The sequence below is a fragment of the Silene latifolia genome, chromosome 11, assembly GCF_048544455.1.
Source record: "Silene latifolia isolate original U9 population chromosome 11, ASM4854445v1, whole genome shotgun sequence".
Taxonomy (NCBI): Eukaryota; Viridiplantae; Streptophyta; class Magnoliopsida; order Caryophyllales; family Caryophyllaceae; genus Silene; species Silene latifolia.
The window spans coordinates 145,881,467-145,953,555 of record NC_133536.1 but is presented as its reverse complement, the minus strand read 5'-3'; the positions used below and the strand labels follow the sequence as shown (position 1 = coordinate 145,953,555).

General features: G+C 38.3%; 3 protein-coding genes across 4 annotated transcripts; 1 reads left to right on the top strand and 2 right to left on the bottom strand.

Moving 5' to 3' along the window:
- The first annotated feature begins 11,948 nt into the window (after positions 1-11,948).
- Positions 11,949-12,815, top strand: LOC141614123 (uncharacterized). Its single transcript, XM_074432878.1, has one exon. It carries the CDS (start codon positions 11,949-11,951, stop codon positions 12,813-12,815), a length of 867 nt encoding a protein of 288 aa, XP_074288979.1.
- A 33,692-nt stretch (positions 12,816-46,507) lies between these two features.
- LOC141614122 (O-fucosyltransferase 7-like) lies at positions 46,508-49,726 on the bottom strand. Its single transcript, XM_074432877.1, has 6 exons — positions 49,679-49,726; positions 48,812-48,862; positions 48,058-48,186; positions 47,323-47,487; positions 46,909-47,093; positions 46,508-46,646 (listed from the first exon to the last, which is right to left on the bottom strand). The coding sequence occupies exons 1-6, from the start codon at positions 49,724-49,726 to the stop codon at positions 46,508-46,510; spliced, it is 717 nt and encodes a 238-aa protein (XP_074288978.1).
- Positions 49,727-52,220: 2,494 nt separating this feature from the next.
- LOC141611944 (metal tolerance protein 11) lies at positions 52,221-58,582 on the bottom strand. 2 transcript variants are annotated; one of them, XM_074430603.1, is made up of 6 exons: positions 58,192-58,582; positions 56,700-56,809; positions 56,060-56,305; positions 54,159-54,239; positions 53,514-53,747; positions 52,221-53,075 (listed from the first exon to the last, which is right to left on the bottom strand). In XM_074430603.1, the coding sequence occupies exons 1-6, from the start codon at positions 58,388-58,390 to the stop codon at positions 52,728-52,730; spliced, it is 1,218 nt and encodes a 405-aa protein (XP_074286704.1). In that variant the 5' UTR covers positions 58,391-58,582; the 3' UTR covers positions 52,221-52,727. The 2 variants fall into 2 exon arrangements, with proteins under 2 accessions (XP_074286704.1, XP_074286705.1); XM_074430604.1 differs by lacking the exon at positions 58,192-58,582 and adding an exon at positions 57,329-57,440.
- Positions 58,583-72,089: the final 13,507 nt, after the last annotated feature.

The window sequence follows — 72,089 nt, the reverse complement described above, 5'->3', positions numbered from 1 at the left end:
TAAAACGGCTCGACAGCCCTATATAAGGAGGAAAGTCGGTTTCTTTCTTACCTAGAAAGATGGAGGGCGATGGGAGGAAGAGATAGACGCGAAAATCACTTGATTTGGACAAGAATTGAGCAAGTTATGGTGTTTTGAAGATTTGTAAGAGGAGAGTATGAAAATGGTGTTTGTGTTTGTGGTGGTGTTGCTGAAATTGTGAGGAAGGAGGAGGGGTTAGGGTTTTCCTCATTATTTTGATGAGGAGGAAGGAGTAGTAGGTGAGTCCATTGGTCATACTAGGCCCAATAAGCAAAATTGAGTCGATATACACATGAATTTACGTCTCAAGCCCACTACAACTCAAGACGGAGAATATTATTATTATTATCATTATTATCCGACCAAAATATTTATTTTGTATAACTTAAGCTTTAAAAATATAATATTTATAAAAATCATGTTTAATAATGAAATTAATTAAATTAAATAATTAAAAATATAAATAAGACAATAGAACGGTTAATTAAATTATAAATGTCAAAGTGGAAAATTCGCGGGTGTTACAGTCACCCCATCTTTTAAAAAGTTTCGTCCTCGAAACTTGAAGATAGAAAAGAAAGGTTATAAAAAGTAAAACTGAACTTTTAAAATCGGTAACCAAAACATTAAAAGGTTACTTGCTTGTAAGAATTAAAATTCTTTTAGAAGTTCCAAATAAAATTTTCCGACAGGACCAACTTCTCATCAAAGGAACGGAAGTGTTCTTGTTACGTATTCAAGAATATCACATTCCAAATCAAAGATATGGTCAAAAGCAAAACATTTGTATAAATCGAAAATCAAAATACTTTCAAAAACATTAATGAAGAGTTTTCAAAAGTATAAGTCTCATTCATGGAACGAAATTGCTCTTGTCGTGCACACAAGAACGCTAACTTTCCAAGTCAGAGACAAATCTAAGACAAAAGTAACTCGTCGACAAGCGTAGAACAAGTTATTAAACGTTTCAAATAACGAGTTCTAACATCCGATCAACGTCAAAATCGAAAGAAAAAGGTAATTCACTCAAATTTTCTTTTGCCAAAGCCAAATTAGAGATAGAGGTTTCACTTTTAAACTCAAATGGAGTCAAATTTCCGAAAATATAATATTAAACTCTGACAAAGGAATTATAAGTAGGTCAAAGTTAGTTAGAAATTGAGCAAAATTAAAAGTAACTCGGGTTTAGCAATTAAAATCAATAAAAAGGAGTTGTACTCATAGAACAGAAGGAGAACTAAATCAAATTCCCATTTTCAAACCTTTAAAATAGGTAGGGTTTTATAAAAGTAACATAAACTTTTAACAATGGATCAAAAGTGGTAGCTTGAAATGTTTAGAAATAGTACGAAATGAAGAGAACTTAGATATCATGAACACAAGGTACGCTAAGAGGGTTCAAACTTTACCAACAAAAGAGCTATGATGAACTTCCTAGGAGAAGTGTTGAAATCGAGTCTACGAGGATATCAAAGATTGAATTTCACAAGTTACGAGTATCAAATTTAAAGGAGGAGCATGATGAAGCGAAGAAGAGAGGTATGAACGGAAATGCTCATGCTTAAGGAAGGAAGGAATTTAAACAACAAGGAAACGCAGAAAGTCAAATATCAAACAACAAAGTCATCCTGAACGGTAACTCATGACCACATAACTCCCAAGAATTTCCTCAAAATACTTGCACACTTTACTCCTATGCCATCCCGTGGGTCAAGTCACTCCACCACAATTGTGATTCCATAACCCTCAAATATAAGTCATCTATAAACGATTTCCACGAAAGATCAAAACTACTAACAGAGTTACACACATAACCGACTATCGACTACTAGGAGTTCTCACTATGGTAAAATCCTTAATCAAAGGTCAAAATCTCAAGGTCTTCATACTTTCTGACACTCCAAACCAAAATCTTATTCACACCCGAATTCACAAGCATAGATGATCACATTCCCCAAATCATAAAGACCACCAACCAAAAGTAAATAGGTTTGTCATACAATTTTTCCTACCCAACTCAACTCGAGTTCCACTAATCCAATTTTGACGAAATCAAGGTTCACAGAGAATCCTCAAAGAGCATCTCACTCACTCTACAACGTAGCCAACAATGCCATCACTCCACTAAAGAAATAAGAGCAATAACTAGGTCAAGAAATGATAGGAAATTTCAATGGGATACAAGAACATGACGAGGTGTGAGATTAAAGGAGTCAATAGTAAAGGTAACTAGTTAACACCAGTAAGAGACATTAGAATTAGAGAGGTATTCAAGGCAAGGAAACGACAAGTAAACTTTTATACTTAAGAAATAAATCTAATCAAGGTATGAACGAAGGGAAGGAAGATGATTAAAGGTACGAGGGGGATTTTAGGGCTTAAACCATACACTTTCTAAGACTTAAGGTTCTCTCTAACAAGGTCACGCCTATTAGGATATTGTACCATCATAACAAAACGACCAAATTCCAAAACGAGGGTCAAGGCGATTCATCTCATTCCTTATATGCAAGTCTCTCTTAAAGGATTACACCTCTATGACTGATCAAGGTAAAAATAAACGCTCGCTTAAGGATTGATGAATTGGTTAGATTCGTTGTTCACCTATCCTATCACATATTAGGATTTCTCTAAAGCAAATCTACCACTCAAGTATAAAAGCACCCATTTATCTCAAGTACTTGATACAACCTCAATGTTTTAAAAACCAAAAAAAGAATTAACAACGACTTCTCAAGGGACAACTAACATCAAATCACATCACCAATCTATACGGAATCATTAACATCTAAAAATGGGTCTCCTTCCAAGCTCCTATCATAAATTTATCTCATGTTTACTCCTAAGGTGACGACGCTCAACCTACTAAGCTTTCAAATCCCAAACATAAACAACAAAGTCAAGTTCTATAACTTTAATCACATAGGCAACTCATTCCTAACACAAAGAATCCACCAATCAATTATACTCACTTGGTCAAGGCACTAGGTATAAGAATCACTAAGTATTTATCATCACATTACCTAAGCCTTTCTAACATCACGACCTCTCAAAACCGGGGTTAAGGGTCAAACACAAACAAACTCCACAAAAGCCAACTTATCTGACCGAAGTTAACATTCCATAAGGCAAAATGAAGGTATACAAGAGGGGCATTATAAGGAGAAAAGGTACAAAGACAGCTCCCAAGATATGGAATAAGAGTTGCGAAAGGCATAGAAGCACAAGGATAAGGGAATATGACAAGGTGCTCGAAGAGAGGGAGGTATCTTCAAGACGGTAAAGACATTCCTCAAGAGTAAGAGATCCGTATGCAAGATGTTATGTAAGGAGAAACAAAAACGAAGAATAGGTCGGGTGGGTAACAAACTAGCTTCAAAGGTAAAGCAAAAGAGAGTTTAGAAAGGAAGGATGAGCGTCACGGGATAAAAGTAAGGAAAGGTGGATCAAGGATAGAAAACACACCCATAATGGTGTCGGGAGGAACGGCGGTTCCGAATTGATTCTCGACAAGAATGACTCTTCTTGGCTCGGCATCCGGAGCATGAGGTAGAGGAGGAGTAATCTTCTTCTCAGGGCAATCCTTCACGAGATGTTCGGGCTTCTTGCAATGGTAACACTTCAAGGGCATATCATAGCATCCAATCCCGGGGTGATAAGCTTGCCTACACTTGATGCACTTGCGGTTCTTCTTAAGCCTATTAGTAGATGTAGGGACTTGTCCTTTTGGCTCTTGCACTATTGGTTCTTGTCCTCCATGGTCTTGTACTCTTTGTCCTTGGACTCTCGGCACCAACCTCTTCTTGCTAGAACGTGATGAAGGTGAGGGCACAAAGGGTCTCTTGCCACGACGGATAGGGCGATGATTCACTTGAGCATTAGCATTTCGTTGATTCCGAAGAATTAGAGTAAGAGCTTCCATGATAGTATTCTCCACCTTGGTTGGTCGTACCATCTTCTCAAGACACCCAAAGAGTCAACCATGTTAGCACCTAACAAATAGCATGCACAAAGAGACTACCAACTTAGGTCCTTAGTTCTACCCATCTCTCATTCATTATTCAAGGTCAAGTTCAAGGTTAAATTCGTGGTACACGTGTGTGCGTCGGGAGCAACATATGCTCTGATACCAACTGTGACACCCCTCGATGAGGCATCAAAAGAACTATTAAATCTAAGCGGAAAATAAGGGATTTTTAAAACCTTTAAAGTTTAAAGTGTGAAATCCACCATAAGTGATCAAACGAAAATGAAAAGTAAGATGAATAAGTTTTACAATTAAAAACGAAGTGCGTTGGGGAAAAGATATCCCATGAATAAACACAAGTCTAACGATAGGTGAGTCTAAGCAAACTATAACTAAGGTCCAAGGTTCAACGTTCTCGCTAGCTCACACGTCTTCCCCATAATCTGCATCACAAACCTGTCATTCATGTAAACATGAACGCCACGAAAGTGGGGAGTAACTCGGGGTTCTCCCACCCACAATATGTCAAAATGCACATAAGCAAGAACTTAATTAAACATATTGATCATGCATCATACTTGAATAATATGAACAAGGGAATATAAACGATAATCATAATGAGATAGGCACATTGCATTCTTAATGAGATAGGCATCGAATCATATGAAGAAGGTAAACAACGGATCAATTGAATAGAAAATACATGGATGGAAACCAATAGCCATTACTTGAAAACCTCTTAACAACCATAGCACGGGACGTGGCTACTAATGTCACATTCATACTTATGGCTTGCATCTCACCATAAGAACGGATAAGAACATCAATCCCGGCGATCATATCGCAACTAGGGGCTTGCATCTCACCACTAGTATCCGATAGGACCAAGACTCTCACAAACAATCATAGAAGACGTGCACTCTCGTATATAAGAACACGCCAATGACCGTAACAAGCAAGACATTTACAAAGGATTGACTCAAAACAAGACAAACCCTTAGACTCCAACCTCCTGGTAGGACGACGCTCATAATACGGTCCTAGTCTAAATCTGGCCAGACTCTCGGGATGGACGACACCCGATTCGACATACAATCCCAAATCGTATCCAAGACTCGATCCATGACACCTAGCCGTGCCCCAAGGTCGAGTAACCCCAAATCGGAACAGTGGTACCTAGCCGTACCCCAAAGTCCGAAGAGGCGGAAGGAAGATAGCCCAACTCGGAAACAATGGCACCTAATCGTGACCCAATGTCCGAGGGCAAATAAATAAGGAATGTCGAGTAGTCACACAATGTAAATCGTCACACTCCGGTCACAAATACGAGTAACAACAATAATTCGCATTATCATAACATAAACAAATCCTAAATTGACCATTTACCAATCATAAGAAGGATGCATAATTAAATAAATGATTAATAGAAGTTATAAGTGAAGAGAAACCATAAGAGAACTCCCAGCCAGGTGGGGACCAAACCCGCGCCATTTATGAGCATTGGAACAAAGAGTAAGAAGCATATGAAGTAAATCGTGCAACATAACGTATAAAAACACTTAACTTAACCAAGTAGATGGTCACTTGATAAGAAAACAACCTTAAAATGAATGTTGTCCACAATGAGTCAAGCTCAAACTTTACAAACATTTAAAATGTCACTTCCCAAAAATTTGTCAAGGATGAGCTTCGGCTCATTTGCACCAGAATTTAAATAACACCATTATAATGAAGAAATTCAACCAACACACCACCAATTTTACCCAAAGTTGCTTCAACATCATTGTTGGACACATAATCAACCTCCAAGTATCAATTATACAATTAAAAACAAGAATCCACAACATACAACATTCATAAATTACTCCATGTTCATGAATAAGACTTAATAAGGCAAACTCAACATAAAGATTCCATCTTTTTCACTCAAAAGCTTAGATCTCAACATACCCACATACTAAATCACCATTTAAGACATATTTCAAAACAACCATACTACCAACTTCATCATTTATAATATTAATCCAATAAATAATCTCATGACATAATTAAACATGTCAACTAAGCATGATTAAGACGGATTTTTCTCTAATTAACATATGTAAACAACCCATTTAATCCAATTGAACAAACATGTGACAAAAGACTAGAAATTAGTCAAACAACCATAAGACGGTTTCAAAAACCAATTCATCCAACAATGAACATGTGAAACATGTAAAGATTCATACTTTAACAAACACAAGAATAAACCACAACATATAAACACATTAAATTGACATAATGTCGAGTAACCCATCACCGTTACCTTTTTGCACTTAAATCAACAAAATACTCGTCTACCTTTCAAGAATCCACTTCCGGGTCAACTAAAACTTCTCCTAAGCATAAGAAAACACAAAATAAGACTAAGAATCAAAATTAGAAAAAGGGTACCATGTATAAAACGGCTCGACAACCCTATATAAGGAGGAAAGTCGGTTTCTTTCTTACCTAGAAAGATGGAGGGCGATGGGAGGAAGAGATAGACGCGAAAATCACTTGATTTGGACAAGAATTGAGCAAGTTATGGTGTTTTGAAGATTTGTAAGAGGAGAGTATGAAAATGGTGTTTGTGTTTGTGGTGGTGTTCTTTGAAATTGTGAGGAAGGAGGAGGGGTTAGGGTTTCCCTCATTATTTTGATGAGGAGGAAGGAGTAGTAGGTGAGTCCATTGGTCATACTAGGCCCAATAAGCAAAATTGAGTCGATATACACATGAATTTACGTCTCAAGCCCACTACAACTCAAGACGGAGAATATTATTATTATTATCATTATTATCCGACCAAAATATTTATTTTGTATAACTTAAGCTTTAAAAATATAATATTTATAAAAATCATGTTTAATAATGAAATTAATTAAATTAAATAATTAAAAATATAAATAAGACAATAGAACGGTTAATTAAATTATAAATGTCAAAGTGGAAAATTCGCGGGTGTTACATTAATAATAATAATAATAATAATAATAATATTAATATTAATAAATATGAAATTAATAATATTAATGAAAATTAATATATTAATAAATAATAAATATAATATAACAATAACAATAATAATAATAATAATAATAATAATAACCGTTTAGAGAGAAGAAGTTTCTCTCTCTAAAACCGTTTTCTCTGAAATTCCACCGCCATTGCTGCTCTCTTGAAGCTCTATGGCTCGGGGTAGGGGACGACCACCTAAAGCAAGGACATCTTTCGATTCCTCAGCTTCTGGCGCTTCTAATGATCCTGATTTGGTGTGTATTCCTGATTCTTTTACTAAAAACCCAGATTCTCCGAGTCGTAATTCTCTGCTATTAAACGACTTAATTGTTGACGCCATTAATTCTTCTAATCGAAGGTCAACACGTACTTGTTCTCACCCTAAATCCATACGAGTATCTTCGAATGGATCTCTGGGTCATAACAATGGTGTTCCTTTGACCTCTGTTTCTGAGTCTAATTGTACTTTAGTGCCCTCATTTCCTGCTCAAACTGCTAGTCTGGCTCATTCCAGTAGTATTGCTGTTTCTACGTGTGCGATAACTACTGAATCTGTTGCTACGACTATGGTTTCTGCTGAAATTGCTGGTGCCCCTGTTACTACTCATATTGATGTTACCCCTGTTGTTTCTGCTGTTTCTACTGTTGCCATGGCTGAAAATCCTTCTAAGGATGCTATGTCCATGGACATGAATGCTGTTTCTATCTGTGAAAAGCCTCTTAATTCCCTGGACCCTGGATCCTGTTTCTTGGATGACCATACCTATCATTCTGGGTGTGTGAATGTGCAGAAATCAAAGAAATGGGCAGATGTTGCCAAATAAAAAAACCAACTGGGAATGAGTCTCTTCTTTCATGAGAATAGTAAGCATACTGCTGAAATAGATATTGACTTGGGGGATTTCCAGGAGGAACTTAATCTTTGGAACTATACTCTCATGGGTAATGTGATTGGTTTGAAACCTACCCTTAAGCATGTTGGGGACTTTGTCCTTAAAAACTGGGGAAGGATTGCAAATCCAGTTGTCCAATACTTTAAGAGGGGATGGTTCAGTTTTAGATGTGCCTCTGAGGAAGAAATGAATAACATCCTTAAGAAAGGGCCATGGAAATTAGGAGGACATTCCCTTATCCTGAAACAGTGGTCTCCTTCTTTTTCCACTTCCATGGAAAGGGTGTCCACTATTCCCATCTGGGTAAAGTTCCTTGATCTGGACCCTTTCCTTTGGTCCAGTGCTGTCCTCAGTAAGCTTGCTAGCACTATTGGGAGACCTATGTTTGCTGACTTAACTACCACCTGTAAAGAGAGACTCTCCTTTGCTAGGGTCATGGTGGAGACTGATATATCTAAGACTCTCCCTGAGCAGGTTACCCTTAATACTTCTTTTGGGCCTCGTACTCAGAGGATTGACTATGAATGGCTGCCTTGGTTCTGCTCTGGTTGTGGGAAAATGGGGCATCAGCTAAGCTCTTGCAAGAAGAGTAAACTAGTCAAACCTGCTCCTAAGGTGGCCTACAAGCCTGTTCCTAAACCAGCTGTGAAGGAAAGTACTGCCAGAACTCTTTCTGAGGGGCCTAGGACTGACAAGCAGACTCAAGCTCAAATCTTGAGGAGAGCTGAGCCTGCTTCTGTGTCTATTCCTCTTCAGAACTCTTTTGCTTCTCTGGACACTGCCTCTGGATTGCTGGATCAGACTGAGAGTGGCACAAATGCTACCCAGACTACTGTCTCTCCTAAAGCTATGAGCAGGGAAGCACTGATAGCTGATAGTCCTAACTTGGAAAAAGATCTGGTTGGTGGTTCCTCTGACAGTAGCTTGGTAGTCCCTCAACAGATAGTGACAGATACTATGTCAAATGACTGTAACCAGGGGGATTCGTCAGCTGATAAGGAGGGTACTATGCTCACTCCTTCTCTGGAAGTTGAAAACTCCCTCGAAAATAGTCAGTTAGATCAGCAAGCTCTGACTCAAATAGCCTTGAAGAGAGCTTTGCTTGCTGCAGCTGACCCTGCTCAAACCAGTTTACATTCTGACTCTACTGTTTCTCAACTTGACAGTAGTGCTATCATGTTATCAGATACTCAAATAGCCTTGAAGAGAGATCTGATAGCTCACTCAAAGCCTTGCCTGCTAGGTGGTACCTCAGTGGGTTTAGTGGGGGCTGTCACTCTTGGGCAAGGGGATCCTATTGATACCTCCCCTAGCCTAACCAGAGCACAGCTCTTCTCTTCTCCCACTGTAATGCATCAAGAATGCAGCAAGAAGGATAGGTTGGACGAGTCTCAAATAGACTTGAAGAGAGACCCTCTAACTGATTCAACTATGTTTCATAGTCCTGATGGGACAATAGTTAGAACTGATTTGGGTGATGGGGCCCCTCATGATAGAGGTAAATGAGGATTGCCTTCTGGAATATCAGAGGGGGAAATGACCCTCTCAAGCAGCAGGATGCCCTGGCTTTCCTGAGATCCCATAGAATTGATGTTTTTGGACTTCTTGAAACTAGAGTCAAAGAAAAGAATGCCCTAAAAATTGCTAGGAATGTTTTTAAAGAGTACAAAGTGGTTCATAACTATAAGGAACACTATAATGGCCGCATCTGGCTCATTTGGAAACCTTCTAGTGTGACTGTCACCCCTTTGCTTTATAACTCTCAATTCATTCACTGTGAAGTTTTGCACCATGCTACTGATCATCGGTTTCATGTGACTATGATCTATGCAAGTAACAATGCCCGAGATCGTGACATGCTTTGGTCTCATCTCATTAATATCAAAAATACTGTCAAAGAATGGCTTCTCCTTGGTGATTTTAATGTGGTCAGAACTGTTGATGAACATGTTAGTAAGACTCCTGCTCACCTTGCTGACATTCTTGATTTCAACTCCTGCCTTCTTCAGTGTGAGGTAGATGATGTTTATGGCACTGGTAGTGAGCTTACCTGGAATAATAAGCAGGAGGATGAGGGTCAAGTCTGGTCTAAACTTGATAGAGCTTTGGCAAACTCTTCATGGCTCACCACTTTCCCTGCAACTTCTGCTAATTTCCTTACTCCTGGTATTTCAGATCACTCTCCAACTCTGGTTACTGTATTCGAGGATCAAAAAGTCCATGCACGTTTTAGTTTCCTAAACTGCTGGATTGAGCACCCTGATTATCACACCACTGTCCAGAGTGCCTGGATGGAACCTGTCACTGGTTCTCTCCAATTCAAGCTTTTTGCCAAGCTGAAAAATGTGAAGACTAAGCTCACTTTAATGCATAAGAATAATTTCACTGATATCTCTTCCCAGATCTCTTCTTGTAAGGACCAACTTCAACAATGTCAACAACAACTTCAAACTGATCTCCACTCCATGGCTCTTTTGGATCAGGAAAGAGCATTGCTTGCTAAGTATGTGCAATTAAAAAAGACTGAAGGAATTATGTTAAAACAAAAGGCCAAAATTGAGCATATTTCTTTTAATGACTCCTCTTCAAAGTATTTTTATGCTAGGATTCATGATAGGAAGCAGCAACAGATCATTGGGCAAATACAAGATAAAGATGATCTGGATAGATGTGGTCTAAATGATGTGGCTGCTGGATTTGTTGATTATTATAAAAGTCTTCTTGGCACTTCTGTAAGCACTTCTCCCCTGGATATTTCCTTTCTCCAACAGGGGCAATGTGTCACTGATGAGGACATCCTGGGATTAACCAAACCTATTGAGAATTCTGAAATCAAAACTGCTCTTTTTAGTATTGGCTCTGATAAAAGCCCTGGACCTGATGGGTTCTCCTCTGCTTTTTTCAAAGCCTCTTGGGATGTGGTGGGGCCTGATTTTTGTAAGACTGTCCAAGCTTACTTTAGGAATGGCAGGTTAAGTAAGCAGGCTAATGCTACCCTTATTACACTCATTCCTAAGAAACAGGTCAGCAGTTCTGTTAAAGATTTTAGACCCATATCCTGTTGTTCAACTTTTTACAAGACTATTAGTAAAATCCTCTCAAATAGGATTCAGAATGTCCTACCCCACCTCATTGGAACTGAGCAAGCTGCCTTCATTATGGGAAGGAATATACATGAAAATATAATGTTGTCTCAGGCTCTTGTTAAAGGTTATGGTAGGAAGCTCTTAACACCCAGATGTCTTATAAAGGTTGATCTCAGGAAAGCTTTTGACTCTCTTCAGTGGGCTTTTGTGAAAGATATGTTGGCAGCCTTTAAATTCCCTCCTCAGTTTATTGACTGGATCATGGGATGTATCTCTTCCTCATGGTTCTCTATTAAGCTCAATGGAGCTGTTCATGGTTTCTTTCAAGGGAAAAGTGGTCTTAGACAGGGAGACCCTCTCTCTCCCTATCTATTTGTCCTCAGCATGGATATCCTGTCTCGATATCTTAGGAGGATATGCACTAAACCTAATGTATCTTATCACCCTAAATGTTCTAAGCTTGGCCTCACACACCTTATATTTGCAGATGACCTTATGATTTTTACCAGGGGTGATGTGCCTTCTGTTACTGCTGTGTTGAAAACCCTTCAGGATTTCTCCAAATGGTCTGGGCTTCATGCTAATACTGAGAAAACTGATGTGTACTTTGGAGGGGTTCCTGCTGTTGTTAAAAACCAGATTCTTCTTGTCACTGGGTTTTCTAAGGGTCATTTCCCATTTAGATACCTGGGTTTGCCTCTCAATGTTGCACGAAACACTGTTGAGACTTATGGTACTCTTCTCAGTAAAATTCAGACTACCCTTCACCACTGGACTGCCAAGTCCTTTTCTTATGCAGGCAAGGTCCAACTTCTAAACTCCGTCATTTTTGGAATCACAAATTTCTGGGGAGCTTGTGTCATTTTACCTAAAAGTATCATTAAAATTATCAACAAGCTTTGCAAGGATTTCTTCTAGAACTCTGAGGATGGCAGTAGGAGAATGGTCTTTAAAAGTTGGAGGAGCATATGCACTAGCTGGGATGAGGGTGGTTTTGATATCAGGGAGCTTCTTTCTTGGAATAAAGCCCTGGTAGCAAAATGGCTTTGGATTCTTATACATAAAAAAACTGGTCTCTGGTTTGCCTGGACTCAGGCTTACCACTTCCCTACTATGGTTTTCTGGGATTTAATGAGCAAGGATAGGCACTCTGAGAGCCTAAAGAGCATCATCACTGTCAAGAATGAAATACTTCAAAGGACTGGCTCTCAGATTGCTGCTCATCAGCTTCTTTCCTCTTGGATTATACATGGGAAGTTCAAAATTGACATGGCTTATAACTGGTTCAGGACTGCTCAAGCTTTTCTTCCATGGGCTCGAGCTTTAAAGCATCAGTTTATCCTCCCCAATCATAGTTTAGTCACCTCCTTGGCTATTCAGCAACAGCTGGCTACAGTTGATAATCTTATAGGTAGAGGGATGATCATTCCAAACAGGTGCATCTTATGTAAGAACTCAATGGAGAATCACAGTCACTTATTCTTCAGCTGCCCATTCTCTCATGCTGTCTGGACTGCACTTCTTCAGTGGCTAGGCCTTGATGGCAGAGGGAGTGACTGCAAAACTGAACTACTCTGGAGTATGCAAAGGAGTAAACGCAGACATTGGAAGAATGGCTGGTATACTAGTAGCATTGCAGCTGCTTGCTACTATATCTGGGCAGAACGGAATGCTAGACTTTTCACTGGGAAAGAAGCAGAGGTTGAGCAACTCGTTTTTGTGATAAAGTCGACTGTTAGTACTCGTATTCTAGGGAAGATTTCCCCTATTCACTATGCCCATATGGCTAGTCAGCTCTCCAGGCTTTGATTTCATAGCCCAAGTGGATATGCTTGTATTGAAATCTTTGTCCTTTTTTTTTACCCTTTATGGATGAATAAAAAGGACTATAAATTTCTTGCAAAAAAAAAATAATAAATATTAATACTTTATACTACTAATATTGACATTAATCATAATAATATAATAATAAATAAATATATTAAATATAAATAAAATAATAATAAAAACAATAGTAATATAATAAATATCGAAAATATATATTAATATAATAATAAAAATATTAAATAGATTAATATAATAATAATGATAATAGTAAGAATATAAAATAAGAATAATATTATTAATGTTGAATCGAATCAGATCAATCGAATCGAATCGATCTCGAATCGAATCGAATCGAATCGAATCGAATCAATCGAATCGAAATCGAATCGAATGGAGCTGAATGGTACCGTCGTTTAGTATCAAAAATAAAATTTATAATTCCGAGCTAAACTAACAGAAGCTAGTGGTAGCACGGGTCGAACCACAGGGACGAAGGAATCAATAGTTGCTAAATTTTAGTCTAAGAAGGGGGGTTTTGGATTGATTTATAACTAACTAATAGCAATAAAAATAAAAGCTACAACTAAAGCAATTAAATAAAAGGTGTAATCAATAATAAAAAGGATGCTAAGACGATCAGTTCACTGTAGCTACGACGACACAAGTCCTAGGTAAGTCTGAAATAGTCACGTAAGATGGGGAAATAAGAAATCCTCTCAGTCCAACTTAACAAGTAGCGCCGCTCAGCCTAAGCTACTAGTCCCCGGGTCTCACTAATACTAGCTCACGCCCTGAAAAGTGATTCCTAATGCCTAAATTTTACTTATCTTACGATCTTAGTACAATTTAGTCGTTCAATTGGTAGTCTATTGCCCTCCTCTCTCTTTCGATCTATTGGGTCGGTCAATTCCTAAGTATTTAACAAATAGCCTCTCGATCTTTTACTAAAAACTGCAATTAAATCAATTGAACAAAGTCTTTGATTCTTACGTGACGTGATCGATCGACTAGCTAGGCGGTCGATCGACCAGGTTCTCGATCGATCAACTATTGACATCATCGATCGACCAAGACCCGTGATCAGTCTACCTATTCTACGTCGTCTCACGCCCATGATTCCCTCACATCTTAGCACGGGGTATTTATCTACTCATATGAATGACAATAACAACAACAAATATGATAAAAACAATAAAGGAATTCATAACTGAAGTGATTAAAGCAATAAAACGCAATAAAGAGATTAGGGTCGCGGGATTCTAAACTAGCAATTCTAATTCTAATAAGCAAATAGGAGCAAAACTGAAATTAAGCAGGAAATTACCGAAATAGAAGGCAAGAATAAATCCGGAAGCGAGAACTTTATTGAGAAATTCATGTACCGAAGCTAAACTAATGTATGAGATCTAAACTAAGAATGAATGGAACTAGGTGATAATGAATACTAATACAGAGAGAAAGTGTTACGTTATATAGCAAAATAACGTAACACTTCCTAAACCTAATTACACAAATGGGCTTAAGCTAAATCTCGTCTTTAAATTCTCGTCAGACTCGTGGAGTGGTCGATCGACCACTTGGACCAGTCGATCGACCAAGAGCGCTGTACAGAATTGCATTCTGACGGATTCTGCAGCGCGCGCCGACCTTAAAACAGCTGTCATTTCTTCGTTACTTATCGGAATAAAGCGATTCTCACGACGTTGGAAAGCTAAGAGGATAAGCTTTTACCTCCAATTGGAATAACTCGATTATCAGCTCTATAACTCGAGATAATGCCATCTGAAGCTGGCTGCAATATCGTGAAGTGCTTCTTTGCTTGTTTAAGCTTTGCAACTTGTACGCAACCATGCTTTTGCTATCTTTAGGCCTTGAAATGCATTCTAAACTTCAAGTCCGAGTCAAATATTCATGTCCTTCCTAATCTTAGCTTTCGGGGTCAAGATTTGGTTCATTTTATACTCATTTCCGCAATAATCTGCAATATTACATAAAAATACGAGAGTAGACAAAAATAGGGGAAATAGTAGAATAAACTACATATAATAGACATAAAATGCGTGGAAATAAAGATGTAAAACATCATATTATAGACACGCATCAAACTTCCCCAAACCAAACCTTTGCTTGTCCCCAAGCAAACTAAATGTAAAACTAAATCTAAATAGAAAGGAGCAAAACATGGACAAACTGAAAATCGTCTACTTAAACCAATTTAATGCATATGAATCAAATACTAATAGCTCAAAGTCACGCAAACGAATTTATGCATATTTCGAAAAGATGTTGAACGTTTGACCTTGCAAGACTTTTAAGATTGGACTCTCCCGGGTCACTCTTCTCTCAACAAAGCAAATGGTAAGCAATTTATATGTAAGAGAGAAAGAGACAAAAGTCGCTCACCTAGACTCAACCAACATGATCATGCATGCAATATAGTATGATAAGTAATTCTAGCTATCGTGCACATACATTCCAACTATTCAGGGTCCATCACATGCCGAATACTTGCAAAGATTTGGATAAGTGAGGCTATGGGTAAGAAGAGGCAAAACAATATGGGAATGAGAGGGAAATAGCCAAGCTAGCATCCTAACAAACCAAATAAAACATCCACTTCTAACTCAATGAAATAAGCTCAAATGCCTTAATGAATTAGGCAAACACTTCACTAATCCAAATAACACTCCTCATAAAATATAAAGCAAACATAGGAGTAAACTTTTTTCTTTTCTTTTTCTTTGCCGTTTCTTTTTCTTTTGTTTTCTTTTTTTTTTGTTTTTTTTTTTTCGGCAGTCACTATTTTTTTTAATTTTTCTTTTTCTTTTCTCCTTCATTCATCACCAACTTCATAGAGTGCAAATCGAGCCAAAATTGATACAATACAACGAATACCACTAAAACTACTAAACTATCTCAGCAAAGGGTAGGCTTAGTTTATGGATTGTAGCTAAAGGGTCAACTGGCAATTTTTGGCTAATGTGAAGCTAATGGGTAAAATGAAAAAAAAAAAGGATTTTCGCAAGCATTCTCCAAACATGAAATACCAACCACTAACCCGAATGTATGCAGGCAAAAAGCAATTAAATTTCATACTTGTGCAAATTAATGTTACACGATATGCAGGGAGTAACTACTCACAATCCTAAATGAAACTGGTCATGAATGACACCAGTTTATAAAGCTCTAATTCCTTATAAAGTTTTGTAGTTTGCCAAAATTTCAAGTCAAGTCTAATTGTTCAGCAAATTTTGAAACGAAATTCGAGATATTGCAAAAACTTTTGCTAAAAGACGTGAAACAATAAAAGGCTTAAGCAAAAAGACAGCTATCAGCAATGAATACTCCAATCTGACTCAACCTAATATGCAAAATTAAATGTGGTATATTTTTTTAACATTTTTCAAATTTTTTTTTTGAATTTTTTGTGTATATATAACGGAAATTAGATAACAATGCAAGACAGAAAATAAACGTGAATGCAAAACAAAATGAATGCAACGCAAAAAACTTCCCCAAACCAAATCACACAATGCCCTCATTGTGCAAAATCATGTGAGAAAAGAAACAAAGGAAAATGGGATTTTGCGATCACTAAGTAAACAAGACATGAAGTTAAAGCTCGGAAACTCACAAGACTTTAAGCGCGCAAAAGAAAACCTCCCCAAACCAGCGTGAGCTAGGAGGTTTTAGTAGCCAGCAGTGCTACCATAAGTACCTGAAAAAAACAGAATAAACAGGCATCATTCGGAAATAAAGCAAGGGGCGGTAATTATGTGCATATAAATAATATAGAAGAAAACAAAAGTGAGAAGGAAAGGATAGAAAGAAAAACTCCCTAAAATTCCCATTCACGCTCCACGAGACGACCAAACATGATCGCCAAAACAGGTAACAGCAGCAGGAGGGTTCGACCGACCATAGGTGGTGGTCGATCGACCAACTGTCGAATGAACAAAGCTCTCTGGAAACTGCAACCTGGTCGATCGACCGATGGAGCTGGTCGATCGACCCCCATACCTGACGCAGTGCTTTGTTTCCTTCGAAATTAACTCAATAAATTGAGTTAACTTGGTCTAAAACCTGCATTTGCAGAAAAATAACGCACCCAAAATTGCGCTAAACCCAAATGTAAAGTCTATAGTCGAGCTAATTATTAAAGCACACAAAAACAAATAAAGCTAAATGTTTCAAAACCAAATCAAACAAAATGTTTAAACTCCGGGTTGCCTCCCGGTAGCGCTAGATTAGACGGTCCCAGCTCGACCCTCTTTTCTTCAGCAGCTCACTCTAATGGAGCCCAATCAAAACAACTCAAGGCTCTTAGCAACCTATCATACATCTACGCATGTGCTACACAAAACTGTAAGTAGCACCATAAGATAGAAATAACATAGGAAATCAAAATGTAAAAACATTTAAGCCTAACAAATTTCCTATGGCTGCTCCTAAAATCATCCACAAAATAATTCTGCCCTCCAGCTAAGGGCGGAATATAAAAGCTCAAATTATCCGCGGGTGGAAAATTAGAGAGCCCATGAGCAATTGACTCAAAAATAACGCGAGTAGAATTAAGATGCTCAGACGGGTATGAACTGTGAGGTGGAGAAGTCTGGTCATCTAAAGGAGAAGGTGGATAATCATCCCAAATGCAAGGGGCGGTAAAGTCAAATGGGTCAATCGGGTCCTCTATAATAGGTTCATCTATAATATCGTCATACACATCCCAATTAACCTTAAGACTGTCAAAATTTTCCTCCTCACTCTCCTTATCGCTAGACTCATCAATTTGGAGGTTCTCAAAGAGACCCTTCAAATTGTCCTCACTATCAGTGCAAGAATCATAAAGGGGTTCTAGACTATCCTCATAAAAAGGATTGTCAACCACGCTAATGGTCTCCTCTATGTCTCCGTCAGCATTTTCTAGATCGGTTTCTAATGTCTCACCCACCCCCTCATCCAAGTCAACATGAAGAGAAAAGTTAGGTTTAAGACTCTCAGCATCAAACCAATCATAGAATTTCAATATATCGTCCATGGAGAATCCTGTGAAATCCCACTTACCTATAGACTCTAGGTATGCTCGCGTAGGGTCATTTATACCCAGGGTAATAGTCCAGCAAAGATCGAGATTAGTAAATCCATCCCGTCTGGGTTCGAGCCACTCCATAAACCTGGCTAAATAAGCACCAAAAATTTCGTTCTCTTCCTGCGGAAATCTCATAATGTCAATCATGAGAACGGTCTCAAGGAACCGAAGTTTCTTAAGACTTAAGAAAGACTAAAATCAAAACAACTAAAAATTAGCGCTGCCTCCCCGGCAACGGCGCCAAAATTTGATACCGTCGTTTAGTATCAAAAATAAAATTTATAATTCCGAGCTAAACTAACAGAAGCTAGTGGTAGCACGGGTCGAACCACAGGGAGGAAGGAATCAATAGTTGCTAAATTTTAGTCTAAGAAAGGGGGTTTTGGATTGATTTATAACTAACTAATAACAATAAAAATAAAAGCTACAACTAAAGCAATTAAATAAAAGGTGTAATCAATAATAAAAAGGATGCTAAGACGATCAGTTCACTGTAGCTAGGACGACGCAAGTCCTAGGTAAGTCTGAAATAGTCACGCAAGATGGGGAAATAAGAAGTCCTCTCAGTCCAACTTAACAAGTAGCGCCGCTCAGCCTACGCTACTAGTCCCCGGGTCTGACTAATACTAGCTCACGCCCTGAAAAGTGATTCATAATGCCTAAATTTTACTTATCTTACGATCGTAGTACAATTTAGTCGTTCAATTGGTAGTCTATTGCCCTCCCCTCTCTTCCGATCTATTGGGTCGGTCAATTCCTAAGTATTTAACAAATAGCCTCTCGGTCTTTTACTAAAAATTGCAATTAAATCAATTGAACAGTGTTGATTCTTACGTGACGCAGTCGATCGACTAGCTAGGCCAGTCGATCGACCAGGTTCTCAGTCGATCAACTATTGACATTAGTCGATCGACCAAGACCCGTATCAGGCTACCTATTCTACGTCGTCTACGCCACAGATTCCCTCACATCTTAGCACGGGGTATTTAGCTACTCATATGAATGACAATAACAACAACAAATATGATAAAAACAATAAAGGAATTCATAACTGAAGTGATTAAAGCAATAAAACGCAATAAAGAGATTAGGGTTGCGGGATTCTAAACTAGCAATTCTAATTCTAATAAGCAAATAGGAGCAAAACTGAAATTAAGCAGGAAATTACCGAAATAGAAGGCAAGAATAAATCCGGAAGCGAGAACTTTATTGAGAAATTAATGTACCGAAGCTAAACTAATGTGTGAGATCTAAACTAAGAATGAATGGAACTAGGTGATAATGAATACTAATACAGAGAGAAAGTGTTACGTTATATAGCAAAATAACGTAACACTTCCTAAACCTAATTACACAAATGGGCTTAAGCTAAATCTCGTCTTTAAATTCTCGTCAGACTCGTGGAGTGGTCGATCGACCACTTAGATCAGCCGATCGACCAAGAGCGCTGTACAGAATTGCATTCTGACGGATTCTGCAGCGCGCGCCGACCTTAAAACAACTGCCATTTCTTCGTTACTTATTGGAATAAAGCGATTCTCATGGCGTTGGAAAGCTAAGAGGATAAGCTTTCACCTCCAATTGGAATCACTCGATTATCAGCTCTAGAACTCGAGATATTGCCATCTGAAGCAGGCTGCAATATCGTGAAGTGCTTCTTTGCTTGTTTAAGCTTTGCAACTTGTACGCAACCATGCTTTTGCTATCTTCAGGCCTTGAAATGCATTCTAAACTTCAAGTCCGAGTCAAATATTCATGTCCTTCCTAAGCTTAGCTTTCGGGGTCAAGATTTGGTTCATTTTCTACTCATTTCCGCAATAATCTGCAATATTACATAAAAATACGAGAGTAGACAAAAATAGGGGAAATAGTAGAATAAACTACATATAATAGACATAAAATGCGTGGAAATAAAGATGTAAAACATAATATTATAGACACGCATCACTGAACTGAACTTATTAGAGCTGAACTGAACTGAACTGAACTTATAAGAAATGAAATTAAGTCCAAAAGAACAGGGCCTTTGTATATTTTTGAATAATTGACTCAGTTCTATAATATTTCGGGGCTAATTATACTTTTAAAGTTCAATATAGCTTATTGAGGGAATATTTTTCGAATATTTAAATTTTCAATGTTTTGACAAAAAAACTCAGTTTATTAATTTAGTACCATTTTTAATTAATTTGCATTTAATGCTTTGATAAATTTAATTTAGTATTCATATCTTATGAGACTTGCTTACATTTTAATACTTGGGTAGTGTACAAATTATCTAAATGTCTCAAATGCACGTCTTTTGTATATATTCAAATAAAGTAAAAATTTGATTTTGAAAAATATCGAAAAGCTAACAACTAAACCATGTTATATTACGTCGCCAAGAATATTTAGATTGTGAATACTTTCGACAACTTACAAGATATTAACTTAATATTCATCACTTATGGTCTCCATTCTCGTTTTATTTGTAAGCATAGAGCAGACATGTAGACGATTTAATATCTAACAAACTGGCCAAAATAAAAATAAAGATAAAGAATATTATTTGATAATTTGTCTTTTAATTAAAGAAAAAAAGTACAAAGACGGAAAATATTTGTAATAGCAGGTTAAAAATTTGAGAATAGCAGTAAGTATAATACAGTAATACCTGTTCTTGAATAGCAGTAACAGAAAAAAATAAATTACAATGACGAAATTAGAAAAAAACGATCTTTTATAATGGCAACGAAGGCTTTTATCTCGTACTCCGTAATAAATAACCTTCACCACAGAGATCCTTTTAGAAGTACTTCCTCCGTTCCATTTAATTCTTTACGTTTGCTTTATACGCGTATGTCAATGCACATTTTTTTTTTTTTTTTTTTTTTTTTTTTTTGCAAGCAAGGAAAATGGCTTTCCTTTCAAACCCTATTGGATCCGCCTAGTCAGAACTATGGCGAGTGTCTTTACACCAGAGATCATAAGGAGAGTCCGGAGAGCCCAAACCCGGAGGATACGCGACAGCACGGAAAGCCGGCACCCCGTTTAACAGACCCATAGGGCCACCGTGCAATACCTCAGCACTCCCGTCTAGGGTATCGAACCATAGGGCACATTTTCTTTTGTTCATATCTTCAACTACATGTTACTAAAAATTATAAAAGTTTGATTTTCATTATCCATTCGATGAAACGATTTAAATAAGATTTCACATGACTATCTTTTATGTTATACTAGTTGGTTGCAAGGCGCGCGATGCGCGCCGTCCCCCAAGTTATTCTATTCGTCTACGTTTCAAATCCGTAGTAGCGTATTTTGATTTGGTTTGTTTTTTATACATTTTGAGTGGTGTTCACAATGAAATCTTGTCGTTATCATTTTTTTATTGTTCGAATCGATTGCAAACAAAATCACATTCGTAAATATTTCGTATCTAACTTTGTTGGAAACATGAATATACATGAGTATGTTAGCGCATCTTTATTTGGGTCAAAGTTAGGGATGGTGGTTGGCCAAGGAAGCATGGTGAGAAGGTGGGATGGTGGTTGGAAACAAAATCACATTCGCAAAAGTGCGCGATCCCCCAAGATATTTTGATCGTTGATATTTTATGAGTATGTTAGCGTATCTTTAATTGGGTCAGCTGTTTGTACATGTTAAGTGCCTATCACCAACAAAACTCTCGTTATATTGCTTAGATGGTTTAATCTATTGCAAACAAATTAGAACCATTCGCAAAAAAATCGTATTTAACTTTGTTGAGAGCATGAATATCCGAATATAACTATGAATGTTGCATAGATGGTCAACTATTAAAGAACACAATTAAATTGAATACATAAGACATTAAGTATTAAGTTGTAGCTTGCGAAGTAACATAAAAATTCCAACCATTCTTCGTCGTCCTGCTCCACCATATCTTCCCATTTCTCCTCCCCATCTTCCTCATTCCCCTTCCTCTTATCATTTTGATCGTGGGCGTGTCGTTGTACACCCAATCAAACAAATTTATAATACTCAACAAACAACTAGTTAGCGGTAAGTCGAGGTCGATCCATGGGACGGTGTGCTTTGGGTTCTAAGTCTATCTATCTCAATTTATACTAGTGTCACAATTTGTTTGGATTTGTAGTTGTGTCTAAACTAATGCAAGCAATATAGTAAAACAAACAATAAAAGGAAAGATGTAAACAAATGATTAAAAGTGCTAGGATATCATGGGGTCATAGGGGATTCATGGTGTTGATCATACAAACATGTTTACGATTATAAGCAAGCAATTAATATTGTGGAGAAACCGAGTTGGTTTATGTCTTACGGTTCATAGGAAGAGTTGGGTCCCGGAGCCGAATCGATTAGATTGTACAACACCTACAAGTCGACTTACTTTCCTCCTATTCAACTTCTATGCATGGTCTAACAAGACTCGAGTTGGTTTATATCTTACAAGTCAAGTTGAGTAGATAAGAGATGGTTGTAAATGCAAGGATTCATAGGCTTAGCATTTCATCAAACATAACATGTGCATAAAGTTGACATCACAACAAGCAAGCAATTTAATCATGTGAACATATTAGATTAAGCATGAATCAATCCTATGTTGGTTTCCCCTAATTACCCACTAATCCTAGCTAAAAGACTACTCACTCATTATCATGGTAAACATGTCTTTAATGGTGTCAATCATCATAACAAGTGTAAACATGATAAGAGAATGAGGAAATAAACAATAAAGAGTAAAGGGTAAAAGAATTATACCAACTTGAGATGATTCCAAATAGTAAAGCAAAGAATAAAAGAAGAGAACTTGATTGATTGATGAAGAGTTGTCAATTCTCCAATAATAATAATAACCCAATAATCTTCAATTACCCAATAATAAACTTGAACAATGATTAAGGAAAGATTAATGTGTAATTTGTGGAAAGATTAAATGATAATCTATTCTAATCTACTCCTAATCTAATCTAAGAGAACTTGATTTAATCTAAGGAAACTTGATTCTAATCTAATGAAAACTTGATGGTTTGATTATTACAAATGGGATATATATAGTAGAGATTAGGTGTAATAATTAGGGTTAACTAAAGACTTAAATGATGATTAAGTCCCTACTTAAGGAAACGCCGGTCTTTTTGGAAGGATGGGCATCTTTCTTGAAGCTTGAAGAAACGAAATTGGTCTGCCTTGGAGTCCAGGCGTCTTTAGCACGGGATGGGCGGATTCTGGGGTCTCTGCCCGGGCGTCTTTGGGTGAAGACGGGCGTCTTCTGGAGATTCTGCCCGGGCGTCTTGTGTCTCGGGACACGCGGATTGGCGAACAGCTTCTTTGTTTGAGCTCGGATTGTAAAACGGACGTCATTTTCTCATCCGGACTCCTATTGTAGTGATTCAAAAGCCTAGATCACTTGTTTTTCGACGCCGTTCCATCTAGAATACTTTCAGATCCAAAGGAGCAACTCTTGGTTTGGGTTCCGAGCAATTTCTTCTTGTAATGCTTTCCCTCTCGTCATTCTTACTTTTAACCCTTTGTTCCTTCTATATACACTTTATTCCTACATCTTTGGTCATCATTCTTGCCTCCTCTTCATACTAGTCCATCTAATATCATCAATGAGCTTCCAAATATGCACGAAAGACGGGAATTTCCGCCTTATTATCTCCTTTTCTACAAAACATATGAAATGCGATAGAAAAGCAAATAGGAAGGTTTTGACGGATAAAATGGCCATAGAATGTTATAATAGTATGAAAAATAGGCTCAATTAGGGGACTAAATGTGCGCAAATAATGATCACATCAAATATCCCCAAACCGAACCTTTACTCGTCCCGAGTAAAGAGGTGACTAAAACTAAACCTTTATTTAAACTATCCTACTAATATAACCGATATGAGACAATTAGCGGGTCTCACTCCGCCCCTTCAACTCACAACAAGACAACCATGAGGTAGGATGCCTTCTTGCAAGGCAAGGTGGGTCTTGCCAAAATGGCGACACATCCAATCATTAAAGCACACAAGATCAAGTAATGGATGCATCTACAAAAGGAATAGCCACTTTCCTCATCTAAGTGGCGGAAATTATCTACAAGGGAAGCAATTCAAGGGTACACACTCCTTCATAGATGCAATTTCTTTAAACTACTAAGCCTAGAAGGATACCAATAAATCACCTCCAAGCTGTGTCAAGCTAGGGTACCTTTGTCCTCAATCGTTAAATGCTTTTGTCAAGAATAGACTCCCTATGGTGTTAGAAACACTGGAGGATCGCGGAATTCCCCCTCTTGCCTAGAAAAGAAGAAGGGTCGTCCCCTCTCTACCATGCACAAAAATGGATACGATGGATAATGGGATCAATAGACATTTGAGTTTCACTTTGGGAGTTTGCTTTGTTTTTGTTTTTCCCCCCAATTTCTTGTGGCATATAACATTTGAGAACACTTTCTTGCCATTCTTTTTTATTTTTGGCATTTCAACACTTGACAACTTTCAACTTTTCCTTGCATTTCTTTTGAACATTTTCAAAGTCACCCCATATGTAGTGAGGGTGGCTTATATTTGAAGCTTTAGGAGTTCTATTTTTGCTCCTCTTTTCATTTGATGCATTTTTTTTGCAAACTTTCTTTCACTTTTCATTTCATTAAACTCAAATTGATTTCTTTTTTGTGCCCATTCCCTTTGTGACAAAATATGTGGTAGAACATGGATGAATGATGGTTGCATGGTTTCAAGGGTCACCTTAGAATAAACGATAGCCAAGGAGTTATCACACCACAAGGTACTCTTGACTAGGCCTTAATCCATGGGTCAAAGGATACTAGCATGACACATCCTAGGGTGTTTTACAAGTATTCTAACAAGCAAAGTCTTAAGAAGAAAAAGCATCTACTAGGGCCTATGTACACTTGTCAAGCTTCCCAAGTAGACGGTTTCGCAAAATTTTTCTAACATGCAAACTACATGCCATGATGCAACTAGCATATAAACATCCTAATGCAAATGATTCTACCAACTAATATGCCATATAAACTAAATGCAAGTCCTAAATTCACATTGTTTATACCGCATCAATCAAAATAAAACCACATAGTCATTAACATAAAGAGGAAAAAGGAGATTGGAAAGATCATACCATGCGGTCTTCTATATCCTCATGTCTCGGATGTGGCGTAGTCAATCAATGTGAAAAAGGATGAACAAACACAATATATACAAAATAATATATACAAGACTACACTACAAAGGAAATGAACATGTTTTTGGTTTTTGAATTTTTCAAATTTTTATGGTTTTTGTTTTTATGAAAGACATATTTTTGTGATTTTTCGAAATTTTTCAATTTTTATGTATTTTGGAATATAAATTCCCATCCCCCCACTTTACTTTGGACATTGTCCTCAATGTACATGTAGGAGTAGGAATGAAAAAGAAATACATATTTTTGGATTTTTTTTTTTGATTTTATGGAAATTGAAGTACAAATGCAATGATATGGTATGAATGAATGCATGCTCTAACTAAATGCAATTCTATATGACATATATAACAAATGAATGCAATCTAAACTATGCTATGTGATGCATGATTTCTAATAAACTATGGTCACCTATGATCAAACCTCCCCAAACCGATTTAAACACTATTTCTAGTGTAGAAATGAATAGGTTTGGCCATTAGTAACTATGCATGAATTCTAATCTATATGCAACCATCTACATGAATCATGTGAGATATATTACAATGCAACTATACTATATGAACTAGCTAATGCAAATGAGATATGATACAAATGCATGCAAAAACTACACTAGATGCAATGTATATACAAAAGAGAGAGGGAGAGAGGGGTATCATACAAATGGAGGTGGTGAAGTAGGCCTCTTTCACTCGTTGATGTGACCATAATTAGCGCATATTTAGCCCCCGAATTAGCCTTGTTCCCATGCTTTTTAGTGCCTATTTGGGTCATTTCTTATCTTTAGTTCTTTGTTTTGCATATTCTTTGAGATTTTGATCCCTTGGTAGGAAAGGAGTAAGAATCTTGCATTTTCATGGCAAATCAAGGCTAAATTGATTGTATTCAATGACCAAGCATCAAGAAGAGACAAGACTAGAAGGCCTTTGTACATATCATAGTAGAAGAACAATGTTGAGAAAGGATCCTTGCGTCCCCAAGGAAATCCCCAAGGAATTTATGAAGAAAAGGGAAGAAAAGAAGAAGAATTGACGCCGACCAACAATCCGAACGGATTGCAGACAATCCGCCCGTCCCCAAAGACAATCCGAGCGTCCCTCCTTGGAATCCGCTCGGATTCCCCCTCAACAATCCGAGCGTCCCTCACCTGAATCCGCTCGGATTGCACCGCCCAAATCCGGCCGTCCCGACTCTAATCCGCACGGATTCCCCGCACAAAGACGGATTTCATTCTTCAAGCTACGAAAAGAGAAGCCCTTCTCTCGGAAAATACCGGGTCCTCCTTGCTCAACTTAAAAGTGTAATTACTAGTTTAGCCCTTAGTTAACCCTAATGCATCCTCCCTAATTTTCACTATAAATACCCCATTAGTCTAATTAGAGGAGCATGTTCTTTTTATCAATAATTAGTGTAGTTAATATCAATCAAATCTCTCTTCAATATTGTAATCAAGTATTAATCAAGTTTTAATCCAAGTTTTAGTTCTTTAATCTCTCTCTTGTTCTTCCTTTATTTTGGGTAATTGAAGATTATTTGGGTTATTATTGGGAGATTGACAACCTCTCAATCTAGGATTCAAATACTTCTATTATTCTTGCTTTATTATTGGAATCATTAGTAGGTATAATCTCTTAATCCCTTTTTAATTATTGTTAATTACTTTCATTTATTCATCATGTTTCATATTGTTGGTATGATTGACAACCTTGCTAGCATGATCAACATGATAATGAGTGAGTAGTCTCTTAGCTAGGGTTAATGGGTGATTAGGGGAAACCAACATGGGGAATGATTCATGCTTAAATCAATATGCTTTCATATCTTATTTGCTTGCTTGTTTTGATCTTAATACATGCACATGTTATATTTGATGAAATGCTAAGCCTATGAATCCTTGCATTTACTATCATCTTCTATCCTTTCAACAAGACTTGTAAGACATAACCCAACTCGAGTCTTGTTAGACCATGCATGTGTTGAGTAGGAAAGATTAAGTCGACTTGTAGGTGTTGTACAATCTAATCGATTCGGCTCCGGGACCCAAACTTTCCTAGGATTGTAAGACATAACCCAACTCAATCCATCACAACAATAATTGCTTGCTTATAACTTGAGAACATGTTTGTATGATCATATCCCATGATTCCCCTATGAACCCATGACACCCTAGTGCTTTTAATCAATTGTTTACACCCCTTTAATTCATCTTGCTTGCTTATTTTCATTGTTATTCTAGTTTAGTAACCTTCTACATCAACCCAATTTGTGACACCCCTTAAACACCACTAGTTACAATAGAAATCTCATTTCAACTCCCGTCCCTTGGGATCCGACCTTTACTTGCCTCTTTACTAATTGTAGAGTTGTTTGTGAAGTATAAATTGTGTTTTGTATCGACCATTGACCAACGACCACATATACTTAATTGTGAACACGAAATGGCATCGATCAAAAATGGCGCCGTTGCCGGGGACGGTGTTTAATTGATTTAAGATTTCTTTTATTGTTATTAGTTGTGTCTTTTTCACCTTGGGGAAGTAAAACTCCTCAAGGTTTGCTCTAATCGTTTTCAAGTTGTTTGATATTTTGCGAGAATGGATTTCATAGATTGTTTTGTAGAGGACCACTTGAGTATCCCTTACTTCAAGGATCCCATGCAAGCATTAGAGGCCTTAGAAGCAAGTAAGGCTAAGAGCATGTATTGGGAGTTGGAGGTGGATCTCTTCGAGGCCGCTATAGCTAACAAGGAACTCACTCATGCACAATCCGAGTTGGTTCATATTATTCTAGTGGAAGCATGTCAACCCATAGAAGATGAGCAATCCATCCTAGAGGATATTCTACAAACTCAAGAGCAAGAGGAACCCATCATGGAATTCGAATATGATGAGGTTGATGAAAGTGAAGATGAGTATGTTATGAGAATGGAATGTTTAATGGAGATGGAGCAAATGCTCAATGAAACTCCAAAGGAAGAAAGTAAGGTACAAACTCCTACTTTAAAACCCCTTCCCCCAAATTTGAAATATGCTTACCTTGATGAATCAAAGACCAAACCCGTGATTGTTAATGATAGACTTGATGATGACCAATTGGGAAAATTGCTTAATGTGTTGAAACAACATGAGAAGGCTATAGGTTATAGTCTAGATGACCTTAAGGGGATAAGTCCCGACCTTTGCATGCATAGGATTCATCTAGAGGACGACCATAGACCTACCATTCAACCCCAAAGAAGATTGAACCCCCACATGCAAGAAGTTGTCAAAGGAGAAGTCATGAAATTACTTGATGCGGGAATCATATATCCCATATCGGATTCTTTGTGGGTTAGCCCCGTCCAAGTGGTACCTAAGAAAGGAGGTACTACGGTAGTGACAAATGAAAAGAATGAATTAATACCCACAAGGATGATCACCGGTTGGCGTATGTGCATTGACTACCGGAAATTGAACTCCGCAACAAGGAAAGATCACTTCCCCTTACCATTCATTGACCAAATGCTTGAGAGGTTAGCCTCTAACAAATTCTTTTGTTACCTTGACGGGTATTCGGGATTCTTCCAAATCCCTATACACCCGGATGACCAACATAAGACCACCTTCACATGCCCTTATGACACTTTTGCATATAGAAGGATGCCTTTTGGATTATGTAATGCCCCCGCCACTTTCCAAAGATGTATGATGAGTGTTTTCTCCGATTACTTAGAGACCATAATGGAAGTTTTTATGGATGATTTTAGTGTTTATGGAAAGGACTTTGACTCATGCTTGCATAATCTTTCTCTTGTGTTGCAAAAGTGTGAAGATGTTAGTCTTGTTTTGAATTGGGAAAAGTGTCATTTCATGGTCAATGAAGGAATTGTTTTAAGTCATTTAATTTCGGAAAAGGGCATCGAGGTCGATAAAGCTAAAGTTGAGGTGATAGAGAAACTCCCACCTCCCGTGAATGTTAGAGGAGTGAGAAGTTTTCTCGGTCACGCGGGTTTTTATCGTCGTTTCATAAAAGATTTTTCGAAAATAGCAAAACCCCTCACTCAACTTTTGCTTAAAGATGCCCAATTCCAATTTACTGACGAGTGTGTTGAAGCTTTTAATAGAATCAAAGAAGCATTGATCTCGGCACCAATCATCCAACCCCCAAATTGGGAGTTACCTTTCGAGATTATGTGTGATGCTAGCAACTACGCCGTTGGAGCGGTTCTTGGCCAACGGGTAGGGAGAGCTCTTCATGCCATCTATTACATAAGCAAAACCCTCGACCCCTCTCAAGTGAATTATGATACAACCGAAAAGGAGCTTCTTGCCATTGTTTATGCTTTGGATAAATTCAGTTCCTACTTACTTGGATCCAAGGTGATTGTATTCTCGGATCACAGTGCTCTCCGACATCTCTTGATAAAGAAGGAGGCAAAACCAAGATTGTTGAGATGGATTTTGCTTCTTCAAGAATTTGACTTGGAGATAAGAGACAAGAAAGGAGCCGAGAATGTAGTAGCGGATCACTTGTCAAGAATCCGGTTTCATGATGAAAATGGAGAAACCCCGATCAATGACTCATTCCCCGACGATATTTTGATGGCTATTCAAACTCAACTTGAAAGGCACATCACCCCATGGTTTGCCGATTATGCTAACTATATTGCTGGAAAAGTGCTCCCTCCTAACTTGAACCACAACCAAAGGAAGAGATTCCTATTCGAAGTGAAGAGGTACTTTTGGGATGACCCAAACCTCTACAAGGAGTGTAGTGATGGGCTCTACCGGAGATGCATCCCTCAATGGGAAATCCAAGGAATCTTGGAAGGATGTCATTCATCACCCTACGGTGGGCACCATGGAGCAAGAAGAACCGTTGCAAAAATTCTCCAATCGGGCTTCTATTGGCCCACAATGTTTCAAGATACAAGAGAATTCATCATTCATTGTGATGCTTGTCAAAGAACGGGCAATATATCTTGGAGAAACGAAATGCCACAAAGGGGCATTCTAGAGGTGGAGATTTTCGATGTTTGGGGAATCGACTACCAAGGACCCTTTGTGACATCCAATGGGAACAAGTACATCCTTGTGGCCGTAGATTATGTTTCAAAGTGGGTGGAGGCAATTGCCACCCCAAATGATGATGCAAAAACGGTCACCAAGCTTTTCAAGAAGATAATTTTCCCACGATTTGGAGTTCCTAGAGCTATCATTAGTGATGGAGGAACACATTTCCATGAGAAGAAGCTTGCATCCCTTTTGACCAAATATGGTGTTCAACATCGAACCGGCTTGGGATATCATCCTCAAACAAGCGGTCAAGTGGAAATTTCAAATAGAGAGATCAAGCAAATTCTTGAAAAAGTTGTGAACAAGACTCGGAAAGATTGGAGCACAAAGCTTGATGATGCTCTTTGGGCTTATAGGACGGCCTATAAAACTCCCATTGGTGCCTCCCCCTACAAGCTTGTATATGGAAAAGCATGTCATTTGCCAATCGAATTAGAGTAGAAAGCTTATTGGGCAATCCGAGCACTCAATCTTGATCTCAAATTGAGCGGTCAAAAGAGGATGATCCAAATCCAAGAGTTGGAGGAATTCCGACTACAATCTTATGAGAATGCAAAGATTTACAAAGAAAGAACAAAATTGCTTCATGATAAGAGAATTCGACAAAAGGCCTTGCACAAGGGAGACAAAGTCCTTCTATTCAACTCCCGCTACCGACTCTTTCCGGGAAAATTGAACTCTAGATGGATGGGTCCCTATGTGATAACCGAAGTTGGAAAATATGGAGATTTCGAACTCAAGGCGGAAGATGGAAGCAAGTTCAAGGTAAATGGTCAAAGGTTGAAGCCATACTATGAAGGAGCATTTGTTGGAGAGGTCGAGGCTACCTACCTCGGGCCTCCTCCCCCTTGAAAGGACCATCTAAGGGAGAGTTTGGTGGAGTCCTCCCTAAACCACCATTTGTAAATATACTAACCCTTTAACTTGTATTTATTATTTAATCGCTTTTATTTTAATAAATGTCATAAACTCTTTTCATGAGCGTAAGTGAGGGAGGGTTACTAACAAGTTTTTGAATGAAGGAAGGAGCAAATTCCTAAGTGTGGGGATGCATTGAAAGAAAGAAGAAAAAATTCAAAGCTCGCAGCCAGAATCCGAGCGGATTCCCGGGAATCCTGCCGTCTTGGCCGAATCCGGACGTCTAGGAGAGAAACCGCACGTCCAGCTGTGTCGAAAAATCGAAGGTTTCTGGGCTGTTTGAAAATCCGAGCGTCCTATGGAAGAAGACGCCCGTCTGGTTGAATCCGGCCGGATTTGTGGAAAGACGCTCGTCTCTCCGTCTGTGCATTTCACGAAAAATCTCTGTCGAAGAATCCGCCCGTCCTCTCAATAAGACGCCCGTCCAACCCTTGAAGAATCCGAGCGTCTCTCGCTCGGGACGCCCGTCTTGTGGCGACAAAAAATTTGGAATTTCACTCTGTGGCAGAATCCGGGTGTATTACCCAGAATCCGCCCGTCTCGTGAAGGAGGAATCCGAGCGTCTTCCCTCCGAATCCGCTCGTCTCCTCCCACTATTTCTCGACCCGACTTTTTCCAATTAAAATACACCCCACCACCCATATAATGCCACATCACTACTCCTTCCACTTACCCTATAAAACCCACCTCTTTATGACTCCCATACATATCCAAATCACTCTCTTTGCCCTCAAAATTAAAAATCCCCAATTTTCTAGGGTTTCCAATTCTCAATCAACAAGGAACATCCTTAGCAAATCTTCAAATCAAAAGAACCCAACAAAAGAAGCAAGAATGGCACCAAGGAGATCCTCCTTTAGAAGTGCAAGAAGACCAAGGATGGTGGGAAGTTCCTCTACCTCACATCTCAACACCATTAGAAGGGAACATGTAGAGATTGTAGATCTCACAAGGCTCGATGATTTCTCGAATGTGGAATTCCTTGATGATGTGCAGCGATTGGTCTTCCACCGACTCTTAAGTAAGAATATTCTTCCCACTAAATTTCTTTGTCATGATACCTTAAGAAAGCTTGGAATTTTTCACCAAGTAGAAGCACTCTTTGAGGTTTTTGGTCTTTCGACTCTCTTTCGCATGTATGAACCAACCTATCGGTCCCTTGTGCTAGAATTCTTAAGCTTTTTGAAGATCACAACCGTAAACAAAGTGATATGCATAGAGTTTCGGTTAGAAAATGTTTCTAGGATGATGACCCTTGTCGAGTTTGCCAATGTGTTCGGACTTGATGTTTCGCCTACCCGAACATCAAAGCCCAAAAAGTATAATGTTGCACCATTGTGGAGGGCCATGACGGGCCGGGATTTCATTCTTACCAAAGAGTGTCTTGCTTTTCACATCCAAAACCCGATCTTGAGGCTTACATATAGATTTCTTTCGGGTACTCTTTTCACCCGCCGTGATCCGGCCATTGTCAACCAATTGGACCTTGTATTTATGGAATCATACCTCAACATTCAAGGGAGAGATAGGTATCACTTCAATGCACCTCTAGTTTTGCTAGAGAAGTGGGCAAGGTTTAGAAATGGGGATGATGATGGAATGAAGCACATAGTGAATGGTGGACTCATAACTAGACTTGCAAAGCACTTCAACCCAAGGTTCAATGAGAACAATGAGTACACTCCACTTACGGGGGGAACAAGAATTAATGAAGATCTACTTGTCGTCCAACACCATTGGATAACCCTTGAGGGGGTTGATAAGAGGATAAAGTGGTTGACAAAAGGGAGCGATCCACTCTATCTCCCAATGCATGATCTACCACGGGTCTCCCCAAGAAGAGGAAGCTTGTCCCCAATGCCCTCCTACCTCATCCCAAGTCAAAAAAGGCAAACTCCACCTCCACAAAATCCACCACCACAACAAGAACAACAAACTCAAAATGAGAGGATAAAAGTGCCTCCTTACCCCTTTTCCTACCAACCATATAACCACCCAAATCCCTTCATCCTCCCCCGTGACGACTTTGTCACGGGAATTTTGCAAGATTTACACTACCGTCAATATGAGACCTCCATGGACACTTATTATGCTCTTTACCCCCAATACTATGAGATGGCTCAAAAAGGACGGATTAGTGAGGAAGGAGCTTTCCCCTCATGGGCTCAAATGGAATTGCTCTTTCCTAACTCGGAGAAGGCTAATGAAGGGGCGAACGGTCGCAAAGGGGAAGAGAGTGGGGATTCTTGTGGAGGTGATACGGTGAAGCTTGAGAGTGAAGATGAATTCATGGATCCAAGTTTAAGTGATGCTTCAAAGGATATTTGGGATACCGATATTGAAGGAGATGATGCTGATATCTAGGAGACTACTTCATAGCTAGGTGGAGCGGGCAAGAGGCACCCACCTTAGTTCAAGTGAAGTTTTCTCATCTCTCCTCTTTATCTTTATTTTTCATGAAAAGAACTTTGTATCTTGTTTCTTTATACTTTATTTCATCTTTATCATTTGTTGGTTTAGTCCTGGCAACATCAAAGGACTCACACCTCGGTTCCATTGAGGTGTTCTTCTTTTATTGTTCCCATTTGTAAAATCCAAAATGACAATCTAGTTTCATGCATAGCATAGTGTGTGCATGAACTATACCCATCCTTGGACATTAGCAATAGTGTCTCACTCGGTTTGGGGAAGTTAATGCATACACAACGGGAGGTAATCTAAATTATCCTCTCCGTCATAACAAAAACCATGCATCATGTAGTGTAGCTTAGTGTAGAATTGCATTTAGTATAGAAATCATGCATCATCTTTGCATAATTTCCATCATTTTGGCCATTGAGGACAATGCCCATATTAGTGTGGGGATGGGAATTCTAACATTTAACTCTTATTCAAAAACCCATAAAAATTGAAAAATTTCAAAAACCATAAAAATTTGAAAATTGACAAATCCAAAAACAAGTTCATTTCCTTTGTATATATTGTCTTGTATATATTGTGTTTGTTCATCCTTGTTTACATTGATTGACTACGCCACATCCGAGACATGAGGATATTGAAGACCGCATGGTATGATCTTTCCAATCTCCTTTTTTCCCTTTATGTTAATGACTATGTGGCTTTATTTTGATTGATGCGGTAAAAACAATGTGAATTTAGGATTGCATTTAGTTTATATGGCATATTAGTTGGTAGAATCATTTGCATTAGGATGTTTATATGCTAGTTGCATCATGGCATGTAGTTTGCATGTTAGAAAAATTTTGCGAAACCGTCTATTTGGGAAGCTTGACAAGTGTATATAGGCCCTAGTAGATGCTTTTTATTCTTAAGACTTTGCTTGTTAGAATACTTGTAAAACACCCTAGGATGTGTCATGCTAGTATCCTTTGACCCATGGTTTAAGGCCTAGTAAAGAGTACCTTGTGGTGTGATAACTCCTTGGCTACCGTTTATTCCAAGGTGACCCTTGAAACCATGCATACTTCCATCATTCATCCATGTTCTACCATACATTTTTGTCATCAAAGGGAATGGGCACAAAAAGAAATCAATTTGAGTTCAATGAAATGAAAAGTGAAAGAAAGTTTGCAAAAATGCATCAAATGAAAAGAGGAGCAAAAATAGACTCCTAAGCTTCAAATACAAGGCACCCTCGTTACTAATTGGGGTGACTTTGAAAATGTTCAAAAAGAAATGCAAAAAGTTGTCAAGTATTGAAATGCCAAAAATCAAAAGAAATGGCAAAAAGAAAGTGTTCTTAAATGTCAAATGCCACATGAAATTGGGGGGAAAACAAAAACAAAAGCAAACTCCCAAAAGTGAAACTCAAACATCTATTGATCCCTTTATCCATCGTATCCATTTTTGTGCATGGTAGAGAGAGGACGACCCTTCTTCTTGTCTAGGCAAGAGGGGGAATTCCGCGATCCTCCAGTGTTTCTAACACCATAGGGAGTCTACTCTTGACGAAAGCATTTAACGATTGAGGACAAAGGTACCCTAGCTTGACACATTTTGGAGGTGATTTATTGGTATCCTTCTAGGCTTAGTAGTTTGAACAAATTGCATCTATGAAGGATTGTGTACCCTTGAATTGCTTCCCTTGTAGATAATTTCCGCCACTTAGATGAGGAAAGTGGCTATTCTTTTTGTAGATGCATCCATTATGTGATTTTATGTGCTTTAATGTTTGGATGTGTCGCCATTTTGGCAAGACCCACCTTGCCTTGCAAGAAGGCATCCTACCTCATGGTTGTCTTGTTGTGAGTTGAAGGGGCGGAGTAGGACCCGCTAATTGTCTCATATCGGCTATTATTATTAGGATAGGTTAGTTTTGGTCCTAGTCTTTGTCACCTCTTTACTCGGGACGAGCAAAGGTTCGGTTTGGGGATATTTGATGTGACCATAATTAGCGCATATTTAGCCCCCGAATTAGCCATGTTCCCATGCTTTTTAGTGCCTATTTGGGTCATTTCTTATCTTTAGTTCTTTGTTTTGCATATTCTTTGAGATTTTGATCCCTTGGTAGGAAAGGAGTAAGAATCTTGCATTTTCATGGCAAATCAAGGCTAAATTGATTGTATTCAATGACCAAGCATCAAGAAGAGACAAGACTAGAAGGCCTTTGTACATATCATAGTAGAAGAACAATGTTGAGAAAGGATCCTTGCGTCCCCAAGGAAATCCCCAAGGAATTTATGAAGAAAAGGGAAGAAAAGAAGAAGAATTGACGCTGACCAACAATCCGAACGGATTGCAGACAATCCGCCCGTCCAGCCAAAGACAATCCGAGCGTCCTCCTTGGAATCCGCTCGGATTCCCCTCAACAATCCGAGCGTCCCTCACCTGAATCCGCTCGGATTGCACCGCCCAAATCCGGCCGTCCCGACTCTAATCCGCACGGATTCTCGCACAAAGACGGATTTCATTCTTCAAGCTACGAAAAGAGAAGCCCTTCTCTCAGAAAATACCGGGTCCTCCTTGCTCAACTTAAAAAGTGTAATTACTAGTTTAGCCCTTAGTTAACCCTAATGCATCCTCCCTAATTTTCACTATAAATACCCCATTAGTCTAATTAGAGGAGCATGTTCTTTTTATCAATAATTAGTGTAGTTAATATCAATCAAATCTCTCTTCAATATTGTAATCAAGTATTAATCAAGTTTTAATCCAAGTTTTAGTTCTTTAATCTCTCTCTTGTTCTTCCTTTATTTTGGGTAATTGAAGATTATTTGGGTTATTATTGGGAGATTGACAACCTCTCAATCTAGGATTCAAGTACTTCTATTATTCTTGCTTTATTATTGGAATCATTAGTAGGTATAATCTCTTAATCCCTTTTTAATTATTGTTAATTACTTTCATTTATTCATCATGTTTCATATTGTTGGTATGATTGACAACCTTGCTAGCATGATCAACATGATAATGAGTGAGTAGTCTCTTAGCTAGGGTTAATGGGTGATTAGGGGAAACCAACATGGGGAATGATTCATGCTTAAATCAATATGCTTTCATATCTTATTTGCTTGCTTGTTTTGATCTTAATACATGCACATGTTATATTTGATGAAATGCTAAGCCTATGAATCCTTGCATTTACTATCATCTTCTATCCTTTCAACAAGACTTGTAAGACATAACCTAACTCGAGTCTTGTTAGACCATGCATGTGTTGAGTAGGAAAGATTAAGTTGACTTGTAGGTGTTGTACAATCTAATCGATTCGGCTCCGGGACCCAAACTTTCCTAGGATTGTAAGACATAACCCAACTCAATCCATCACAACAATAATTGCTTGCTTATAACTTGAGAACATGTTTGTATGATCATATCCCATGATTCCCCTATGAACCCATGACACCCTAGTGCTTTTAATCAATTGTTTACACCCCTTTAATTCATCTTGCTTGCTTATTTTCATTGTTATTCTAGTTTAGTAACCTTCTACATCAACCCAATTTGTGACACCCCTTAGACACCACTAGTTACAATAGAAATCTCATTTCAACTCCCGTCCCTTGGGATCCGACCTTTACTTGCCTCTTTACTAATTGTAGAGTTGTTTGTGAAGTATAAATTGTGTTTTGTATCGACCATTGACCAACGACCACATATACTTAATTGTGAACACGAAATGGCATCGATCACTCGTCATCCTCCTCATCTTGGTAGCCATATTGGTGAGAGCTCCCGGCTTGGTCATACCCTCTTGGTTGGCCCCAATAACCTCCTTAGTCAAACTCTCCTCCTTGACCCGAGTACCCTCCACCTTGGCTAGAATGCCCTCCTTGGTCGCGATCCCAAGCTTGGTTCCCTTGATTAGGGAACAAGTGTTGCGGTTGTGCCCAAGAGGGCTTAGGACCATTGGGGTCAATATACCCTTGTTGAGCCATGTTATAGTATTGGAGATAAAGGGTCAAGTAGTTGTCGACCCTCCCTTCATGTACCGCGAGGTCCACTCTATTCATGAGTTTCATCAAATCATTAATACCCGGGTTATTGGGGATTTCCGGTCGGAATTCGGTATAAGGAGTAGGGTATGGTGGGATAGGCACATAGGAAGGTGGAAGAGTAGGCCTTCCCGGTACCCCACGAGGTACTTGTTGTTGGCGGGGCGGCTCTTCCCTTTGAAGGGGATTGTCGAGAATTTGGATATCAAGGAGGTAGCTTGGTGGGGACGAGTATGGGCTCAATCTTGGGTCAATACCCGGTATCTTCCAACCCTCAAGGATGATTGAGTTGCATCCTTTGGTGTACCATTCTACACTCCCGTCTTGAGTGTAGTTACACCACCGGTGATGGTTGAAGACGGTGTGCTCATCAATCAAAGTCCTCCCCTCAAGAGGAGTATAGATCCCACGGGCGTTGAACCCGGGGCAAAGGTAGTTGGCCAAAATAGTAATTAGACCTCCCATTACGAAGGTCTTGAGTTGGGTGGTCCCTTAAGCGAAATCATTGAACCTAGTAAGTATCTCAAGGGGCGTATTGAAGTTATAACGCCTCGTCCCTCAAACATTCAAATAGGACTCGAGAAAAGTTAAATCAATGAGAGTACACCTATCTTGTTCGTACCTCCCATTGATGGTACCAGCCACAAAGCGCTCGGTGATTCGAATCACCAGATGTTGGATGGCGAAGGTGTAGCATTGCTTTAAACCGGTAAAATTCCTCCCGGAAATAGCCCTCCAAAGTTGGTCCACATCGAAATTATCGGGCTTATCGGTATAGTTGGTGGGCACTTCAAGACCGAAAATGTAGGCAAATTGATCAAGGGAAAGACTATGGTCTAGGTTGCACAACCTAACCTCAATGCCCACAGTCGTACGGGTATTTGTTACGATGCGAAGGCTACTCAAAAACTGAAGGGTGAGACTAAGGTACGTCTCCTCATGGGCATGGAAAAGTTTTCCAATCCCAAGGCCATCAAAGAACATCTCGGTAGGGTACCTTATCCTAAGAACTTCCAACACCCTAGTATCTATGAATTGAGTGGGTTCATAGTTCTTACCTAGCAATTTGACAAAGTTCTTGCGGTGGTCATCGGATTCAAAAAGCACCTCTTGAAAGTACTCAAGTTGTTCAATTCCTCCTCTTATTATGGGACGGAAGTTCCTTGGTAGTGCTACCTCTCGCGGAATTGAGGAGGATGATCCCTTGCGTTTCCTTCCGGTGGACTCAACCAACTTCTTAGCCTTGCCTTTGAGGTTCATCATCTTGAAGTTGAGGAAATGGGGGTTTTGTTGGCTTTTGATGTGAGGGGAGTGTTGTTGAGGAAGGAGATGAGTGTTTTAGGGTTTGATAAGGTGAAGAAATGAGGGAGAAAGGGGGTGATTTTATAGAAGAAGGAGGAATCCGAGCGGATAAGGGTGGGACCCGGCCGGATTATTTGAGAAAAAGGCAACAATACGGGCGTCTTTCATGCGGGACGGGCATCTTGTGCCTGTAGAAGACGGGCGTCTTCATTCAAATCCGCGCGGATTCTAAGACAGGGGTTCAGCAACTTTGGGAGCAGGGAGAAGACGGGTGTCTTCTGCTTTGAGACGGGCGTCTTGTTCGGGACGGGCGGATTTTCAAGAATCCGCTCAGATTTCCTTGCAGTCTCAAAATCTTGTTTCAGATGACATTCAGGACGGGCGGCCCGTGCAGAATACGAGCGTCTTCTTTCAGGACGGGCGTCTTGTGCTGAATCCGCCCGGATTCTGAGACAGTGCCAGCCTTTTAAGCGACGAGGGTCTTGGACGAGCGTCCAGGCCTCGGGACGGGTGTCTTCAGCTCCTTTTCGTTTTCTTCTTTTCTTTTCCTTTCACAATCATGCCCTTTCACTGATTTGCTATTCCTCCTCATTTTTTTCTGAAATTTGCTCAAGAAAAATGTAAGATGACTCTCTCTCTCTCACTACTCTCATGCAAGAAATCAAATACAAATACAAGAATGTGCAATATTATACAAAGTAAGGGATTCAAGAAATATCATACAAATGGTGGTTTGAGATAGGACTCCACCAAACTAGTTCAAATTGTAGAAATTCTTGTCCATAGAGCTCAAGGCTCTTAACAAGAGATCAAAAGCTTGTGAACAAGCTCTAAATAGACACAAGTATGGGTTGCTCCATTTGAACATGAAATTTGGCCAAGGAAGCTTGTAAAATGTTCTTTCTTTTGCTTTGTCCTCGGCATTAGAGCTTTTCCAATGTTTCCAATAAACGAGCCCATGATTCTTTCCCATGAAGTATGGTTCATTTTCATCCGTAGACTTCCACTCACCAAGCTCTTATTTAATTCCGGTAATGATGATAGCATTTCGATTTCTCAATCCTTCCAAGGTGGGAGCAAAATTCTCATGGCATTGATGATCGAGCTCCTTAGAAGTTGTCATTGTGGGTGCCAAACTTCCACAAGTAGCTTCACGAGCAAGCTTCTCTTTGAGCTTCTTCACCAAGTAGCTTTTGTATGATACTTTGGCCTTTTGAAGAAGGTCTACCATATCCTCTTCAATGATCATTGGCTCCATGATAGGTGTCAAGTAGTCTTCATGAGGAATAGGGGAAGGACGTTCTTCATCATGATAGGGTATCTCAAATGTCTCAAGGATAGGCTCCTCAAGCAAGGTGATATTACGAGTCCATCCTTTTGGATCATCATCATTGTTGCTATCTTCATATGAATCATAAATGGAGGCTTCACTCTTCTTCATTAATTCTTCCCCCACCATCTCAATATTCACATCAAAGGTCACACCCTCATACTCACGAAGGCTAAGAGTATTTGGCTTACTCAACCTCATGTCTTCATCATCAAATACCACACTTTCATACTCACAAGAGCTCAAGGAGATTGGCTCTTCCCATTCTTCGCCTTTCATGTCAAAAGTTACTACTTCAAATTCGCATTCATGCTCAATGTCCAAAGAACGGTGGGGAGTGATTGCTTGAGATTCTTTCATTTGGGCAATTTGAATCTCCAATTCCTCACCTTGGGCAACAATGCCTTGAAGAACACTATCCCTCTTTTGGCTCTCCTCTAGCATTTGTTTGAAGAAGTTTTCTTGATCTCCCATCATTTGGAGAATCGCAATTTGAATGGGTTCATTTTCTTGTTGTGGGTAAATGTGAAAGTGGTTGTATTGTGGCAATTGAAACTCATTTTGAAGTGGGTATTGAGTGGGTGGTTGTTGTGGATATTGGATGTGGTGATTTTGGTGGGAAAAGTTGGGGTAGTGGCTAGGATTTTCATTGTACAAATAGTAAGGTAGGTTTGTGTTGACTTGCTCCTCAAACTCCCCATACCCATAGTCATACTCAAAATATCCAACACATACTCCATATGTCAAGTCTTGAGCCATCATAGCTAAGACAAGGAAACAACTACAAGCATGGAAACTACACAAAAACGGTAAGAACAATCCTTGAGGAACAAGTTCCTCAAGGTGAAAGCAAAATCAAAAATAGACAAACAAGTAAGAACTTAATCACATAACACCCTCCCCGGCAACGGCGCCATTTTGATCGTGGGCGTATCGTTGTACACCCAATCAAATACATTTATAATACTCAACAAACAACTAGTTAGCGGTAAGTCGAGGTCGATCCATGGGACGGTGTACTTTGGGTTCTAAGTCTATCTATCTCAATTTATGCTAGTGTCACAATTTGTTTGGATTTGTAGTTGTGTCTAAACTAATGCAAGCAATATAGTAAAACAAACAATAAAAGAAAAGATGTAAACAAATGATTAAAAGTGCTAGGATATCATGGGGTCATAGGGGATTCATGGTGTTGATCATACAAACATGTTTACGATTATAAGCAAGCAATTAATGTTGTGGAGAAACCGAGTTGGTTTATGTCTTACGGTTCATAGGAAGAGTTGGGTCCCGGAGCCGAATCGATTAGATTGTACAACACCTACAAGTCGACTTACTTTCCTCCTATTCAACTTCTATGCATGGTCTAACAAGACTCGAGTTGGTTTATATCTTACAAGTCAAGTTGAGTAGATAAGAGATGGTTGTAAATGCAAGGATTCATAGGCTTAGCATTTCATCAAACATAACATGTGCATAAAGTTGACATCACAACAAGCAAGCAATTTAATCATGTGAACATATTAGATTAAGCATGAATCAATCCTATGTTGGTTTTCCCTAATTACCCACTAATCCTAGCTAAAAGACTACTCACTCATTATCATGGTAAACATGTCATTAATGGTATCAATCATCACAATAAGTGTAAACATGATAAGAGAATGAGGAAATAAACAATAAAGAGTAAAGGGTAAAAGAATTATACCAACTTGAGATGATTCCAAATAGTAAAGCAAAGAATAAAAGAAGAGAACTTGATTGATTGATGAAGAGTTGTCAATTCTCCAATAATAACCTAATAATCTTCAATTACCCAATAATAAACTTGAATAATAAACTTGAACAATGATTAAGGAAAGATTAATGTGTAATTTGTGGAAAGATTAAATGATAATCTATTCTAATCTACTCCTAATCTAATCTAAGAGAACTTGATTTAATCTAAGGAAACTTGATTCTAATCTAATGAAAACTTGATGGTTTGATTATTACAAATGGGGTATATATAGTAGAGATTAGGTGTAAGAATTAGGGTTAACTAAGGGCTTAAATGACGATTAAGTCCCTACTTAAGGAAACGCCGGTCTTTTTGGAAGGATGGGCATCTTTCTTGAAGCTTGAAGAAACGAAATTGGTCTGCCTTGGAGTCCGGGCGTCTTTAGCACGGGATGGGCGGATTCCGGGGTCTCTGCCCGGCCGTCTTTGGGTGAAGACGGGCGTCTTCTGGAGATTCTGCCCGGGCGTCTTGTGTCTCGGGACGCGCGGATTGGCGAATAGCTTCTTTGTTTGAGCTCGGATTGTAAAACGGACGTCATTTTCTCATCCGGACTCCTATTGGAGTGATTCAAAAGCCTAGATCACTTGTTTTTTCGACGCCGTTCCATCTAGCATACTTTCAGAGCCAAAGTAGCAACTCTTGGTTTAGGTTCCGAGCAATTTCTTCTTGTAATGCCTTCCCTCTCGTCATTCTTACTTTTAACCCTTTGATCCTTCTATATACACTTTATTCCTACATCTTTGGTCATCATTCTTGCCTCCTCTTCATACTAGTCCATCTAATATCATCAATGAGGTTCCAAATATGCACGAAAGACGGGAATTTCCGCCTTATTATCTCCTTTTCTACAAAACATATGAAATGCGATAGAAAAGCAAATAGGAAGGTTTTGACGGATAAAGTGGCCATAGAATGTTATAATAGTATGCAAAATAGGCTCAATTAGGGGACTAAATGTGTGCAAATAATGATCACATCACATTTTCATCCTTCCATTTCCCTCCCTCAACATCTTTTTCTTTCTCATTACTCTCTTTCTCGACTTCAATCCCTTTCCCTATCCACCTTCCCTTATACCTTCCATTTTCCCTCCTCTTGCATTTGCTCTCATATTATTACTATTCTCCTATTTTTTCTCGTACTACTCCTTCATATATTCCCTTTTCTCTTCCCCTCCCTTTCTCTTTTTCTTTCCTCTTATAGTTCACATTCTTCCATTTTCCTCTTCATACCTCTTATTCTTACCCTTTATTTTCTTTGCCGACCTTTATCCATTTCCCCTTCTCCCCATTTGTATTCTTCTCCATTCTCTTATCCTCCTACTATTTCCCCTTCCTCTTATCATTTTCAGCCTTCCATTTTCCTCCCTCAACCTCTTTTTCTCTCTCATTAATCTCTTTCTCGACTTCCATCCCTTTCCCTATCCTCTTCCCTTATACCTTCCATTTTCCCTCATATTGCATTTGCTCTCATACTATTACTCCTCCTATTTTTTCTCGTACTACTCCTTCATATATTCCCTTTTCTCCTCCCCTCCATACTAATCGCTCTTTCACCCTTAGCCCTCCTTAATCCTCCTCTTCTTTCTCCTTTTCCCCTACCTTCCTTACCCACTACTTCGTCATCCTCTTTATCTCCCTCTTTTCTCTTCAACGCAGTCGCATCCTAAACCACCTTTTCTTCTTCAACCTCGTAGTGCTCCTTCCCTTTCCCATTTCTCCTTCCATATGTCCTCATTCCTATACCTAATATGTTCCTTTATCCTTCTCTTATATATCCTCCATTTTCCCTCCTCCTCCTCCTCCTCCTCCTCCTCCTCCTCCTCCTCCTCCTCCTCCTCCTCCTTCTCTCGTATTACTCCTCTCCTTTTTACTCCTCCACACACATCTTCCCTTTCTCCTCCCCCTTCCTGCCTCTTTCCCTTTCCTTTTATCATTCACATCCTTCGATTTCCTTCTCTCTACCCCATATTCTTTCCCCTTTACTCTCTTTATGGACACCATCTCTTTCCCTTTCCCCTCATCCGCATTATCCTCCTTCCTCTTCTCCTCCTTCTATTTGCCCTCCTAACCTGTCCTTCCCCTTTTATTACTGTGGCTCCCTGCCTTCTCTTGTGTCTCCTCCGTCAATTTTCCTATGCTTCTTTTAAGAAAATGACATTTTGATTAAGATTGTCTCGACTAACTGATACATTAGTGAAAAGGAAACTTGATAGGTTTAATACATTTTTTCTATTTATTTTAATTCCTTCATTTTAATCATTTCTCTTCCTATTACTACTCCTACTCCTCTTCCTCTTTCCCCTCATTCTACTCGCCCTTCCCTCCCTACCCCTTAATACTCCTCTTTGCCCAATTCATCTCTCTCTCTCTCTCATAGTTTATCCTTTTTTTTCTTCAACGTTTTTGAGCCCTCAAATACCTTATCTCTACTATTCGGCATTCTCCCCTTACCCTTCCTATTTCTCCTTCTCCTCTTTCCCCGCGTTCATCTCCCTCGCCATCCCCCTCATCCTTCTATTTCTCTCTCCCTTTTCTCTCTAACATCGTTGCATACTCGCATCCTTAAAGCTCCCCCTTTTCATCCTCGTGATCCTTATCCTTAACTTCCTCCTTCCTTCTCCAATATAGCTTCCATGTCCTCATATCCTCTTATATATCTTCCATTTATCCTCTTCACCCACTTGTTCTCATATCGTTATCCCTCCTATTTTTCCTCATACCACTCCTGACTCCTCCATATATTCTTGTTTCTCCTCCCTTCCTCTTTTTCTTTCATTTTATCATTCAAATCTTTTTATTTCCCTCTCTTTACCTCCTATTTCCCTTTTTTTTGTCTTACTTAACCTGCATCCCTTTCCCCATCAGTATTCTCCTTCTTTCTCTTCTTCTTATACTATTTTTCCTACCCTCCATAACCTTTCCCCTCTCTCTTTCCCCAATTCCCCACCCAATTCCCCCCATTCTCCTTTCCCCCTCTATTTTCCCTTTAACGTTGTCGCCTCCTAATCCTATCCTCCCCCCTCTTCTCATCCTCCCTGACTAATTGAACACGAAATTCGAAACGTTTGATCAGTTTTATCTTTTAAAATAGAGTTCTGTTATAATTTTTAAATTTCTCATTATAATCACCTCTTTTTTTAATACTATTACTCCACCTCTCTTTGCTCCTCTTACTACTTTCCATTTGCCTCTTAACCCCTCTTCTACCCTTCTTCATCTACCTCTCATTCTCCCTCTTTCTTATCCTCCTCTTTCTCTTTCCATTTTGTCTATGACGTCCTCGCGAGCTTAACCACCTCCTTCTCCCCCCTTTATTTTCTCTAATAACACTCCTCCACTTTATCCTCGAACTATTCATACTTATATTTCCCTCCACATTCATCTCTCCCTTTCCTCTTATAGTTCACGTCTGGTGGTTTGATTAAAATAATGTATGTCTATATAGGCTTTATTATAAAGGTTTACGATACTTAGATCCTCTAATAGCATCAATTTTATATATTGTGTAGCGTACACATCATCATTCAACGCTTGAAAGTGTGAATATTGGATCATTTTTTGGTTAGTGGCCAGGTTGCCGCAAGCTTGAAATTGAACAAGAGAAAGTTACAGAAACATATTGGAGAAATGTACAACTCAGTTCTAATTTTAGTACCAGAATCAGTGCCATAAGAACAATCATTCAACCGCTTAACTATGAGTCGCATAAACTCACTCAGCTAGACATACAACACCTTTTTTAAGAACCGTATGCACTTTCATGAAACGGTATATAACAACGCCTAAAGAACTAACCCCATCTCTTTCCCATTATACAACAATTGTTGCTGATGCAATGATGTAACGTTCTGCACACCTCACAATTTCGTGATAATTAAGCTAAACTTATGATGTTGTAATTCGCATACATTCACAAAAAGGTATTAGGAAAAAAGAAATCACAGTCGAGAGTTAGTAGTAAGTCAGTATGTCACCATATTGTTCATGTACTTTGACTGTTCGATGTAAAATTCAAAAGGATCAACTCGTCAATGGTGAAGTTAATTGAAGAAGGAAGAACATGCATCAAGACTAATAATACCTGTAGTCACCATATTTTGGTAGATAAAGATAAATAAAGATCTAATTTACAAGATTCAAAGATACCTGTTGAACAATGGGATTTGTTGATGCGCTAAACTCATGCGTCAATCCTTCCCATACAATCTATCCCTCGTAAAGAAAGATCAATATGAACCAATCGAAATACTCTATTATGTGAATGAAATTACATCTTTTCAACTCTGTGCTGAGTGATTGGTCAGAAAAAAAAAAGGGAAATTACATCTTTTCAACTCTGTGCTGAGTGACTGGTCAAAAAAATAAGGGATTTGTTGATGCGCTAAACTCATGCGTCAATCCTTTTGTCTCTTACAACAAATGATTGGGAAGGAGGGAGTAATAGTCTACTTATCTCAATACCCAGAAGCTTATACTCCCTCCATCTCAATTGCTTGTTTACACAGACTAATAAAAACGTAAACAAATTATTGGGAGGGAGGGGGTAATAGTCTAGTTATCTCAGTACCCAAAAGCTGATAATCCCTCAGTCTGAAAAGGCAGCTTAATATACCATGAACAAAGAAGATAATGGGTGGGAATTGAGTTCTTGAACAAGACAGAGCTGTTGTAAGAGCCATGAGGAATTTCCAAACTTTTCCTGTCTAAATTTCATAGCCCTCAACCGTAACAGCAATCATAAATCCAAGTTAAAACCCTTAATATTAAATCAAAATAACTTAATAGAGGGCAACTAAAATCAAACAATCAGTCCCCTATTTCATATAATATCTACCGTCTGATGCTTCTCGTAGCTTTCTTTCCTATCTACCTACCGTCAGTTAGTCAGTACCACCAAATGGCAGACCAAATTAAATTAACACACTAAAAAGAAGAAATGAGTATAATGGAGAGGTGTTAACCTGTCAGGGCTAATTGTTTTCCTATGCCCTAAATATCGACGATAGCCTTCAACAGCCCTTGCCATGTTCCCCAAGTGTGTCGGGATGAATACATCACTTTCAACGGAGACAATGTAATCAAGTGCGGCCATTTGAGAAGCGTGGTTGGCAAAAGGCGTGAGTTCTTCATCAGAGGCTAATTTCTCCTGAAAGATTCACTTCTCATCAGTAAGTTTTATGTTGACTTTAAGTAGCAATTACTTAGTAACCAAAAAATTAAAGAACATGAAAACTCCTAGCTAATTGTGATATTATATAGTATCATAAACTACATGGTCCTTTCCGCAGTCACCTCAAGAGTTCAACAGAAATCCTATAGTGACAGAATAGTAGAATGGAAGAGAGATTGGAAAAAAAATCTATATTACTATATACCTTGCTCATCAAAATGGGATAACGGGACTGCAAATCCGCAATGCGAGATTCACCTCCATAAATCTCTCCGACAGTAATGTATATGGGGGTGTTAGATGGATATCCCAGTGAAGACAGAAACATGCCGACCTCCTTTGGAGTTAAAGGGCAGTACCCTTTTGTTCTCTGTTAAGTGGCATTAATATCTTTAACTTTCCAATATGTTGTATTTTGCCTTGAGTTCAAAAAGATCATAGACATCAGTAACTTGTTTAGCTACAGCCATAACTCAATAATCGGTCGACATAATTGTTACAACCAGTGCCGGATTTAAGTTATTTCAGGTAGGAGATTCCATTGGTGGCTTTTGACGATCAATTACATTTCTGTACATAAACTAACAAATGGCCTTCTTATCCTAATGGTTAAGGAGTTAATGTTTCAAACTTGAAGTCAAGGGTTCAAACAAAGTTGTCTAATTCATTATAAATACACCACGTCGATTTTCTTGATCAGAGCCGAAATTTTGCTTTACCTTATCAATGTCAGCTTGTTAGCTTCCTCAGGCTATAACCCATGCGTGCATCCACTAAATGTAAGCATGCCTTGCTCATATCGTAAGTGCAAAGCAATATATCAGCCATAGCTCCTCATACGCTCCACCAATAGCTGTAGACAAGAAAGAAAAGAGCTTTAATGGAGAAATCCAGCGGACAAAGTTCAGAAATCACATAGTAAATGAGTCTGCTTTTGTACCTCTCCCATAGCTTCAATCTTAGGAGGAAAACGGAGAACTTCATAGCAGGCACGGCAGCGTAACTTCTGGATGTCGGACGGTAGATGATTGTTTGCTAAACGAGAATCAGATTTTGCAGCTCGAATAACCTATCAGAAAAGTTGACAAGATCATTATTTGTTTGGTGTAAATGGAGCCACAATGACAATCTTCATGATTTAGGTTCGAACCCAAGTCAAGAGTACAACCCCACCATGAAATCACTAAATAAGCTACCAGCCCGCTCATTAATGCGAAGGCATATTTATATATGTCCAAATATTAAATTCCAGAGTTGAATAGCACTATCTTATATATTAACCTAATACTTAGCCCACATGCTTGCTATCTCATTCCAGCAACAATTACAAGAGACTACCCTAAGCCTATCTCCTGATTTTTACAGGAAATCATAATGCTACCATTCTGAGGCAGAGGCCAAAAACACGATGACGGGTTTTACTCCGTTTCTATAGCTTATCTTTACTCCATCAAATTGAATGATTTAACTACGGGTGTCAAAGAATAGCCCAAATAAAAACTGATAAGGAAATACCAAAACTGACTAAAATGACCCTCCATCAAAAATGTCTGAGGCATTACTCTTGCTCACTTTTAGTTAAGGGAATTCACTATTCATTGTTGAATAGTAGCTACTCTTGCTCACTTTTAGCTAAGGGAGACATTTATTTCCATTATAAAGAAATATCTGACACCATAATGATATGTTTCAACCTTTCTAACTTCCAAGTTCAACCTAACAATAACAACATTCGCAGAAGAAGCCTAATGTACAGAAAGATAACATTCACAAGTACCATAATATACACTTGATCTCATACTCAGTTGGGAAGCACCGGCTCAGAATATTCAATTCATTTGCTATCTATACAACTCATTTAAATCCAACAAACTTTAAAACTGAAGTGATACACCTGCTACCGCAATGATAAAACCACTAATAATCACAAATAATTCATCTTTGTCGTCATTTTTCTCTCTATAAAACACTTCCTTGACGCATAAAAAACGCTAAACTTCATAAAAATGCAACACGTAATACCAATGTTCTCACTCTACATGAGACCATGACCAAACAGTTGCATTGTTCAGAAAAATTATAATTACCCTCACGGGTTCCTGTCAGTATCAAAATAACATTCATATGGAGGGCCAACTATGCAAACATTTAAACCAGACAACCAATTGTCTAAATATACACCATCCCAAATGGAAAATCAAGTAATCACATAAATTGACCACCTAAATTTAGCTATCTTTAGTGGAAATTTACTCGTTTGGACAGCGTGATATTAAATCTTAGGAGCAAGGCAACACTATGATCGAAGTCGCTAGGAGAAGCAAACTGATGGCAGGAGCCTAATTCAAGACATACATTTCACCAAAAGGCCCAAAGGGAATAAAAATCGACGAACATTTCACCAAAAGGCCCAAAGACATACTTTTGACCTTACTGAACAAGAGAGTATATTTCTAGCTGACTACATCACATAAAAAGAGGCCTTAAGACGGTCTCTACTAATCTTTTACACGGTGACAACAGAATTAAACCAATAAAGATACACAGTACAGTTTAATTACCTGCTCAATGTCCCTTTCGGCGAGGCTGCCTCTCTGAAAATCACCCATTTAACCTGATAAATCCAACCTTTTCCTTGTCACTGCCTCGAATAGTCAGCCATTTGAACAGCTCCCCTAAAAATAAACAACAATGTGAATAGATTAAATTAGTAAAACATGGACTAAAAAGCCAAAAGAAGGCTACTGATGCATAAGGCCCGAAAGGTGGTCTTTCCATCCATATAAAATCATATCATCAAAACAACAAAAATCAAGCTTGACCAATGCTTTAACTTACTCAGCAACAATAGCAGGACTGTTGTTCAAGGCAGGTTGACTTTCAAAGGCTCTAATGACAGCTTATTGATCACTTTGACGATACAAATCCCTACGATAACCATTTTCACTCATTCCGTCCGCATAACGTACTCGCCAACTGTTCCGATAGCTTGACTGAAACCTCTTTTGAGATACAGCAAGCCGTCTTTCACACGAAATGCCTACATTAAAAAAAAACCCAGCAATGCTTCAGTGGTAGACATAACACCATATAAATAGTAAACACAAAAACCCACATCTCCATATCTCAAGTAAATCGCAAAACACCATATGAAACACCCAAAGGTGTAGGTAAATACTTCAGTGGTGGACATGACACCATTAAAACACCCATATCCTTAAACCTCGTAACAATAAGAACAACTAAATAAAGAAATTCGATCAAATCAGCGTATTTGATGCAGCTAAATACTTTAGTGGTGGACATGACAACCTCCTACAGTACATTCAACGGTCCAATTTTCTTCCACACCTTCCTCAAGGACTAAGGTTTTACTAACAACACAACCAAAGAGACGAAGACAAAGAACTAAATATAAATCAAATCAAATAAGCAACAAACATTAGTTCAATTAGGCTCCATCTCTATATGCAGCTCTTTTGCTCTAAGTTTTGCTATATTTCCGATCATGTGTCTACTTTGGAACAACTCCCTCTTGACTCTTAATGTTGATAGTAGATAAATAAAATTTCAAGGCATCGTAACAACTTGTTTGGTAATCTCAAGTTTCCCAACTTGGTCAATCTTAACTGTTAATAAGGGTACTAAAAGTTCAAGTAAGCACACCCTAAAGCACCTCGAGCATGCAAAATCTCGACTCATCAGAGTCATATTAATGTCACCAAACTGCAGTTGCTGACAATTTTTGATCTTTTTTTTTTTTTATTTTAACAATTTCACCAAACATATTAAATTACCATTTTGATACCCGTTTTCGGGCTAAGATGAACAGAGTAAACAGCATAAAGCACCTCCCAACATGGGAACTTTCAAACTATAAGCCTGATTAACCTGAGCCAACGAACAACCCAACTAAGGCTAGGGCAGTGACAATTTAGGGATACCATATAAAAATATGGTTCTATTAACTGGTAGCCGTCAATGAATTTAATCAAAACTATGATCCTAATTAATAAACACAATGGAAGGTTTTCTTGTATATATACTCTTGCAGTCTGTGAGCCACCAATTTAGAAAATAAAGAACCAAATAATAAATGATAAGATTAATGGACATACTTAAAACAAATCAACACAATCACGCAAAGTCTCAACATCTAAGGTTACAATCAATACCTTTCGATCTGTGCTCAACCCGTCACTCAACCAACAGCCCCAATAACTGCAACCACAACAACCACTATCTAGCCAAAGGATATATTGTTTTTTTTTTACCTGGAAAAACACAAACACCGCATAATCACTAACCAGTCTGATGATTTAACAGGCCAAAGAAATTTTTGAACTCCGCATAATCACTAACCAGTCTGATGATAAACACAAACACCGCATAATCACCGCATAAGATTGAACTCGACTGTACCACTACAACCCTTCTTAAAACACCAATGTCAGATGAAGTTGGTGAACAAAAGCTACTCGAAATAGAAATTCTAGATATGGAGAACAGTAAATCAAAACCCTAGATTAGAAAACCTACCTGGAGATCCGAAATTTTTGAATTTGTAAAGATCAATTTGAGAAATTAAGGTTTTATGAGAGGAGAAAAGAAGGAACTTGATTATGGTTTGTTAGGCGGAGATAAGAAATGATAAAAGGCGAAATGAGTGATGGAGAGGAAAAGAGGGAGAAGGAGTGGTAGGAAGGAGTCGTGGATGAAAGAGACGAATTGAAGGAGTAGATTGAGATGCGATGCAACAGACCAAAGGACAAAGACATGGAAAATGAGGAGGGAAAGGCCGTAGAGTTGGGCTGAGGAGTTAAAAGGCCGTAGAGAAGGAGTAGATTGAGATGAGAAGCAACAGACCAAAGCCCAACACAACTACCCGCCAACATCAGGACCAAACCCGCCCAAATGGAGTGCAACTGTTCATTTTGCGCGTACTGTTCATTAGTGAACAGTAGTTAGGCGCTCACACTTTTTAGATAAGGTGAAAGATATTAGTTGTATTGGATATTCTCCTTACTAATGAATAGTGCTAAAAAATCATACGTAAAAAAACAAATGAAACGGAGAAAGTAACAGTTAACAGCAGTAAAAAGCTTAAAACACAACTAGCCTTGTCCCTTGCCTTGAACAGAAGAGTTCAGAAATCACAACCACGACGATTGAACAAGAAGATAACTTGTAAGTTGTAACCAGCACTCACAAGATACTCCTCTGAACCAACCAATAATTTACATTTGGTTTCTGTTCGATTTTTAGGTAACAACATGCAAGTGGGCAATGGAGGCTGATCCGCATTACCAGTTTACCACCACACAAAACATGCATAATTTTTTTTTCAAAAGAAAAAAAAAAAAAGTTGAAATGGAATAGGTAGACTGTTGGCTTAGGCCGGGGAAGTTCAACCTGGCCCACATTTACAGCCGTAAGCCCGTGCATGCTTGATAACACCATCAGCTTTGTTACCACGTATTTTGCTCCCAAGCCCTACATAGACTATCTTCCCTATCAGCTTGTGGGAAAACCTTCAACCTCCACCTCTTCTGAAAATCATATTCTAATTTAAAAATAGATTCCACATCATGATGTCATAACCACCAACATTTACAAATGGGCTTGAGCATGCTCTGGCTTGTGAGTGTATTCATAGTCGAGATGAACAAAAGCACGCTCGATGTCAGGCAGGAGTTCAAGCTTTTCTTGCAAAGATTCACCAATGTCATGGGCCTCTTGCAAAGGCATGGTTGAAGGGAGGACAATGTCAACCTCCACAAAATAGTGGGATCCAAAAGTGTATGCTCGGACTGTGTCAATGTGCTTTATGGCCTTGTGGTGGTTCCAACATAGGTATGTTAGTTTCTGTAGAAAGTCTGGCGTAGCTGATTTTCCTACTAGTGAATTTACATTTTCCAACACTGTCATTGACCATGTGCGTATCGTGTACACAGCAAGCTGCAAAAAGAGCAATTACTAAAATATAAGAACACCGAGAAAAATTGAATAGTACCACCATAGAAGTTGTGAAATGCACAGGAAAGGGAGGCCTATATCAAAGTATCATAACTTCATAACCATAGAGTGACAGAGACTTGATTATAAACTACAAGAATGCAACATGGACGGGATACTTATTCACTTCATTCTAAAGCAAACAAAAATTTTTAATAGAATAGTAGAGTCTGTTACAGGAACAGGCGGTTACTTCTAAATAAACACGAGTAACATAGCTACAAAACCAAAAGTTTTAACAGTAGAAGTGTGCCAAACAGCGAAAGTAGCACAATAGCACCTCTTTTAGCCACCCTGATCTTTAAGGTCTTGTCTATTACTCTGGTGCTATATCTAATCTAAAGAAAGAAATCGAAGAAAAAGGTTAGCATTGTGACTTACAATAATAGCTCCAATGGGATCCATCCAGTCACTGACATAATTGGCCAGGAGAGCAGCAATGAGGCCAATGATGTTTGTAATAACATCAAAGAAGTGGTCTTGGGCATAAGCTTTTACTATCTCATTTGTGAAAGAGCGGCAGTAAAGGACCAACAGAAGTTTAACCAAAGTTACCGACAGCATGATGCCTATAAGCCAACTTTCTTGTACACCATTCAAGCTGAAGTTGCTCTCCTGAAACAAAATGATTTTCACACTAGATTACAAAGCGGTTTAAGTTATTGACAATCAAATGGAGCCAAAAACTCCCTATTTTTTGTTTCAAACATAATTGGATAAAACCAAATGTCTCATTGAAATAGTAGAGTAACAGCCGGACATTCTCGACACAATCAGCATAGTGCGTCCTTTCAAAGCAACCTCTCACCATTGTGTTACATAGGCGCAAGGATACATACACCTACCTTGCCTCAGACCGGATTCCTTGAGGCTCCGGGTTTATGGGTTCATGTTGTTTTGTTGTATTACGATTTATGAGGAGCTTTAAACATAATAAAAGTTCATTCGAGCGGCGCAGAATGATCTGGATGTGTCAAACTCTTTCAACTAGGTGATATAGTTAAGCTCATCAAGCAAGAAACTTACATCAGACAATAATTGCCGCACTGACTCCAAGATAATCTGCAGGCCTAGTGTAGCCATAACAGAAGCAAAAACAAGGATCCCCTGCACAAATGATTCAAATATTTGATTACGAAACATAAACAACTATTGTACTTCCTAAGTAGAACCATCATACAGTCAGCTACATTTGAACATAAGAATATCCAATATAGACATCAGCATTCTTGGCATGTGGGTTTCACACTTGATGTCAGTTCTTTCTTCTGGACCTTTCACTTCAGTTACATGGGAACACATATTGATACACTCATCTGTATATAAACTACTAGGGCGCAGAATCAGCGAAATATATTGAGATATCACTTTATATTGCTTCTTTGCCCTTCATTTGTTGGCTTAGCTCTTATACAACAAGAGCTTCTTCTTCCTTGAGAGTTTAGTTAAGGGCAACTAGATGCAATGAAAATAATGTGAAAGGAAAAACCCTTACTAAAAACCCTCTCCGAGCTTTCAAAAAGATGTTACGTCCTGGCAAGTAAACGAAAAAGCGGAGTAAGAAGACTCCATACTGACAAAGTACCATGTAGAGGAACAAACCAATTACCAGACATTTGAATAGTGACAAAGCCTGCGAATTGCATATCAGAGAATGGCCTTCTAGGGTCCCTTTTTGAGTAGAGCGAGGGACTCATTTCTGGATCTAGAACCGTCTGCCAGCCTTTAGTCTATGGCACCTTGCCTTCATTTTAACAGACATAGGTGATAGGTCAACATCTGGACCCCTGAACTTCTTTCATCTCATGCTTTACGGTCCGCTTACCAAGGAATCTAAAGGTAGGACCTGGGACCAGACCAAGTCGGGGTTGGGCAATATGATCCCGTACATCTTTCTCGTCCATAATTTACAGTTAAAACTTCATAAAGCAATGTGTACCAAAATACGAAGAGAACATTTTTTTTCCTCTGAAAGCCATCTATAACACTTGCCAATATCTAAAACCTACGAGAAACCTTTTGATCCCAGGTTTCTAAATGTCGGACATTGCATCATTTATCACTTAGATTATCTAAGAAGTCTCTAACTCTCAGACAGCTAAAAGATATCTGGCCAACATTGTCTTAGCTTCAACCGGAAGGATGAGAAGCATGACTCATGACAATTTAAAGTTTTCTCTCAAAGCAGGAGCAACCCAGGTAGGTCATTCAAATTAGAAACCATAATAAAGCTTCTTTGAACAAGTGTATAGCACCAAGACTGATCCCACAATAGTTGGCCAGTTGGCCAGAACGTTGACAAGAATCCCATGCTGGTCATATACGAGTACTTAACATTCAACTACTAACCTCTTCGGTTACACGTAATTTTACGCGTTTATATGTGAACCCTATTTTAGCCAAGAAAGTAGATACAACATCAACACTAGCCCAATTGGATCATAAAAGATGGCAACAGAGGTGAAAAAAAGTAAAAAGTAAAAACATACTGGCATACTCTCTAAGTCTTTTCCTTAAAATTGAATGAAGATTAAAAAGGCCGATAAGAATCTTTATCCCAACTAAAAGACATCTAAAGATGGAATAAAGAAAAGCTCTATAAACTAACTACTAAGTTGAGAAAAACTTAACATATTTACTATAGAGTCGCGATAAAACGCAACAACTACACAATGTGTTGGTTGTATAGTATGGAGTACTACAAAACTTTTAGCTTAACTCTGCATACACTATTTATAATAACTTGAATTAGTGGGGAGATTTCTGGGTATACTCAACCTCACACATTCCACAAATATCAAGTGAATATATAATCTCACAAATGTATACAGGAAATTCTTCTCTTTTACACCATGGAAAACAGAATGCCAAAAGACTAAAATAAATAAAATTATAGCTGAACGAAATTGCCATAATGTAAGACTCACCAGAGGCTGCATACGCTTCTTTCCAATCGGATATTGATATGGATTTGGTGTTGACATAGAAAATGCAGTGAACCATAGAATAAATCCTGACAGAAGATCAAGAAGTGAATCCAGAGTAGATGCAATGATTGCTAACGAACCACTTTGGATTGATGCGTAGACTTTCGCAACGAAGAGAACCATGTTGGCTACATTTGATATCCTGATGGCGAATGTCTCACTTTTAGCCAACTTTTCTTGTTCTTCCTACAGCAAAAAATGTAGAACCCAGCCTACTTAGAACAGGCTTTAAGCATATGCACCACGAAAAGGCTCACTATTCTGAGGTTTTAAAATATGATAGAATAAAGCAAATTGGCTCATTAAACTCTCTACGCATCTTCTATTGTGAAGTAGCAGAGTGTTGAAGCATATCACGAAGCAAATTTCATTAATGGTCATCCGTAAAAGCTCCCCTATGTATCTAATAAAGGAGTAAGGCTGCATACAACCAACCCCTCTGATCCGTCACTGATCAAACTGTGAGCCATTTAATCACTAGGGTAATATAGCTTTCGTCGAATTACCAAAAAACCGCAAAGTAGCTTAACAAAGTTAGAGCCATTGAAGGTCACAGCACAACAAATCTGAGAACTCAAACCTTTGTAATTCCGGGAACAAACCCACGCTCTGCCAAGGCGTCCATTTCACTGAAACCCTCCAACATCTCTACTTGCTGTTGGTAATACTCTGCCACATCATCTTCTTGACCTGTGACCATAAGCTAAAATTGTCTATAATAGATACAATACAAAATCATTAACTTAAAGCTCAAATGATTCCCACAATAATCCATCCTCCGATGTCCAAACAACTACAACAATACTAATTCTTTGTTAAGATAAATAAATAAAAAAGGAGGGGAGGGGGTGGAGAAGGGAGTTTTCATTCCAAACTTGTCCATTAATTCCTCCAACCCAACGTGGTAACCAAACAAGGGATTTTATCCTTCTCCCATTGCCTCCAAATTCTTTCTTCCAAACAAATGATATTAGCCTTCAAATAACAATAAACAGATCAACAAGAATGATCTTCTGAATTTTTGAAAGTGAATAATGACGCAAACTTGGGAATTATCTAATACTCCATAAATTTCAAGCATATTTCACCACCAAATACCAGAACATGACTCATACACCAAACAGAAACCATAAGACTCAACTTAGACACTATGAAAACGTGACAGCTCGACAAAGGCATCCATAAACAACAAGACCAAAGGTTACTTACGATCATCCAGATGAGATTTGAACATATCCACCAACACCTCTTTCAATAAAATAATGAAGTTCTGAACTTCTCTAGTCTCACAACATCTTCAACTACTAAACATTATAAGGTTATATACTAGAGTCTTTCAAGCACCAAATGGGCATCTAATACCCTCCATAGTGCAAACTGATGGTTTCTAACCTATGTACCCTAAGATTCCAATCGGACAAACCAAAATCAACCTCGAAAAAGCGAATTCTCTGCAGTCCACTGAAATTCTCACAATTACTGCCCAACAAAGTTCTTGTCAGCGCTACAGATGCGAGCACATCTTTTGGTCCTTAATAACACACTGTTCAACAAAAGGCACTGTCACTTCCCGGTATAATAATCTCAAAGGACAAGAAGCATTGCCAAAACACTATACTCCCACTGAATACCAACAATAGAATACCAACATTTTTTATTATTCCTTTTGAAGTAAAGAGACAAGAAATAGGTTCCCATTTTAAAAACGAAATTATATCCATGACATTAACAAATACAGCCCATACAGAATAAATAAATAATAGATAATAGATGAAGAAAATCCCAGTATTTTATAAGTATATAGTAAGCTCAAATAGTGACAGAAAGTTAGAGTTAGGACCATAAACGATGACGATCAACAACCGCAACCAAGTAATTATTCAAATATGGCAACATTAAGCAAATCAAACACACTCCCTTGGTCCCAATAATTGGGTGACCTTAACTATTGCTTGTAAGGTATCGTAATTAAAGGTAAACAAATGATTGGGACCGGAGGAGTAACGGGATGAATATATTGTAATTAAAAAGACATGCATTTGGGTGGGGGGGATAGAAAAGAAGAGAAATACCAGAAAGGCCAAGGCAAGTATGGAATTTAGTAGTAGTGGGATTATTGTCATTGTGGTCAGGTGATCTCTGATAACCATCAAAGTTTAACTGCCAAGAGCGGTCAGCGTTGGGAACACCGTCGTCGGAGGAGGAGAGTAAGTGTTGGTCGGCGGCGTCGTTGTCGTTATGATCCAAGTCTAGTCTAACCATCTCATTCATTTTTGAGGAAGGGGTTTGGAGAGAGGAGTTATGAAATATGAATGGAGGAGTGTCTTGTATTGTATTCGTGTCCGTCCTCGTTGGTGGCCGAAACTTTGAAACCAACTCTAGTCTAATCTAAGAGAGAAAAGTGTGGTAGGGAATGGGAATGCTGTAATTATCACACTTGGCTATGTACCGAGTAGTGGATACTGGAGTCGTAAATATCACAGTCTTTTAAGTTTGAACCACGAAAAAAACGAATTACTTATTACTTATTAAATTCGAGCTCCATTAGTTTTATAATATGCCACAACTTGCCCCATCAACCAAAATAACATCAATTGCCCTACCCCAAAGTGGTATGATTCAGCTAGTGACGGATAGTTCACAAATTAATGGGCCGAATACTCTAACAAGTGGGTCACTAAAATTAAGTGAAAATTGTTAATAACCACCTAGTATTTGTCGTATTTTACAAATTACCACCATGTATTTTGTTTATTACAACTTACTACCTATATTACACCGTATATATCCCATTTACCACCGTATTTCATTTCCGATCAACATTCTACTTAAATCCCGACTACTTAAGTTAATAAACTTTAGAATGACTAAAACAACCTTACCTTGATTCCATCAAAACACACGCTACCCCTCTAAACTAAAAATAAACAGCATCCATCACCAACATCATAGTTCATCACCATCATCAATTAATCAAATTTCCAGAATGCTACTACCTTACCCACCAACAATAATAAACTTAAAGCAAATGCTAACGATGGTACATGTATCATCATCAATTCATCTTTATCTCCTTTTTCCATTTACAAAAATTCCATCTTTATTTTATAAACACTACTTTTTCATTCATACATTTCAAATTTAAATCCCAAAAATTGTTCTTTTGATAACATTCAAAACTTAGACCAAACAACCCAACGACAATGGGGTTGCTTTGTTTTACTTGATTTTATTTTTATAAATTTATAGGAAGTTATCAAAAAAGATTCAATCTTTATTACAAAAATCACATTATTGTGGAGTATAATTTCTAGGTTATAACAAAAATCTCATTAATTGTGATTAATTTTTCTGGGTTATAAGTAAGATTTAATATTTTTTTATAAAAAAAGGAAGAACCAAAGAAATAAATCGCATCGGAAGAGTTAAAAAACACAACAAATCAGAAGATCTATGGCTTTCAATCCAAGGAAAAGTTTAAGGCGTATCGAAATGGATGAATGAACATCGAGGTGATGTACCATTGATAGACCTCCAATCGTTGCTTTGAATTTATTGTCGGTGGCGGTGGTGGCAGGTGAGGTTATAAAATTCTGGAAATTTGATGAATTGATGATGGTGATGAACTATTATGATGTTGGTGATGAATGTTGCTTATTTTTAGTTTAGGTGGTGGTATGTGTCTTAAGGGAATCAAATTAAGGGTGTTTTAGTCATTCTATAGTTTATTAACTTAACTAGTCGGGATTTAAGTATAATGTTGATCGGAAATGAAATACGGTGGTAAATGGGATATATACACTGTAATATAGGTGGTAAGTTGTAATAAACAAAATACATGGTGGTAATTTGTAAAATACGACAAATACTAGGTGGTTATTAACAATTTTCACTAAAATTAATGCTGAATGTTTTTAGTGGGATTTGTGTTGTACTTTATTTATTTATTTAATTTGATAATCATTCCTCTCTATTTTGCTTTTAAAAATCTAAAAAATTCATCATTCACCATTATTCATCACCTCCATTTTTACTATTGAAAATCTAAAAGCATTTAATTAGTTCATACTGAAACACCACATTATCATTTGCTTGAACATTTTTGTATATATATATATATATATATATATATATATATATATATATATATACAATAAGGAATTGAAATAAAGAAAATTAAAATAAAAATAAAAAAATAATAATGAATTGAATTATAAACTACAAAATATATAAGAAAATAAGGTCGAAAATGTAATATTATCAAATACTCCGTAAAAGAAAAAAAATAAGTAAGGGATCATACCTTTAGTAGTTCAACGGAGGGCGCAAATTTCTGACTATTTTCCTATACGCCCCGCCCCCTATACAATTATGTAAAAGAAATCTATAGAAATACAAATAATACTCCATAACTCATTATAAAACAAATAATTACTTGCAAGATTCATTTTATAACCTTCACATAGAAGATTGCTGTAAACCATAAAATTCATACCTGCAATAATAAATAAAGAGGCACAAAAATAATACGGAAAACAAGAGTTTTATTTTATAACTGAAAGATTGAAGGTTACAATTTCCGTAACTCTCTTGATTCCATCTCTAGGGTTTTGATAGTACTACGAGGGTCTTATCGACTTAATCCCGTAGGGAGGTGATGGTGTCTTTTTTTGTGACTTATTCCATCCTATCTACAATTTGGTAGTAGGAAGACGGGGTCGTTTATTTGACTTAATCCATCTGCTCTCTCCAAACTCTAAACACAACAGCTGTATTTATAGTTCTGGTTAGCTTATAGGGCAAGACGGAAATATTCTCTATTATCCTAAGATATTATCACAATCTTTAATGATAATTATCTCTAAATAATAAATATACCATCTAATAAATATCTACCAAAATATAAAATTTCGGTGTCTACAGATGCCCCATCGAGACTGGTTGTAGAGACTTTGATGTCGGTTGCAACTTGGTCTCGAACCTCTTTTACTAAATTTGATCCTTGAAGATGGAGATGAAGAGCGAAAATCGTCCCATCGAGCGTGCCAATTTGTAAACCATAAAATTCATACCTACAATAATAAATAAAGAGGCACAAAAATAATACGGAAAACAAGAGTTTTATTTTATAACTGAAAGATTGAAGGTTACAATTTCCGTAACTCTCTTGATTCCATCTCTAGGGTTTTGATAGTACTATGGGGGTCTTATCGACTTAATCCCGTAGGGAGGTGATGGGGTCTTTTTTTGTGACTTATTCCATCCTATCTACAATTTGGTAGTAGGAAGACGGGGTCGTTTATTTGACTTAATCCATCTGCTCTCTCCAAACCCTAAACACAACAGCTGTATTTATAGTTCTGGTTAGCTTATAGGGCAAGACGGAAATATTCTCTATTATCCTAAGATATTATCACAATCTTTAATGATAATTATCTCTAAATAATAAATATACCATCTAATAAATATCTACCAAAATATAAAATTTCGGTGTCTACAATTGCGTTAACACAAAAATCTTAAAAAAAAAATTCTTATGAAAATAGTTACCTCTTACCCCCACTAATTTTGTTAGTTACCTCTTACCCCATTAATTTTGTTAGTATTTTACTATGATGAGTACTTACCTAACAATGACAGGATATTATTATGAGGAGTGTTTGAAGAGTCAGGAAATGGTTGTTAATGATGTAACATTCTCATTTATTTAAGAGCCTTTATTAGGCATTCCTAGATAAATGTAACTGTTACCATCTCAGTTGCATGATGTAGTGATTAAAAAGATAAATGAAACCACAGTACTTTAAATAAATTTAACGATAAAAGGCCTTTATTACAATGTACCAAACATAATAACTGTAAGGTAATTAAATACATCTGCAGCGAAAATTAAATTAAGTGAAATAACAAATAGTAATTGTCCAAGCTAAGTGATCTAGACTTATAAGTAGCCGTCCAAGCCTCACGCCATCACTACTACAGATATAGGGGACAACAACGGCTAATAACCGTTGTTCTAGAAAAAAGCGGGCGTTGTTTTTCGGACCGTTGTTAAAAGTTTTAACAACGGTTACGTTTTTTAAAAATAACCGTTGTCAAAGGTATAACAACAGTTAATTACCGTTGTCGTTATTAACTATTCATTGTGAAAAGAAATAAAATATTTTGGTGGAAAAGTAATAACAACAGTTTCATGGATACAAACCGTTGTTGATAGTAATGCGCGCGTTTAATCGTTTATGGAGGGTAATTAATAACAACGGGTGTTTTATAATAACCGCAACATCAAATAACCACAGCAGCAACAGTATCAAATTGGGTTTTTACCATTTGACAAAAAAACTCTCATGTTCTCCATTACAATTTACCATTACAATAATGACATTAAGGCCCTAAAACTAGAAGTAAATTGACCCAAATATATATACAACAACATGCATCACATCCTTAATATATCTTCAACAAAAATGGCTCCTAAAACTCTAAGTCTTGAGTAGATCGATAGCTATAAAATCAATAAAACTAGAAGTAAATTGACCCAAATATATAACTCTTTAGTCTTCATTATTGCAATGTTCAAGGACGTATTTGCCCCACAAGTCTCTCACCTCGTCGACTTGAAGTCTTGAGTACTCGAGGTTTTGTGGCTCGTTGAAGATATACTATGAAAACAAAAACATTAACGAAAACATATATGTTAAAATAACATATAGAAGCAACATGCAACATCAACATAACAACAAGAGCAGCAACATACAGCATAATAATTAAAATTATATTTAAGTCAAATAAAAATATATGCAAGTAAACCGTCTAATGAAAACACATTATTATTACTAACCCTTTCTGGAATAAGGACATATCTTCGCCTAATAATCTTCATCATATTACGACAAACGTAGTAACCACATTGTATGCTGTCCGGCTGGCGAGGGACCTATTATTACATAAAACAAACGAAGTTACCAACTAGTGTGTAATGCGTACTGCATACTTAAAAAAGACAGTGATGATTTAATATTTATACTAGAAATCTTGTATTTGCGTATACGTACCCCTGTTATCGTGGTAAAAGTGGGGCCAGTGTCGTTCTTGGGTTGCTCCTCGTTTGAAGATCTTTTTTTTCTCAAAGGCCCTCTTTTTACAAAGGCAGAAATACACATATATAAATATATATATGTAGTAGTAAAAATAATTGAAACTTTATAGTACGTATAAAGCAATATAACTTACGTAGTAATCAACTCCTTAAAAGTATTGGTAGGTTGCCTATGCAAAGAGTCCAACCAAAAAACTTTCTTTGTGGCCGGGTTGATTGCTACTAGCACCCAATGCCTCCTAGATCGAGAGACATATATGTTAGATAAACAGCAGCAACAACAATAGAGCAGCAGCATCAGCATATCCCAAAAAAGGTTCATGTATGCTTCTAACTATAATATTAATTATATATTACTCGGTTTTATTATAAGGGGCAAAAATGAGCTTTTTGTTCTCTGCCAATTCTTGAGCAATGTAATCTATTCGATCTTGGTACCGAATCAGCGAGATATGCATAGATAAGATATAGGGGCACAACATCAACAACACACAACACTAACTTAAACCGCCACCATACACGGCTAGCAGCCACCACCGTGGTCTCCTTTGACCCGCAGTACTGGTCCCACCAGCACCCACCCAACCTAGGTCAAGTCCTAGGCAAGACACGATGGTCCTATGGCTAGCAACTACTCGGTTTTACAACAAACACCAAGTTTCGATCTTTCCGGCAACCACCGCACGAAACCCTAGCAACAACCACCCACGACCACCCAAAGTGTAATACCACGGTTTTCTGAGTCTAGTATACTCGGCCGAATAGGGCTAACTCGGCCGAGTAGTGCGTCGTGTGTTTCTGGTCAGGCCATTGTCCAGGAATACTCGGCCGAGTATGGTAATACTTGTGGACAACGGGCCGCCCACGGGGGCGCTTGGCGAAGGTCGAAAAACAAGCGTTTGCATTTTGTATGGAGTCGCCACCAATTTTTATTGGAAATTGGAACCGTTCGAATACCTCGTGTCATGTCAAGACACAAAGTAGTGACATGAACACTAAGCAATCGTTACCCTTAGCATTCTATGTCTAGAATGACTCTCGTGGATGCCAATGAACACGGGTGCTCACGGAGATCTGGAGTAAGAAGTGAGGGTACGTATTAGGAAGCTCTTTTGATCGAACACCTAATCCCGCCCGCCTCGATAGCGGCCTCTACTAATGATTAGGGAAGTTATTCATACTCGATATATCGTCGGGTGTAATGCATGCAATGCAACATCCAAGTTTTGATCCTAACATGTGAGAATTAGTTAAGTCGGTTGACAATTAATTAGCAAACAATTGATGTCGAAGTAGGATTTAATATTGATTTACATGTGAAGACATACAAATGATACAAGAAATATAATAAATTACAATAAAGGAAATTACATTGATTACATAGGAATAGGCGATTTATGTCGAAAATACCTTTAAAACGGATAATTTGATAAAAAGAAATAAAAGAATAAAGGAAATAATACGAACAGGAATTAGCGTGATATTACGGATATTAGTTAGTAAATGTGTAGACTAATTAATCTATGTCGAGGCAGAAAGGAATTCAGGGACAGAACTCATCCTGGAACAGGCGCAGCAGGACTGCGCCCTCTGGAAGAGGCGCAGCAGTTGCTGCGTCTGTTCCAAGGGTGAGTTCTGGCTGTGAAGCCGGAACTGCAAATCGTCAGTGTCGATTGGTAAATTTAATGATGAATTAGAATATTTACTCGGATGAAAGTGATTAATAGATTAATTACATGTGAACGATGGTCATAAAAGCGATAAACATGAATGAGACGGATGTAAACGAATTAATTACATGAGATTATGATGAAAACATTAATGAGTCCTCTGTTGAAATAAATCAATTAGGCTAAATACGACGGGTATACAACGAATATGCAATGAACATGCGAATAAACAGATGAAACTATATCAATGACGAATTCCAGAAACTCAATATGAACAAATTGAATCTCTAAAATCCGGGTTTGAATTTAATGACGAAAACCCGTAAACATGGATTATTTAGGATTTAAGTTGGATTTAATGAATTAAACATATTAATGATGAATGATTATAATACATGTGAATTATTATGACATTAAGACGAAGGAATAAACAGACGAAGCAAACAAAGGGAAGAATTTGAACACGAATTACAGAGGACAAACGAAGAAGAAAAGAAGCAGGAACTGCGGCAGCCTCACGAAGAGGCGCAGCAGGAACTGCGCTCCTTCGAAGAGGCGCAGCAGTTGCTGCGTCTTTTCTCGACGGTTATTTACTGGAAATCCGCAAAACAGAATTTTAAAGCACGGGTTTTAGAAATCGATTTTAAACGGTATTTTCGACGTAAACCTTACAATGGATGATCATAAATAAATAAATACAATAAATAAAGAGAATTATACACCCTCAGACTTACATGTTGATTTTAACGAGATGAACTAAGATATCGACTAGTGAATGCTCGACGCGAATGCAAAGAGAGTGCCCTCGTAAGAGGAAAACGATTGATTAATTTAAGTTGATTGAGTGTAGTTGGTCAAATTGGTCGGTCATGCAACGGAGAGGCTGGTACCCGGAAAGATCCGAGCTTACGTGGTCGAAAGTTCAAGCACGTAGGCGCTAATTAGTAAGAACAAAGTCTAGAATGCAAAGGGAGAAGAGAAGGGCGGACACTCGCGTGAGAAATATGAGGAGCGAAGGCTCCTATTTATACTAATCACACGGAGAAATAGGGTTTCGGAGACTCTTTGGAAGTGAATCTCGGAAAGATATGAAAAAAGATACGTAAAACATGCAAAGAAGGGCATGGGAAAAGGCGCAGCAGCCACTGCGTCTCTTGGAAGAGGCGCAGCACCTGCTGCGTCTATTCCCAGGAGGTTTCCTCCTGCTGAAGAAAGATTTCCGCGTTTGAGTTATGGTAGGACGGAAATAATTCGTTTATCCTTAATATTTAATATGAATATTACGGAGATCTACTTGCTAAAAGATAAAACTTATAAAATATGGAATAGAAATATCCGGAACATTCCAGAATATTCCGACTCGGGATTTAACAGTTATCAGAAAATGGAGACGGTTTTTGACCCGGACTCCGAATGTACTCTAATTACTGCCAAAACGACCGTAGCGGGACGTAGATGACAACTAAGAGGTCGACATTAATATTTGAGCAATCACTTGACGATAATCTTACGAACTGTCACAAATCGTTCCGCGTATCAAACATGCGGCCCAATCATCACCGGGTGGTTTGCGGGAGGTGCAGAAATGAGGTATCTACAATACTCGACCGAGTATGCTCAATATTCGATCGAGTATCCGGTCTGACGGGTTAAATTCCGCGGTTTGGTTAAGGTGACTAGATATCATATAAATTATGCTTTTACAGTTTCTAAATCAGTTTACCAAAAACCTAACGACGTTCGTCTCACTCTCTAATCACCTTAATCACTCTCAAGGCTAATTGATCGATCGCAAATCTACACTTCCGTCTCTTGTCTCAATTCCTTTGGTAAGTCTCCGGTTGTAATCAACTAATAGGTTGTCTTTTAGGGTTTGTACCTAATTATTATTTTGGGTTACTTTGGGGGTTTAGGGTTTGGTCATCATATGTGTGTTGATTGTTGATTATCATTGTTGTAGGTGACGATGTGGTATTCGTTATGCATTTGTATGATTGATTGTAGTGAAGCGGATTGCGAAAAGGTAGGTTTTCCCTACTCATTTTACCGTTAATTGATTTAAGATTATGTTTGTATTGTGTACGATTGATTATCTGTTGATCATTGTTGGAGCATTGGAGTGGGTGTGGTTGTTGAGTTGGGTCACTTGCTGGAGTGGCTTCACGCCCTAGTTTCGCCCTTTGTGGAACCCACCACAGAAGGGGATGTGCACATTAATGAACAGGGTTATCGCTCGTTGATGAGTGGGCCTTAGGTGGGGATTAGCTGCGGTCCTCCACTGGCGGCGAGGATTACCTGTTGCGATGGGTAATCTGGCAGGGCTACACACTTTGGTGTGTAGTCGGTTACTATGTGAGATCGGGAGTTTGGAGGTGGATGATGATCAGGTGGTTGCCTTTTTGTACTTGTCTTACTTTGATTATGCAGTAAACTGACCCCGGTATTTGTTTTAAACACTGTGGTGATCCATTCGGGGATGGTGAGCAGTTATTGAGTAGGTATGAGATGGTTTGTGCGAGGGATAGCTGGGATGGAATCATCACGTATCACTAGAGTCTTCCGCTGTGTCTTGAACTTATATTTCTTTCAGTTGGTTTAATATCTTGGAACAGATGTTTTTCACTTTACAGTTTTGGGTTTTGGATATGTAATCAGTTAAACTCATTTACTAAAGTATGTTTCTTTATGGTCAATTTGATATACATTGCCTCGGGTAACCGAGATGGTGACGGTCTCTCATGCTAGGGTGGTCCTGGTAAGGCACCTTGGTATGTAGGGGTGTCACAAAGTGGTATCAGAGCGACGATTTTGGAACCTATAACTAATGAGCCCAATAAATATAGAGAGTCAAATTAAAATGAACTCGGGTAGGAGTTGTTAGGAGCTAATGCAAAGACTTGGGAGACGTCCTAAAGTCGCGAACTCGCCCTACAACTTTAAACCGGTCACTATGGGGTGTCATGGGATCGCTATGAGTTTACTTATGTTTATATGAGTGTGTTGGATGGGTGTTATGTGGTTGAATGAAGATGTGGTGGAAAAGATGAAGGTAATTGTTTATGATAACATGAATAGTGGTTGGGATCGCTACTAGTTTACTAGTGTCGATATGCATATGATTGGATGAATATGGTGGATGAATAATTGTATGAATGCGTTGTATGAATATGATCGATGAATTGGTTTAAAAAGATGAAGTAAGTATTTGCATGAGAATATGAAATTCATGTGGAAAACATGTTTATGTGATGGAAGCGGATTTTCTACTATTGCTATGTTAGTAACATGTGAATAGGGGATATATGTCGTATATTATGTTATTGTGTTTACGCAAAGTTATAGAATAAAAGCATGTGGGTAGAACATGATTGATAAGTTGAATATTGTATAAGCATGATGGGTGCTATTGTTTGGCTTTTGTAGATAGTAACATGTAGTTAGGGATACTGGTTTCATGAGTATTAAGTTCTTTTTGTTTACCTTGTTGTTGTTTAAGTTTTTTGGAAGTAAAAATCTAGTAGTTATGTTGTCCGATTATGGAGAGGTGTCTTTAAACTGTTATAACTTGAGATATATATATGATTTTGATGTGATTCTAATTGGAGGTGATAGCTTGTTCTTTTACGATTCTAACGATAGGTCACACGCCCAAAATGACCAAATAACGAGTGAGATATGACTATTTTACGAAAACTGGACGTTGCTGAGAACTGTACCGATACTCGACCGAGTAGGCCCTACTCGGCCGAGTATCATTTATACTCGACCGAGTAACCCATATTCGGCCGATCTTTCCGTGATAATCCTGTTCAGCTTCTGGAGTCGTGAGCTCGGCCGAGTAGTCTCATTACTCGACCGAGTGTCCTGTACTCGATAGAGTACGTCATGCACTCGACTGAGTATCTCTTTGGGCGGTTGTTTTGAGTCGACGGCTACATTCTTACACATGTTTTGAGTATTAGGTTATGTGCACATGTATGTTTTGGGTCTTAAAGCATTCTTTTATATATGTGACGGTCTTGATACGTAAGTTACCAAATGCTATGATATCGAGAATGCCGGTTTATGAGGGATATGTGTTGGATAGGAAGGACATGAGTTATATGTGGTTGTGAGGGATAGTGGAAAAAGAAAAGGGAAGATTGATGAGTTAATCGAGGCAAGGAGCATGTTTTGTGAGATATGGTGAGTGATATAGTTGCGTGTTGAGTAATATAAAAGTAAGTGTATATGGGCAAGGGTGATGTAAGTATAAAGAAACGTGAGAATGAAAGATTGAAAGGAAGGATGTGAATAGTGATAACTTGAGAGATGTAAGGACTTATGGAGAGAGATGGTTAGGATTGTGTTGGTTAAGAATATATATGTGATGAAAGGTTGTTGTACAGGGATGAAGAAGAGGGGTATATAGTGGCCGAGTTTGGAAATTTAGATTATCGAGAGGTGAGCATAGTGTATAATTCTTTGGGCAATTAACGGTATGAGGTAAATTTTTGGTTTTCTAGGGATACGAAAAGGAGATACAACTAATTAAAGGGTGACCGTTAGTTGTGTGGACTTGATGGTGACAAGTGTGAGTAAGTAGTATGATGGGAGAGGATCAATGATAAGAAAGAATGAGAAGATATTGATATGAATTAATGGAATTTGAGTTGTGGAGCAACAAGAAGGTAATTGGATTACTAAAGATTTAGGTAGAAGAAGGAAGGAGATGAATTATTAATTGGTATTATTGGATGGAAGTAAATTGACCAAAGTTGTGGGATATGAAAGTAAGGAATCATGGAGATGCACGATAGCATCATGAGAGGGCGTGAGTTAATAGTTATATAGGAGTTCAGGACAACATGTTAGCCGTAAGTTTCGAGGTATTAAGGGAGTAAGAAGCTGGCAGAGTGTTTACACGATATGAGATTTTGGTGGAGAGTTAGGTGACGATGCAATAAAGGATAGAATTGGAAATAATGTTGAGGTAAATTTTGTTGATGGATTTGATGTTCGTTATTTGGGATGATAACCAAAGAGAGGAAACAGATTGTTATATTAAGAAGTGATAGTAAGAGAGTAGTTGCATGAAAGATGGTGGCGTCGTAGTGTTGTCACTAGTGGCTAAGGATGATGTTAAATAGGGAAGATAGCCATTCTAAAGAGGTTGATTTTTGTAGAGGCCGGGTTGATGTGTATGGTTGTGAGGGGGTATGAAATGTGATTACAGGATGCGAGTGCTAGTAGTTGAGTATTAATGGTAGGGTTACATTGTCAGAAAGTGATAGTTATGCGAATGGGAGAATGTAATAGGAGGGGCATACGCGTTAAGCACGGGTGAGAGGTAACCTTTATCAGGTGGTAACTTACGTGATCAGGTTTGGCTAGTCAGATTCGATTATGGGTCCATGATATGTGTTAATGTTTTTGTGAGGTTCTGACCTCATGAGTCATGGTATGGATAATATTCATAAGGTTAGTATTTGTGATTCCATGTAATATGTTGCGTTGTGACCTTGTAAAGCGGTTTTAAGAAAGTGTTCTGGTCAAGGAGGTCGTACTGAGTCAGTGTTTATGGGATTGAATAAGTTGCGATGACTATCTATGTGGTTGTTGTGCACCGGGCACGGTAATTCGTGTTGTGATACGAGTATTTTCGTGTTGTCATAGATTGTTGTTTGTTTACTGCTGTTTCCTGTCAATGTCAGTCAGGGCATATAGACCGTCGTTTTGTTTACCCATGTTTCTTACCAGTGTCGGTTTGGGAGTGAGAATAGAGTATGATATGAAAGAGAGTTGGGTATGGTTCTGTTGTTGTCATGGCATAGTAATATTCTGCTAATGGGACACAGTTGGGAGAGGTTGTTAGAGGGGTGTATGTGTGTGTGTGTGTGTGTGTGTGTGTGTGTGTGTGTGTGTGTGTGTGTGTGTGTGTGTGTGTATATATATATATATATATATATATAGAAGTATGTCGTTTTGCGGTAATGTTGAAGAGTCGGAGTAGTGGTTATACTGAGGATTTTATGATATAGATTAGATGGAGTGCAGAATATTTGAGGCACGAGAACTGTTAGAGAAAGAGAGCCCTTGATATAGGAATGGTTGTAGGTGTTGAGGTTATAGTGGGTTATCGTTGACATGCGGTGGTAATGAGGATTATGGGAGGTATAGCAAAGAACCTAGTATTAGTGAGTTACAAGGACGTAACATTTATCTTAAGAGGAGTAGGATGCGACAAGAGAGTTTGATGGTCATACAGGTTGCAATTGGAAGTTTGAGTGTTGGTGTAAAATAAGGATGGATTTGTGTGATGTTCGATTTTATTACAGGTAATGGCAGTGCTTGTAGTAGTATGATGTTTATGTGTGTGAGTAAACTTCGAGGACGAAGTTCGTTTTAAGGGTGGTAGAATGTAACATTCCATTTTGGGTGGTTGATCTTGTCTGGTGGATTGTCTTGGTATTGAGTTGCTAGTGAGCGTTATGGAAGTAAGACAGAGTTGGCAACATTTATGTTGTGGGTACTCGATAGTACTATGGAGTTAGTATTGAGAGACTATGCTGTAGTTGAGACGATATCGTGAGCCATGTTGTGGAAGTAAGCGTGGTTGGTAGACTTAGTATTAAGTGTCCATGTTTTAGAGGTTGGGTTGGAACTTCGGGGATGAAGTTCTTTTTTTAGGAGGGAAGACCGTAATACCACGGTTTTCTGAGTCTAGTATACTCGGCCGTATAGGGCTAACGCGGCCGAGTAGTGCGTCGTGTGTTTCTGGTCAGGCCACTGTCCAGGAATACTCGGCCGAGTATGGTAATACTCGACCGAGTAAGGGGTACTCGGCCCAGTATGCTCAATACTCGACCGAGTATCCGGTCTGACGGGTAAATTCCGCGGTTTGGTTAAGGTGATTAGAGATCATATAAATTATGCTTTTTGTAACATTCCGTTTGATGTCTATGAGTGTCTTGATTTTGGATTTGATAGTGGATGATATTATGGAGCTAGCAGTGTTAGTGGATGGTGGTTGGTTATGTATGAAGTTGGTGTCGTGAGAGATATATATGTGGTGGATACGATATCGTGAGTCATGTTAAGGAAGTAAACATAGTTGGTGGAGTGGGTGTTAAGAGTTCATGTTTTATGTTTGGTCGAGTTTTTGAGTTCTTAGTTATGTTGTTGTGTCTTGGTCGAGTTAGTATGGTTGTTTTTAGAGTAT

Coding starts and splice junctions, on each gene's coding strand:
- LOC141614123 (XM_074432878.1), top strand. CDS start 11,949: ATGGTCTTTAAAAGTTGGAGGAGCATATGCACTAGCTGGGATGAGGGT.
- LOC141614122 (XM_074432877.1), bottom strand. CDS start 49,726: ATGGGTGATTTTCAGAGAGGCAGCCTCGCCGAAAGGGACATTGAGCAG. Junction 48,863..49,678: donor CCGAAAGGGACATTGAGCAG/GTAATTAAACTG, acceptor TCTGTACATTAG/GCTTCTTCTGCGAATGTTGT. Junction 46,647..46,908: donor AAAACAATTAGCCCTGACAG/GTTAACACCTCT, acceptor AAATTTAGACAG/GAAAAGTTTGGAAATTCCTC.
- LOC141611944 (XM_074430603.1), bottom strand. CDS start 58,390: ATGAATGAGATGGTTAGACTAGACTTGGATCATAACGACAACGACGCC. Junction 54,240..56,059: donor AGAAGCGTATGCAGCCTCTG/GTGAGTCTTACA, acceptor TCATTTGTGCAG/GGGATCCTTGTTTTTGCTTC. Junction 53,748..54,158: donor TGCGGCAATTATTGTCTGAT/GTAAGTTTCTTG, acceptor ATTTTGTTTCAG/GAGAGCAACTTCAGCTTGAA.